Source organism: Triticum aestivum, chromosome 2B (genome assembly GCF_018294505.1).
Source record: "Triticum aestivum cultivar Chinese Spring chromosome 2B, IWGSC CS RefSeq v2.1, whole genome shotgun sequence".
Taxonomy (NCBI): Eukaryota; Viridiplantae; Streptophyta; class Magnoliopsida; order Poales; family Poaceae; genus Triticum; species Triticum aestivum.
Genome location: NC_057798.1, coordinates 783,102,655 through 783,174,743, shown reverse-complemented (window position 1 = coordinate 783,174,743; position 72,089 = coordinate 783,102,655).

Genomic DNA, 72,089 nt, shown 5'->3' with positions numbered 1-72,089 from the left:
ATTATCACCGCTGCACATTCTTGTCCTCTAACTTGTTTGAAGGCTCCATTGTTATCCTCGGTTTCAATTCTTCCCTCCTCCGCAAAAGTGGTTTCAGCCTCATGAATATTTCTAGCTTGTGACATTGTTTGAAAACGCATGCTTATTGCTACTTGAGTCTGATTCTGAATCGGTTCTACCTATCTCTTGCTTCCTGACTATTAGATTCGGGACCTTCTATACATTCCAGACCCGCTCTCCAAAAGGGCATCTATTTTCTCCAAATTCTGTTATAGGGGGTCATGTTCCACCGGAGCAGCAACATTTGTTCAACAGAAATTAACCCACACAAAAAAGATAATAGTGAAAACGTGACAGGAAACGGAAGTTCCATCAAGTAGAACTCCACTGAACTTGGTAGGTCTGTACGTAACAGCAACATATTGGCTTTAGACACTGCCAGTTCGAAAACATCAAAAGGAAAAAAACTAAACACACTGACACTTTGTCAAAACAAAGGAAGGATATGGCCCATCTTCAAGAGGCGTAATTACAAAGAGCATGGAATTCTTCAACGAAACTGAAAGTAGTGGATCATCAACAGAAAATAGGAAGATGTAATGTAAGAAATCATGCAGGGTAAAAATATTGATGTTACTGTGCAGAAGTCATTTGAGACTATCAACATAAAAAAAATTCAAGTACCAAGCTCCAAAATGAAATCCATCAAGCACATGAAAATCACCTGCCCGCACAATTTTTGGCATGAGAGAGGACATCACGACAATGAATTGAAAAAGCAATACTCCTCCAAGGAAATACAGGGAACCCTGACTGAGCATGATGTTGAAAGATGTTGTGCTGTCGGAGTAGAGAGGATGAGCCAAGAGTAGTATAGTGGAGGAAGCATATATACACATATCGCTCGGCAGCGGAAGGGATCAGCACATCAATCGCCATGAATGCGCGGTACTAAACTGAGGTATGATTGAGAACAGTTTCTAGCAGATGAGGCCCCGACCATTATCGCCCGCGGTGCTGGACCTCCTTGTGCGCCTCCTCTCTTCGCGTCCCCCCTTTGCATTTCGCAGGCGGGTCGGCAGGCGCATGATTCACCCGTATCTCATCTCTCCGCGTCGTCTCACAGTGTCTGGACTATACCTGGCCATACTTCGGGCCGGGCCGGGCTTCAGGCCGGGCCGGGCTTCAGGCCGGGCCTAGCCAAGCCCGACGAAAAAACCCAGGCCCGAGCCCGGCTTGGCCCAGCCATCGGGCCTGTTTTCTAGGCCCGAGCCCGGCCCGAACACGTAAAAGCCTGTCGGGCTCCGGGCCGGCCCGGCCTGACCTTCAGAGAAATGCAAAAACGACGGGCCCCGGCCCGGCCTGGCCCAGCCATCGGGCCTGTTTTCTAGGCCCGAGCCCGGCCCGAACACGTAAAAGCCCGTCGGGCTCCGGGCCGGCCCGGCCTGACCTTCAGAGAAATGCAAAAACGACGGGCCACGGCCCGGCCTTCGGGCTCAAATCTAGGTGCGACCCCGGCCCGGGAGCAGCGTCGGGCCAGGCCGTGTCGGGGTTTTCGGGCCGGGCTTCCCATGGCCAGGTATAGTCTAGACCGACCAGTTATTTTACGCACAAGTGAACCACACACATTGGATCTTCTTGGCTAAATGGGTTGTCTCTAGAGGCCCAATTAACCGCAGGGGCCCAAGAAAGCTACGGGAGTAGCTGCCCATACGGCATGTGGCCCGTTTAGCGCTAAACACAGCTTCAAAGGAAGATCTCAACGGTCAGAAATGTCCACCAGTCAAAATTGAACGGACATGAATGCCTGATTCATGAGAGGCAGGGATTAGGTGCAGTTTTACTGTCCTTAATAACTCCCTCCTACCTCCAGTGAGTAAATTCACAATGAACAACCAAATTTGTGACCACTTTAACCATTGGTACCACATTTAAGGCTCACAATTAACCACCAATTTTGAGCCTAACGAGTAACACATAGTACTGACCACCGGATAAGCTCAAAAAAATAGCGGAACTAGCACAGGAGTTGGGGGTCCTCCTCAGCTCTGTGGTAGTATGAGTTGCGGGGTGGCGAGTACAATGGTACATACACTGGGACCACTAGTAGAAAAGAGGGCTTTGGTCCATCCCAGGTTAGCCCATTAGTCCCGGTTCAGTCTAGAACCGGGACTAATGGGGGCATTAGTCTCGGTTCATGTGCCCAGGGGTCACGTGGTCCCGGTTCGTCTTGACTTTTAGTCCCGGTTGGTGCCACGAACCGGGACTAAAGGGTGCGATGTCCATTAGTCCCGGTTCGTGGCACCAACCGGGACTAAAGGGTTAGACCTTTAGTCACGGTTCGTGCCACCAACCGGTACTAATGGGGTTTGAGGCATTAGCACCGGTTGATGGCACGAACCGGTACTAAAGGTCCCATTTTCAAACTCCACCCCCATGTGGATCGCCTTTTCAGTTTAAAAAAATAAAAGAAAATGATGAAAATGTCAAAAAAATAAAAGAAAATAAGTTTCCCATGTGATATGTGGTCTAGTTGTTGGGAAAATTTACAAATATGAATTTCGACTTTATTTGCAAAATCTCTCTAGAATTTAGTAAAATGGGCATAACTTTTGCATACGAACTCGGATTAAAAAGTTTTTTATATGAAAAATCATCTACTCGAAAAGTTACATCCAAATTTAACGGGGGAAGCCCCTTAAACATTTTCAAAATTCTCAAAAACCTAAGAGAAAAAAAGTTACGGGGCTTTTAAGATCTACAGTGGAAAAAATCAAAAAAATAATTCAAACTGTGGTCAAAAAATGCTCAAACTAATTATTCTATAATATTAGTGTTACTAAATAATTATATCAGTTATTTTGAATTTTGGTCAAATCTGGTCAAACTGTGGTCAAACTGTGGTCAAACAATGGTCAAACTAATTATTCAAGAAATATTAGTGTTACTAAATAATTTTTTTAAACAATAGTTTCAAACTCAAATAGTGAAATGTGTCACTTCATGCTCACGCAAAATTCCTGAGGGTCAATAGTATTGACATCTTACTATTGTCAGGAAAACAACAAGTGCAGACTTGGAAACGAGGGAGAATAGAACCCGGAAGTTTAGCGTGCTCAGGCTGGGGGAGTGGGAGGATGGGTGATCCTTCGGGAAGTTAGATGATTAGGAATGATGAGGGGTGATTAGAGATTAGAGGATAAATTGAGCAGTGATGAGGGATGGTGATTAGAGATTAGAGGTTAAAATAATTCAGAAATTTCAAAATAAAAAAAATTTAAAAAAATTTTAAAAAAAAATTCAAAAAAAATCATAAAATTTTCTTTAGTCCCGGTTGGTGTTACCAACCGGGACTAAAGGTGGAGCTCCACGTTGAACCGGGACTAAAGGGGGGAGGCATTAGTCACGATCCTTTAGTCCCGGTTCAAGAACCGGGACTAAAGGCCCGTACAAACCGGGACTGATGCCTCATTTTCTACTAGTGGACCTTGCTTGCTACTTCTTGTTGAGATGATGTCCACGTCGATCTGGTCAATACCTGAGTGCATGACAAACTGCTTTTGTCATGGAGCGGAAAACTGGCCTTGAGAGCCTTCAAATAACAAAATAAGAGCAGCAAACCAGACCGCACAGTTAAAATGGCAGGACACATCTCATTTCAATTGACTGCAACTTTCATGGCAGCCATCGATCTAGGATTTTATTTTTGAAACTATGATGATTTTTCTAGCAAATTCGGAAACTATACACCCTAATGCAAAAAAATCAAAAGTATCACCCCGTCAGCCTCCTGTTGGCCGAAGAGAGACTTTTCGGCCTACTGTAGGCCGAAGAGGGACTTTTCGGCCAACCGTTGGCCAAAAAGGACTAGAGTCCCTCTTCTGCCAACACATGCTCTACTGTTTTAGAAAATTCATATCAATTAGAATTTTTGGTATTTTAATTTGATTCTTTTTGCATTAGATTAGAAATTTTACGAAGTTTCTGTAGATATAAAGTTTGACTAGATTTGAAAGTATGAATTTGAATTTTCATGAATTTGCTAAAATCACTAGATTGCCTATAATTTGAGCTAGGAGTACTTTTTCAGATGATTCTTTTTGCTAATGGTTCTTTGTGACTTTGTTTATCAGTAGTAATTGATTGATGAATTTTATAATTATTTAAAATTAGGATTTTATGAAAACAGTTCTGTTTTAGTGTTTTGTAGGTGTTATGCTATTTCTTTTAATTTTAATTGCTTTAAATTGTTTTCTTTAGTTTTTTTGACATATTATTTTTGTTTATGTTTAGTTATGAGTAGCTATTTTATTTGTAGTACTTTTTTGTATTTTATTTCTTTTATCCTACTAGAAAACTTGTTTTGAGCTTCATTTTTTTGGAAATGGAGGTTAAACCCCCGGCCTTTGCATCAATCGATGCATGCAGCCATCTTTATTAATTATTTTACGAGGATCTGACAAGAAACATACATCAAGCCACCCGAAGCCACCACTCACACCTACAAACTTGATAATGTGGAGTGCTCTCACTCCCCATATCTAAAGCCGATGTCGGCGCCCATCCATCCATCTAACGAATCAGAACAAACAACCGGTGCAACAAACCTAAAGCGTACACCCCCTGCACATGTTTTAGAGGCCGCCATCATCATCGAACCGCTGTCCCATCTTCAGGAGAGAGATCCGCATCTTTCTTGCCAGTCCGTCCATCCGTCGACGCCACCACGGCGCCCAACGACTCCACCGCTCTGCACTCGTCCATCCCGACGCGGACACTCTGAAAGATCTGTCATGCGTACCACCTGTCGACTAGGCATGACTCAGCATAGCACCTGTCGGCCAGGCATGACTTGACATCTCTTACCAGACGCATCTGACGCGGTTAGAACGCCGCTCCCCCTGCCAACCTCCACACCATTGCCGCTGCTGGAGCTGACACATGAAGCCCTTCACCCATAGCAACTCTCCCCTGAACGCCCAAGCCTCCCAAGACGGCGCCTCCATGGAGGTTACGACGCGAAGGGCGCCGCCGCCGTCCAATCCAAGACGGATTTTGGAATTTCGTCTGGCAAGGGGACGGAGGTGGATAACGACGTCAAAGCCGTCGCCGATGCCGGGCCGAGCTAGCCGACCAAAGTTTCCTCCGGTCCTCTTCCTGTACCACCAATCTCCATCTGCTTCGGATCTGGCAGCAGCCAAGACCCAAAAACTCCAGAGGGAAGCACCATAAGGCTCAACACCTCCGACGTAGATCCATCCAGGCGCCGGATCAATGAAGATCTGACCTGGTCAGCGATGAAAGCCACCATCCTGCGCTGGCCGACGCCGTTCAGGCACCGGATCCAGAAGGATCTAACCCGAGACCGATGGTGCACGCGACCACCAGATCCAGAGGCCGCACCACGCCACGAGCACGAACCCCAACCGCCGACGCGCTATGCAGGTCGCGGCAGGATCCATCTGCAGCGCCGCCGCACCCCGCAAAAGTCCGGTGCCTCCTCTCGAACAGCCGTCCCGCGCCACCCTATTCGCGCGAAGGGGGAAGGAGCCCCACCGCCACCCCTGCCAGCCAGGCTTCGCCCGGAGGCACTGCTGGTGGCGGCGAGGATGAAGGAGATGTGGGGGAGTACGGGCGCCGGCGGCTAGGGTTTCCCCCTGGTCGCCCACGGGGGCGACCCGAGGGGGTACGAGCACAGTACTAGAGTTGTTTTGAGCTTCATAGGAGTCTATATTTAAAATTACCTTATAAATCATGTACAACCATTGCCGTTTTGTACATGAAAAAATACTTTTCCGCAATCTTTTTCCCTCCATTTTCTTTCCCGCCATTCTCTCCTGCCAAACTAAGGAGTGCTACATCGACGGAGGATGACTATGATGCCTTCATGTGGAGTGTGAACCACTGTGTGTGAGAAGTCATAAGTGTGAAACAATCTCCGATGATGATGACGAAGCTGCAAATACTTATGACTTCTCTCAGACAGTGTTTCACACTCTACCAGCAGCATAGACGCGGGATACATAGACCGTGTCAGACGATGTTATCTACGGTCGTGGACATCATGAGGTTTGTTTTATAAGTTGAGAAGTGAAGATGGCGAGAAAGAATATGGCGGGAAAGAAGATGGCGGGAGAGAATGGCGGGAAAGAAAATGGCGGGAGAGAATGGCGGGAAAGAAAATGGCGGGAGATAATGGCAGGAAATAAAATGGCGGGAGAAAATGGAGGGAGAGAATGGCGGCAAATAAAATAATGGGAAAGAAAATGGCAGGAGAAAATGGCGGCAAAGAATGGCGGGAGAGAATGGCGGGAGAAAATGTCGGCAAAGAATGGCGGGAGAAAATGGCGGCAAAGAAAATAGCGGGAGAAAATGGAGGGAAAGAAAATAAAGGATAAAAGAAATAAAATACAAATAAATACTACAAATAAAATATCTACTAATAACTTAATAGAAACTAAAAGAATATGTCAAAAAACTAAAGAAAAAATTTTTAAAGCAATTAAAATTAAAAGAAATAGCACAAAACCTATAAAACACTAAAACATAACTGTTTTCATAAAAACCTAATTTTAAATAATCCGAAAATTCACCAATTAATTACTACTGATAAGCAAAGTCACAAAGAACCAGTAGCGAAAAGAACCATCTAAAAAGAATATGCCCATCTCAAATTATAGGCAATCTAGTGATTTGAGCAAATTCATGAAAATTCAAATTCAAACTTTGAAATCTAGTCAAACTTGATATCTACAGAAACTACATAAAATTTCTAATCTAATGCGAAAAGAATCAAATTAAAATATCAAAAATCCTAATTGATATGAATTTTCTAAAATAGTAGAGCTGGTGTTGGCCGAAGATGGACTGTTTGGCCAACTGTTGGCCGAAAAGTCCTTTTTGGCCAACGGCTGGCCGAAAAGTCCCTCTTCGGCCAATGGTAGGTCGAGAAGTCCCTCTTCGGCCAACAGGAGGCCGACAGGGTGATACTTTTGATTTTCTGCATTAAGATGTATAGTTTTCGAATTTTCTATAAAAATCATCATAGTTTCAAAAAAAAATCTCGATCTAGGCACCTTGCCAGGATCGACAAACATCGGCTGATGGGAGGAAATGGAACGTTGGGAAGTGCAACACGGTAGACGGTCGATTCATATGCCAAGTAGAGGCTGGGATGCACATGACCACCAACCTCACGGTGTTTTCTTCAAGGAGTGCCCACACGCACCATGGATTGAGGTGAGGGATGTGTCAATGTAACATGTATCTCATAATGAAATGGAGGACTGCAACAATGATTTAATTATTCAAATTTATTCAACGAATTTTAATCTGAATAGAACATAAATAGAAAACAAAACCATGATTATTCATATATACGTAAAAATGATCGATTGTTGAGCTGGCTATTTATATCAAATAAAAAAACAATTTTACTAAAGCACATCTAGATGTGCTCTAAGTATTGCACATCTAAGTCCTATGTCATTGATAAATTTAGGTGGAGATTCGTACGGGTATTTCTTATCTCTTTTTTTTTCTTTTATGTTTGGTTGAGTCATTTAGATGTGCAAGAACTTGGGCACATCTAGATGCGCCTTAGACACACCCTATTAATAATACACAATTTGGTTGTGTACCATGAAGAATTATGGAAACACATTTCAGTTGTTCTGGTTATATGTGTTCAGCTCCGAAGGAAATGGTATAATAACCTTGTCTTTTCAGATTTTTCAAATGAATTTCACACAATCGCTAGAGCATCTTCAATGAAATGCAGCCCTGTTCATTTATCTTGACCATTACAAGTTTAATGCTCTTTCGGGTGAAATATTGATGTCACCTACTTATGGTGTGTGTCCGTTCTGCTCTCACTATACTACAATAAGAATATTATTCAAAGAGTAAAATGCATGCGCGGTCCTAATTCTTTTGCAGAAATGTCAAGTAAGTCTCAAATCTATGAAAATGCATATCACAGTCCTAAATCTTTTGTAAGTGGTTCATGGGAGGTCCTATTGACCTCTGACCCCGTTGACCGACTGGTATGGCGCTTTGACCACTGCCATGTAAGCATTATTTTGCATAGAACCCCCCGCGAAGTCATATCTTCTAAGTTCATGGCCCTCTTCATCCAACTCGGCACTGCAGTAAACCAATCAATGCAAACGCTGCTCCCGCTTGTTCCCTTCGCCGGCCTTCTCTACCTCGGGCTCTGAAAGAAGAACGGCGAAGACGACAGGGACTTGGCATGGCGCCTCTCCCTCCGGCTCCTCGACCGGATCCCCGCGCTCTTCCAAGCTGATGTGCGTGCATGGCGCACTCGCCCAGTTTACGCAGGAGCAATTAGTGTCGGCCGCCGCGAGGTAGTGGGCCCGTCGTCCTCGGGGGCCATTGCTCGAGCGCCCAGCTGCTAGCACCGCTCCCGCCGTGCCATGGCCACTGCGTGCACGGTGGCTGAGCACACAACAGCTCCGTCACTGGGTCACGCCGACAATTCTCGAGACCTGTTCCTCCCTATTCGAGCTCTGCCCCTTCTTCAGGATCCTCCCAGTCAAGGCAGTTTGGCTGCGGCCTCCTCGTTCATCGTCTCCGCCTCTCCGGCGAGGTAAGCCACCACGGTGAGCGACGGCCAAATTGAGGACTCGCGTGCCGGTGAGCTGAGTCACAGTGATGGCCGGCAGGAGGTGCGCGACAGCGCGAGGCTGTGTGCGTGTACTGGTGTACACCCGAGACCAGACACACGAGCCCGCCTACAGCTTGACTGCGTGGTGCGTGGCTGCGTGCTCAAGTTCCCTCGGCAATAACATCACTAGCTAGCTACATGGTGCGGCGCGACATGAACCTGGTGACCAAGGTCACCAAGCTGGATTTAAGCAGGCAGGGAGGTGGATGGATTTTCAGGGAGCTAGCTCACGTACGTACGTCGCAGCTTACACGCCTTCTAGCGTGATCGATCTGCGTCGGCTTCGGGGTCTCTCACATGCGCCCATGGCTGGCGGAATGGCACACGTGGCGTGGCATGGGTCCTCGAGACCTCGACACACACACCTGGCCGGCGGCACGTCGGGTGGTCTGATCTAAGAGGCTGTCGTGAGAGGAAGAGGGCGTCGGGGACTACTTCCCGGCGCTGGTGTGGCCGGACGTGATGCTGTCCAGCGGGCGGCGCGAGGAGGTGCGTCGAGCTGCTGGAGAAGGTGGTCACTGAACACGGGGGGAAGAGGAGCCGGCAGGAGAGATGGCGGTGGCAGCCTAGCAGGATGGAGGAGGCCGGAGGTCCATGATATTAGAGGATACATCTTCACAGGGGGTTTTGTGCAAAATATATTGCCTACATGGCGGTGGTCAAAGGGCCACGTCAGCCGGTCAACAAGGTCAGATGTCAATAGGACCTCCAATGAACCACTTATGAAAGATTTGGGACTGGGATGTGCATTTTCATAGATTTAGGACCCACTTGACATTTCTGCAAAAGAATTAGGACCACGGTTTCCTATATTTCAGTGCCTGCAGGTTTTCCACTGGGAGAACAAGTTTCTAGATACCTACAATATGAATACGATGGGCTAGGTGTTTCATCACCCGCCCCACGCAGTAGGTTAAGCAAGTTTTGCATCCAACTTGTGGCCTAGCTATTAGCTCTTGACTTGTTGTCCGACTCGAGTCTGCTTGTGTTCTTATCCAATCCCGCATATGTTTTTGTTCTCTTTTGTTAATTAGATTAGATTTTTGTGTGACAACCCTATTTTGCGTGTTTAAGTTGTGCCATATGCAATCATGAATTTATGATTGTATAGACTATAGAGACCACAGGGCATTCACGTGTGTGACAACCCTATTTTGCGTGTTTAAGTTATCCTATATACTATCATGAATTCATGATTATATAGACTACAGAGACCGCAGGGGATTCACGTGTGAGTACAGTCTACACATAATAAAATTGTCAAAATTGTACAACAACAATGCATCATATGTGCCTAGCTATGAGCTGTAACTAGAAGTTCAGTAACTAAAAGGTAGACCCACAATAGACATACCATTGCTTTAGTTGGCGAAAAGAGGCATGTTTCTGAAAATACATTCATCAAGTTCTGTATTATTTGTAAATATCACCTGTAAGTATTCCATCTTCATTTCATAAATTCACTATTTGGACCATTAAGCACAAACAAAAATCAATTCGTAATATGGAAATTTAAGCATAGACATAAATTATGTGTACCAATCGCACATTTTTCAGGTCTATCCTGATATCTGAAAATACAGCTCAAACACACGAATGAGTTGATGTTGCCCTCTCCCACATTGGTGTCGTCTACTCTTTGGTTGGTGTCGAGGTACAGTTCCGATGCCTTGCTGCTCAGGTCGGAAAAAGGCGCGGGTAGGGCACACACTGCCATTCATTGCTGGGATCAACACGCTGCTGTAGTGAATTTATGGTATGACTTCTACAGCCTGTACTCATGGTCGAGAATCTAAATTTTGTGTTTTAGTATGGGAAGAGCCAGTGGAACATATGTACGCATGATTCGTGTATATTAAGGACCTACCAGTTTTATTCTTTGGTGTATCTTTGGTTAAATGTAGGTTTAGTATATCTTCATTCAAATTTTTCATGTCTCAGGCACACGCATGCTATTAATAGATTTTAGCTTTTCCATGCTTCAACTTATATTATACAGTGTAGATTGTTGATGTCAAGTTGTACATTTATATATTTTAACTTCAATTATATATAGGCTTCTATCTGGCACAGATGCCTAGGTGGCTGTTGTTGTCGCCTTCATGCGCGTGAGAGCTGGTTTGTCACTGAGGTTGCCAGGCAGAAAGTGTCCTTTTATACTTCGAGCTGCTTTGACCGGTGGCACAATTCAGGGACAATGCTCTCACCATGGACTGCGCAGTTGTAGGACTCATGGTCGCTGGTGGAAAGGTGGAGCAAAGGTCTATGAAGCTGCAGGAGAACGAGTCTGTACAGACGACGTTGAATTTTATGAAGGTTGCTTCATTTTGTTTTGAACCATCCAGGAGAGGCAAGGTTGCTTCATTTGCAAGCTCAAAACTCTTTATGATTGTATTCTTCTTCTCTACCAAGTTCACTGATATGAACCTATGCAATTGGTTGTCGGTGTTTGATCCCATTAGTACTATGATCAATTTTGTTTTGAGACATGCAGTCCCCAAATCCTCCACTCCCCATGACCCGACGAATGGGAGAGGGAAGTTGAAGCAATGGTCGCGCCGCTGTAGAAAAACAGTTTATTGTAATGAATTGTAATGTATTGTAATGAAAATAATCGTTTTTTTTCTCTCGTGCCTTTCTATGTATGCCTGCTACATACAGTTCATGTACTTTTTCTGTCCTTGCTCATGCCTTTCTATGTATGTCTTCTACGTACAGTTCGTGTACTTTTTCTGTCCTTGCATTGTTTTCTTCTATTTTGATTCTATATTAGTACGTTCAGTTGGTGTGAAATCCCCCAATTTTTGGTTAATCTAGGCAGTAAAAATAAGTTCAGTTTGTACACTGTACACTTGTTAAACCACTTTTAACTGAACTTGTACAAGCATCAAATCTAGAATATTTCAAGTCTCTTCACAAAAAATATATTACATAGCAATAGTTTCATCTTATTGTTCTACCAAGCCGAGTATGAGGTGTATTTGTGGTACTTTGAAGTGTAAAAATTGCAGTAATTGTCCTTCCTCTTTTTTTGTATTCTTGTAGCTCAATCTTACACTTTGTGACTGGGTACTAAATTACATTCTTCTGTTTTGATGTTGCAATGAGAGAATAAAAGTAAGATGCACTGCCACATGGAAAACTTGGACCAATTCATAAGATACCAAATTTTTGTACTATGTAGTTGTTCTGCATCTGAAATCTCTTATATAGTTGAGTATACTGTAGTTAACTTCATCGATATCTGTGTGCCAGTTATTTGGTGTGAACCTACAGTTCAAGGTTAGTAATTATTTCGCCTGAACCTATAATTCATTTTCATATCTTGTTGTATAATTCTCTTGACATAAAGAGTTCCCGGAGGTTGGATGGCAATTTGAAAATTCCAGTGTCTGCTTCAAGATGTATGCATCTAATTTTGGAGTCTATTCATGTTGGTTCAGCATGTTTCCACCACACTCCATATCTCACAGAATTTAGAGCAGAGGGCCTATTATAGTGAATACTGCATAACATAGTGTTGTTCGTGGGATGCATTTTTTTGTTTCATTTATCTTGTACCCTTGTTGTTCTTTTGCATAGCTTATACTCATTTGCTTTGTTTCAGGGCAGGATATACAATATAGGAAAACTTGACCTGAGCTTTTTTGAAATTTTGGTTCCATTGGGTGATTTTTATTTTCCTTTGATGGCTAAGATGCACATGTAAAATCACATAATTTGATCCTTCCGAGTATGGTAGATTCACTACCAATGGTCGACTTATAACTTTACCATGTGTTGCATAATTGTTTCAGATTACCATCCTTGTACGGCAGCCAATCAACTACGTGCCTCTTCTGAGAAGCAAAGATGTTGGTTGTCCACCTTGTAGGTTATCGTTGCTAAAGTGGCTACATAAGATTTGGAATATTTTATCTCACAACTTTCACTTGATCAGTCTAAGAATGAAAGGAAGAATGCATTAAACATACAAAGGTCTCCACGAGGTATGCTTAAGACGGTAATGTCCTATCTTTAAATCCTCCAAGACTATGCTAGTTACTAATTTCATTACTGACTAGACATATTTGTCATGCATGTTTAGTACCTTGACTCTTTATACAGACAAAGCAATGTATCGTGCGATGGAGCGTTTGGGAGCCTGGATGAAGAATGCTTCCGAGGAGGAGAAAGGGGAGAACTGATGAGAATGCTTCCAAACCACTCTGAATTTTTGTTTTGGCTGACTCGGACTCCTTTTTTTCTGAACCGCGGACTCCTTGTCTGATACAATACATCCGAAGAGCCCTTTTTGTACACTGTTCAAATAAGCTCTTCATTTTTGCGAGTCTGGTCAAACAATGCACTTCAAATAATTAAGTTATTGTCTCGGGAATATTTGGCCAAATGTTGTACTTATCATCCTAGATAATCCCTATTCATTACATATATATGTATCACATTTCCATTTTTTTCTTTCGGGAATAGCACATATCGTATTTCCATTTTTATGTTCTTTAGTTGTTTGAATTTAAAAAGGTGTAGACGAACAAAAAATATAGAAGAAGAAACAAATTAAATAGAGGTGGAATTTGAAAAATGGATTGAATTGCCAGGACGTGCTTTGCACGTGCACGCCTACTAGTATATGTAGAACTAGAGACAGCCATGATCTTCATATTATCCATATTAATAAGAGCATGATAAGCTTAACATACTTGGATGGTTGGATCCATCGGGCACACGGCACACATTTATTAGGTCCAAATTTCTAGATAATCCTCCGAAACACAAACATACTAGGTCCAAATGCTACTGACGTTCACACTAGTTGAAACTTGAAAATGCAGAGAACATGATGGTGGCCATCACCCTCGTTGTCGACGTACATCTACATAATGGTGCAGTAGCCATCACCCTCGTCGTCCACGTACATCTACATAATGGTGCAGTAGCCATCACCATCGTCGTCAATGTACAGCATCTCGGCGGCGCGCCTTGCCTGCTCGATGCGGAATCCTGGTGAGGCAGCCGGAGAAGACCCCGCGTTGCCTGCGGCCGATGAGCCTAGGGGTGGCCCATAGGGGAAACCGCCCCGGGCCCGAAGAGGGAAGTGCCTTGCTACTAATTAAACTAGTAACACTATATGGTCATACATCACATTTGAAAGATTATTACATGCATAAAAAAGAGCCTTAATTTGAAGGAGCACAAATACAGAACACATACTAATTAATAGTGTATACCATTCAGAGGCAAACCAATCTGATTGGCGAAGTTGAGTTTAATTATATTAGTTTCCTTTTATGAATAATGTCTTAGTATCATAATGGAATTCATGATACCAAGATTTGAATGTTTAAACCAGTGCATAATTTTTCATTTGAGAAACAGGTAGAAAATTGCGTTTGCACCAAATCAAGCCAAGTGAATTTAGATGAGCATGTCACATAATCAAATCTTGCGCAATTGTGCAATCAACATGTTTGGTTCTTCGATGATTCTATTAGTGAACCCAACTTGTAAGTCCCATTTGTTATACCCTAAAAGTTTTATGAATATGGTTGCCTAATACATACTAGAATTCACTATTAAAATATTTGATCGTATGTATGATTTAGAAATATCTACCATGTTATTCAATAATATTAAAAGATATATGAAGAAACACACACACACACACACACACACACACACACACACACACACACACACACACACATATATATATATATATATATATATATATATATATATATTTTGTAGAACCAAAAACTTTCATTCATATAAATTACAATTGTGTGATAATGAATATATTATTTGAAAACATTCTTATGTGACTGAGTAATAAAATTGTATTAATTAAAATTATAATATGGTCACTTAGTTTAGAATATGTATAAAAGTTCAGTACAAAAATAGTAATTTTACATCGTCCCCGGCCCCAAAATGATTTGGACTGGCTCTGGGTGAGCCCTGTGCGGAAGAAGATCCGGCGTTGCATGCGTCCGATGAGCCCTGTGCGGAACAAGACGCGGATGCCGGCGCCGGCGAGTGCGGCCCGATGTCGATGTCCATCGCGCCGCCGCCGGGGCCGCGGAGCCGATGATGATGATCTCGGCGACGACAGCGAACCTGGGGCTCCTGGCGGCGCGGGATGAACCTGGCGTACCTCCAGGCCATGAGGAAGATGGCAATGCCACCTAGAACGCCTCCAACTATGCCGCCAATCTGGCCGCTGGAGAGGCCCTTGTGCTGACCGCCGTCCGCGGATGCCGTCGAGCTCGTCGGACTGGCTGCCTCATTTGCGTTGCAGGGCCCGACGGTGCAGGTGACATTGGGGCACACCGGCGCGTCGCAGGAGCAGGAGCAGCATGTATGTGTCGTGCCACCGCCACCACCGGCCGCCGTGCCGTCGGTGCTGTTGGGGCCTGCTCCCTTGCCAAAGCCGAGGCCGACGCCGATCCCACCCGACTGGCCGCCATCGTTGTTCGAGTTGGAGTTGGCGTTGGCGATCATCGTGCACGGCGCCGTCGCCGGGCACGTAGGGATGGCAGGGCACTGAGCCTGAACGCACGAGCCATAGGCCGGGCAGGGCGAGTTGCAGTATTGCACCTGCGCCTGCCCGCCCGCGCCCATGAGATACGCGACGACGACCGCTGCAAGCCAGAGCTTAGCGCCCATCGCGCCGAGATGAGAGGTGGCGGAACAACGGCGAGAGGCGAGTGAGTAAGGAAGAGGCGAGCAGAGTGGGGTGGCTCGATCGAGGGGAGAAGGTAAACGGCGACGGAACAGCGGCGAGAGGCGAGCGAGCGACGAAGAGGCGAGCAGAGTGGTCGCTCAATCGAGGGGAGATGGTAAGCAGCCTGCAGCCTACAGCAACAGGTAATGATGAGTCTGCAGAGGGAGGAGACCAAGGGGGAGCTTTTGTGTACTTGGCAGCGCGTTCCACTTCCATCGGAAAATATAAGTGAAAAAAAAACATAAGTAAGGAAAACACCCTTCTCCCCCATCCTTTGCATCCCCAACCTCCTACTCCGCCGCTGCCGCTGTACCACTCCGGCTACCGCACACGCATTGCCGGACTTTCGCAACCAACACTGATGCGCCCGCTTGCCTTTTACGACGGTGCCGTCCACCTAGGACCCGTCCGCAGCCAGGTACACTCCGCCCCCTGTCGACAACATCCATGGCGGACACCATGCCCGACAGGTGTTCGGTCAAATGCCATTGAGCTTATTTTCGAGCGTCATGCCATTTTTTATGGTATAAGGATGGCTGGGGTACTCGACCATGTAGGATGAGTTGTTGTGCGATGCGTGGTTGGACGTATCCGTGGATTTCGTAGGCAGGAGCAGAAGGGGGAGTTTCTGGCAGAGCATGCATTATTTGTTTCACATGTGAAAGCACGCTGCGCCCTACTGCATACACATCATCCATGATCGTAATGTGAAGTCGTTATCCTATCGATGGTAAGTCATCCAGACAACAGTGGCCAAGTTTTGTCACACGATTGATATGCTAGAGGTAAGGCGGCCATTGCGCGCGGCAGCGCAGGAGATCGTAAGTTTTGCTTCTTCTCGTTCAAGTTGTTGATTTGATCATTCATTCACTCAATGGTGTTCTATAACTTATGTAGCCCGTACACGCTGCCATGATTTACCACAGGATAGAGGGACGACCATTTATGCACATACACTGTTGGATGAAGCTCAAGGGGCAGTATGTGTGAGACGACACGGTGCGTTCAATTTGAATTTGTACTATTTCCCGTTGAGTTGAAACTATTGTTGTACTAGACCTATTTGTGTGCTATGTATGGATAATTTGTGCTATTTTTTATCTGAACTTTGGTGAATTTCGTCGGGTTTGATGAATTTTGTCCGGCTTATTTAAACCCGGCTTGAAATGTATACGGATAGTGTTGGACCGCCGCTTCCCACACATGTTTCTACATACTGTTCCGCCATCCATGGACGGATGCCGAAGCAAATTTATGGATCTGCAACAGAGATGCCCTTAACCATCAAAGATGGTTCATGTTCATTTTTTTAACACAGTACAGATGCAAATATGAGCACCTATGGATAGTGTTGGACGGCCACCTCCCACACCTGTTTCTACATATTGTTTCCCCATTCATGGACGGATGCCGACGGGAACGTCTCCTTCCACTGAAAACGCATCGCCGAAAATTCTGAAATAAATCCAGACATAATGCGAGCACCAGGACTTGAACCCTGATGGGCTGAGAATACCAGTGCCCCTCTAACCATCAAACCAAATGTTGGTTCGTAGATAGTTCACGTTTCTAAGACTTGTTGGTGATACTATTAGACCGACCGACTTCATCACGCATGTGAGTAACTGCGCATCATGGCCGGCTCGATGGGTGGCCAGCTAGTCGGTCGAACAGACAGCCGGTCATACGACGACATGCATGTACACTACCACGTCTTCTTTTTAGGATAACATAATGTCTTATTTATTCAAAAAATTCATAAGGAATCTCTGATGACACAATGTGCACAATATAGTCCGGAGGGACATGAAACCCAATTTTGTGAATTTCATTGGCACAACCTTCTTTTGCCAGTGTCACCCGCTATGATGTGCTTGTAACACGTAGAAGGGAAGGGGGGGAGGGGGGGTGTTATCCAAGCGATGGCCCTTACTGTTGTGTAGGGTTAGCTCGGTTATTAAGAATAAATATTGAGACAAAATCATTTGTCATTTAATGAGTACACGTCATTCATTTCTAAGGAATTGCTTTCCTCTACCATACTGACCCTTTCTCTCACTACTGTTCTGGATAGCGTCCCACTTCCTCCTTACTCTTTACCTTCTCCTTGATCGATCTAAGTGATCTTGGGTACCCGCAGAGCTTTAGAACAATAAGAAGACAAGAGATAACTCCATTGCAATCGAATACATACAAATAATGTTAAATACGTAGAGTCATCCCAATCATTCCGTGAACAAATGCATAGGGTTGCAAGGCCTTGCGTAAACCAATTGCCTTATCAAATTACTCACACATGATGATCGGATCGCAAGATGAACTCATTGAAGACAACATAGAGATGAATGATTGATTGATAATATGTCTTGCAATAGTTTCTGAATGCAATTCACCGATTACAGTTATGACTAACTTGGAGGGAATGATTGTGGAGACGAGATGGGGATTGACGGTTGCAGGACTGGAAGATGGGTTCTGATTCTCCATTTATTGAATCGTGCAATCCCTGTTGACATTTTGGCATCAGTCCCCTTATAGAAGGTGGTCATGTGGACCATCTGGAGCCAGCGACGTGTGGTACAAGCGGCCGCGCTCGTGCCATGCATCGTCTTGTGCTTTGTTAAGCATGTTGCGCCTCTTGTTGATTTGCCTCTTCCGCCAAACTTCGTATTTCCTTGTTTATGACGATATCCTTCCATGTTTTGGCCCTTTTCCTGCGGAAACATATTAAACAAATGATTTCACGATCTTCCACTCATTAGTCATTACTCATCCAAACTTTGATTAATTCTATTGAGTTTGATGAATTTCGTCCGATTTATTTAAACCCGGCTTGAAATGTATGCGGATAGCATTGGACCGCGGTCTCTTCCACGAACTGATACCTATCCACAGACGAAGCCGAAGCAAATATATAGGTGTGCATTGAAGATGCCCTTAACGATCTAAGTTAGTTCGGGTATGGGACTTGTTGGTGATTCTATTAGACCGACCGCCTCCGTCACGTACGTGAGTAACTGGGCCGATGGATGTATGGATCGATGGGTGGCCAGCCGGTCATACGACGTACATGTCGTACATGTTTGTCCTTTTTCTAAGATAACAGTGTCATGGCAACTCGTCCCGGCATGCACCATGGATCGTATTCATGAATCTTGACACGGTTGCAGTGCCATGTGACATGTTCCAACCGTTCGTTGTACTCCAACCTCCACTACGCTGGCGGCGGCTCCGGCGACGCATGCTGCCGGCGGACATGGGCTTGGCGTCCTCCAACTCCCACCCCCACAACCCGTCCATCGAGATGGTGCTCATGACCCCGATGGTGGATCCCTCCCCCGCCGAGTCCAACGGTTCGGCCGCTTCTACCTCTGCTCTGGCGGACGCCGGTCCCGCATCTTCTCCGGTCGCCAAAACAAATTTTCCCTGCAGGATTCGCAGGCCAGATCCGGGGCTTCTCCTCCGAGGGTTCATCGGCAGCAATAACGACCACAGGGGAAATGTATGGCAAAATGATCTATTGCACACGGCAATTTTGTGCGAAAATTATTGGACCGATCACGTGGCAATTTTTGCACATGGCAAATTTTATGCAAACTTCACACATGAATGTTTGTTTGCCTTGACTACTTTTATGATGTGTTTGCCCTTAGCTTATATACATGCCATGGCCACTTTTCATTTTCCTTTTAGCTATAATCATGTCATGGAAAAATCAAGATGTTTTTGTCTCAACTAGTTGTACTACATTAATGTTAATGTCATGGCAAAGTTAAGATTTTCTTTGCCAAGTCAAAGCCTGAGATGTTTTTTACATGGCAGCTTAAGTTGTACTACGTACATGCCATGGCAAAGTTATTATTTTATTTTTTTGCCATGGGCAAACTTAAGAGGTTTTTGCCATGTCAAAACTTAAGTTGTACTACATCTATGTACCTTTTTGCCATGGTAAATTAGCATCATTTAACACAACAAATTTACATTTCTTTTACTGCTACATCTTTTCATTTTAGTAAATAGCTGCAAAGACAATTTTTTTATATGAATTTTCCATGTTTTTTCATAGACCATGGCAAATTGCTATTCATTTTTCAGAGATTGTTTCGCCATGTCAACTCACCATGGCAAATGTATTACAATGACCATGGCAAATACATCACATACCTTCAATAGCTTTTCTTCTAAAGCTCCAATTCTAGCTTTTCAGAGATTTTTCACGTACCATGGAGGTTTTCCTAGGTATTGAAACCTTCAATTCTAGCTTTTCTTCTAAAGCTTTCAACATAGCTTCTACGATATGTTTAGTAAAACCTTTGTTTTGTTCATAAGTATTGGGTGAATTAAGCATTGATCCGATCCATGGCATGGAGCAAAATGGCTTAACATTTTAGGCCAATAATCATAATTGGTTCCAAGAGCACAAACATTTTGAGCCCTACACCCGCAGCTGTTGGGTAAAGTCTCTAAATTATTGATGGTACATAATCCAATATGCCATGTCCAAGTATTGCGGCCACTTGAAGCAATTCATCGGATGGTGGCCAAGTGGTGCACAAATCGCCGAGGAAGTAAATTGTTATATGTGTTGATCAATTGGCCGATATGCAAATTGTTGCCCGCATATCCTCTATATGTTGGTCTTTTGGCCGGATCTAACATGCAAATTACTGACAATGTTTTACCTTCCCTATGCGTGCACTTTGTTCTTGAAGTTGGAGAAGTAGAACTTTGTCCTCATTCATTGTTGGTTAAAGTTAGCTGGGCAATCCATGTGGAATGTACTCTTTGCCAACTCGGCCAAGACAACTGACATTGGCATCAAGGAAGAAATGGGTAATCCAATCGACCCAACAAAATAGTTGCCCAAGAAAGTTAGAAGAGAGTTCCGGGGAAAGAAGTGGGAGGAGGAGAAGGCAAAGATGACGGAGAGGTTCGAGAACAACTTGGCAATGGAAAAGGCATATGTCAAGCGCTCCGACATCAAAGAGAAAAATTGGCTGAGAGGTTTAATATGTTGATGGTGGGGACTGAGAAGAAGCTCCAGCTCGAAGAGAAGAAGGTTGGGACCGCAGACGCTTCAAAGGACATGAAGATGTTGACCTTGAAGATATAGGAGTTAGATGACTATGCAAGATTTTTTTTAAACACGGTCCCTTAGGGCACGATTTATTAAAAAAGGTTGAAGAGAGTTGCCCAGTTAATTAACAAAAAATCGGGCGAAAACTGTCACAACCCGGCCGCAAAAATAAGGCACACATGACGACCTGGCAACTCACACAAGAACACATACACACCGCCAAGGAGAAGAGCGCCGTCGAGGATGCAATCCGGTGTCATCGTCATCACACCTCCGCGAGGGCGATTCCGACCCCACCATCTACGACCACCGATGTAGCCCCCACCATAGACAAGCGCAGAGGCCTGCACCGGCCAATGCCAAACAGTCACACGCGCCGGCGACCACAGGCAGCTTCGACTCTGTCAGCGAGCACTGTAGGAAAAAAGCGCTAGGCCCACGCCGAGCCAGCGCCAGAACCGACCGCCCGTCTCGCGTCATCTTCACCTCATGGCTTCTCCTCAGCAACTCCGACTTCAGAAGACAAGCGAGGATGGCGACCCCTCAAACACGCCGGATGAGACCGACTACCAGAACACGGCTGCAAACCCGACTCCGCTCGAAACCGCCATCCTTGCCACACAAGAAGCCTCACAAAGCATCCACATCGGTGGTCAGGCACCAGCCGACCGTAATGTCGCGAGCGTCTAGCCCATGAAGCGTGCAAACGGAATCCAAATCTCTTCAAGACGACGCACCAAAGAGAGAAGCAACAATGCCGACGCCGTCGCTCGACCCAACCAGGTCTTAGGATTTCACCCAAAAAAATTGATCCAAGGGTGTGTAGGGAGAGAATTCCTCTGCGGCGCCTCCAAGGAGGTGAGACGACGTCCACGGACGCCGATGGTGTCGGCCGGCAAGAGCCCGACAAGCTTTTGCCCGGAGCACCGCCCAACACAACAACCCCACGCACTGCACCTCCGCTAGCCCACACACCTCCCATGAAGCCATTGTGCCATGACCAAGCAGAAGCCACCACAAACCTCGCCGCCGGCCAGAAGAACAAGCGAGCCGAAACCGACCTAGCCCGGCCGGCTCCGACAGCCTCCGGAGTCAAGCCATCGACGAAGAGCCGCAGTAGGCACAACGCACACCACCAGACCCGAACCACCAGGCGAGGAGCACGGGCTGCCACCCCGAAGCTCCGGATCCAGACGCCCCAAGATGCCACCATGAGCTGCTACAACCAGATCCACACGAAGCTACCACGGGGCTCCAGCTCCAGATCTGCCCGACGCAGCCACCACCAGGACCAAAATGGAGCGGCCCGCAGCCAAAGAGCCGCACGAGCCGTCGTCCCGCTGAAGAAGATCGCCGATGAGGTCGTTGGGGTACTCCAGCCACCGGCCCGTTGGAGTCGCGCTGCAAGACCACAGGGGGCCGAGCCTTCCCCACCACCTCCATGCGCCGAGGCGCCGCTCACGCGGCCACCGCAACCGCCACCACTGCAGAGAGAACCTGCGAGGGCGTCGCCCCGTTGTGCAGCCTTGCCGAGCGCGCCACGCCATCCAGGGCCGGTCCCGGAACACATCCGCGCGAGGGACGCCTGCAGCCGCCGGCTGCTGCATGGGCTTTGCCTGGCAGCAACGTCCACCGGTGACGGGGGCGGGTGGCGGCGGCGGCGCTAGGGTACGCTCCGGCGACGCGTGCGGTCGTTTTTTCTTTGGTTAATCGTTTGATAGTGATGATGCAAGGATAATCGTGCAAGCTGTATGTGTTATGATGTAGATTCGCATGGCGGCTGAGCTCATGGCGGCCGAGAAGAAGGCGTATGGTGAGAAGGAGGCGCATGGTGACGGATACCAAATGAACGGTGTCCTGACATATTTTTTAATTGCGACTAATATCGGCGATCGGCATCGATCGAGGATGGATTCTCTAGTGGTCAAAACCAAACATTCACATGATTCGCTTTGGCAGGGCCTGAGCCGGCCAATGCTAAACAGTCCACCACAAGCGCCGGCCATCAGGCAGTTTCGACTCTGTCGACGAGCATTGTAGGAGAAAAAGTGCTTGGCCCGCGTCGAGCCAGCGCCAGAACCGACCGCCCGTCTCGCGTCATTGTCACCGCAAGGCTTCTCCTCAGCAGCTCCGAATTCAGAAGACAAGCGAGGCACGGCGACCCTCGAATAGGCCGGATGAGACCGACTACCAGAACACAGCTGCAAACCCGTCTCCTCTCGAAGTCACCATCGTTGCCACACAAGAAGCCGCGCAAAGCTTCCACATCGCTGGTCAGGCACCTGTCGACGGCAATGTCGCGAGCGTCTAGCCCATGGAGGGCGCAAACGGGTTCCCTTCCGGACGCGGATCCTTGTGGCAACCTTTTTTTAGGTGTTGTCCACCTTTTCCGGGCTTTCGGGTCCTTGTGGCAACAATTGGAGCCCATCGGCTCGGGCAACTTAAGCCAGATCTACTTCAAATTTTCAAAAGTACAATGTTTTTTTTTGAGGAGGAGAAAGTATACAATTCTTGATGTGTGTTGTTAAAACAGGTACTGTAGAAACTTTTGGCGTTTTTTAATGGCATGTAGGAGTAGTATCTTTTATACAAGAAGAAGATCGCCATGACTCCGGACATGGCATGCCCTCCTCTGCGGGAAGACGAACGTCGGGGACAATCTCAAGTTCACTGATGCTGACCACTACGAATCTGCTGCTTCATTGAAAATTACAGCTCGTCATCAAAGAGCACAAGCAAAATTTCTGTTGGCCCTTGAACAAAGCAGAGCGTACCGGCGCGGCCGGGTCAAGGCTGGCCCGGACGCGGACGCGCACGCACGAGACACACCTCCTCATCGTACAACTTGAGGCCGAGGTTGCTCGCACCGGATGCATGCTGGCTTGTCAGCGCGGATTCCTTCGAGGCTCACTCACCAGACAGCGACGTTCACAGGATTCGCTTTGGCAGTTGCCAAGAGGCCGGGGCATGCATAGCTATTTACGTAGACACGGCAGCAGGCAGGCACTTGCGTCCCATGCATCCCATTTCAATAGACATGCATCAATGTGACCTAGTTCCCATAAATATCAATGGGAGGATGCAAATATATTTGCACAAATACTAGGTTGCAAACTAAGTGAGTTCCCCATTAAATATTTAGGTGCTCCTCTGCATCACACTAAACTTAAAAAATGTGAGCTGCAGCCCACAATAGATAAGATCATAAAAGAGGTGCGGGGTGGAGAGGCAGACTTTTGTCTTTTGGCAAGAGACTCACTTTAGTGAAAACCTGCCTAGCTACTATTCCTGGTTACCTTATAGGAATTATAAAATTCCCAAAATGGGCCATTAACCTGATTAACTCTCAACTAGCCCATTGTTTTTGGGATAATTACGAGGGTCATCATAAATATCATCTGGCTGCCCGGGGTAATGTGACCCTTCAAAAGCAACATGGGGCCTGGGCATCCCTAACATTACTGATATGAACCTTTGCCTCTTAGCTTCCTGGATTAAGAGATATTTCCTGGATGAGGGCAAGATTTGGAAGCAAGTTATTGATGCCAAATATAGAACTAATAGCCCTTACATTTTTACTTGTCCAGCCAATGGTGCTTCCCCTTTTTGGAAGGGAATTCTCTGGGCCGCTAAAGCCACTAAAATTGGATATTCCTGGAAAATTGGGAATGGCAAAAGTGTTAGATTCTGGGAAGATCAGTGGATAGGCCATACCACCCTCGCTACCCAATACTGGGAGCTTTACAATATTGCCAACGACCACAACGTTGCTATTAGTGATGTTTGGGATGGCACTAATCTAAAAATTACATTTAGGATGTGTTTCACTCCTAAAATGCTTGCTGACTGGAGTGAGATGTTTAATCTGGTCAGCAATATTACTCTGGATGGGAATTCAGACACTATTTGCTGGAATTATGATCCCAAAGGAGTCTACACTGTCAAATCCTTCTATAGCATTATTAATTTCAGGGGATCTGTCCGGGGAACTTAACTAACATTTTGAATATAAACGTCCCCCCGAGGATTCAAATTTTTCTCTGGCTTATGGCTAAGAAAAAACTTTTGACCAGGGATAATCTCCAGAAAAGACAACATGTGCAGGATGCTACTTGTCTTTTCTATGTTGATTCTGAGTCTGTTGAGCATTTATTTTTTGGCTGTGTCGTCTCGATGGAAATATGGAGAGTAATTTCTGATATAACCAAAAAACACGCTGGGATGTCGGTAGATGACATGCTGGCCTGGTGGTTTAATCACAGAAATCACCCGGCAGACTGTTTATTGCACTCTGCTGTCCTTTGGACACTATGGAAGCATCGCAATGACATGTGCTTTAATCATGTCCCCTGGAAGGGATTGCAGGTGCTATGGAGAAAAACTGCTACTATGCTAGACAGTTGGGTGGTTCGATGCTCTGGCCCTGTCAAAGGAAAGGTGCTACAAATTGTGAGAAGGCTGGAGCAGGAAGCGAGAGCACCCCCCCTCCTGATGCGGCCGGACCCTGGTTAGGCCTCCTGCAGTGTTTGAAGAGGCTACACGAACCGTCTCACTGATCTGGGGTCTGGTGGTTCTGAACTCAAAATCCTTTCGCTGTGGCCCTGTTTCGGTGCACTGACTTTGTAGTTTCTTTGATCAAAGTTTTATCGTCTTAAAGTAGTTTTGCAGTTTGCGTCCTGCCTTGTTGAAGGCTTGGACTTCTTTCTAGCTGGGGCAGCGCCTGTGCTGTTTATTCCCCGCGTGCTTGTAAAACTTAAATTGGATGTGCTGTGGCTTTAATTTTGGTAATGCAAAGTGGAGCCGGGGCTGGGAGCCCTTTTCCTCTAAAAAAATAGACATGCATCATGAACATATAATAGAATCTTGCAAGCCGCAGCAGACAGGGCTTGCTGAGTGCTGATCTCTCAGAGAGCAGACATGCCAATGCCCATGCTGCTGCAGATCAACCGAAGCAAAGACGACACAAACCTGAATTTTTACAGCAATCAAACTAAAAGAGGGTGTAAGTTCTGATCCAAAAAATGCCAGCATAACTAAAATAAATCGGGATATAAGTTCTGATCAGTTTGCCAACTCAGTCTGTTGCTTGATGGAAACATGAAAACATATTTCAGTCTGTCATATTTTCCTGATTTGATCGGCTCGTAATATATATAAAAATATTTGCTGTGTGTTCTGGTTGGTTATGTTGAATATTACGTGACCATGTTACTCATTCCAAATCATGTGCCATCTATGCAATTAGAATTCTAGACATACGAATCTTGATATGAGTGCCATGATTTGTTGTGTCAGTACTCTGTTCCTAGGCCAAAAAATTGTTGTGTTTTCTGCTTCTAGTTTCTTAGAGTACGCTGGAGGCTGGACCATGTTTTCTCTAATCACCATATCCTGGTTGCAATCTTTGTATGCATGATCATCTATATCAACACATCATATAGTCATCTATCTCAACATGCCTTTTTTCTTAAGTTGGGTGCAACACATGTTTTTAGTGTGCAACTTGATCTTATTGGCTACAAAAAAATTTGTTTTAAGGGAAAAGGGATGTCGTTGCATCCTTTAAATTGCGTGGTAGCAGTTGGTAATTTTTGTGATGAAAAGCAAGGGAAGGTGGAACTCCAGATTTGTCTGTGGTGTGTCATGACATTGCAAGCTGAGCCAAAGATGCAAGCAGCCTACACGCGGTACAGCAGTGGCGGCCAGTGGTGGTGACAGTGTGGGTTATCGTGGTGGTCCGGTCTACCCCCTGGCTTGCTCTGACACAGACAGGTTCCGCGGCATGCAGATGATCATTATGGTTGTGGGTAGTGTGAGCCTATTGACAGCAGGGCAGGAGGACGCTACGACGACGATCGCTTCTAGTGACCCACTGCAGCTGCAGTCGAGCTATGTACTCTAGTACTCCTATTTGCGTTTTCGACATGACCTGGAACTGGAAGCATGCATGGCCTGTAATTTTGGTCATTTTTAACCTGTAATGTGATACGTACGTATCAAGTTAGAATTGCAGAATCGGTTTTCGCCAGTGCAAAACGTACTCGAGTGTTTCACCTTTTGTGCTTGGGCCTGGGCAGAAGAAAACTCTTGTACTACTAGTAGATGGATGCGATGCTGTGAAGGGTACGTACGGTCGGCAATCATTTCGTAGCTTCCTCACATCTCCCCACGTCGCCGTCTCACATCTCTCATGGCTTCTTCTTATATCCCGCCAAAATGCTCCGCGTCTCTGTTCCGCTTGGACCCCCATCTTCTCATTATTCCTTACTAAAATGACGTGCTCAGGTTTGTAGCGGTCGGTGCTCGCATGAAAGCAGCGCATTCACGTGCTGACCAACAGATATATTTACAAACGTAGCAAAACAAGAAAAATGTGCATGAGTTCAATCTCACCAGTTAATCCATATAACCACCACATTTGTGCCATGATTAGTAAAAAACCATGACAATTCGCACCGAATCAAATAACTGATTGTGGCAAAAAACACTAAGTAGAAAAATGATCTCGTTCTGATGTGGCCGACCCCGAACCAACAGGCAGCACTGACGCCGCAGTGTTAGCGGCTGTCCCTTTTTTTCAGCTCTCGGGATGAAGTTGTTGGGTCGGGTCGGCGTTTTCAATCATTTAGGTGTAGTGGGCTTGTTTGTCAACTGGGCTGGCGCGTTCACTCAGCTCATTCCCAAACCCAACCAAGTGGTCGTTCGATCGATATACTGTCGCCTCATTCAGTTTCTCCTTCTTTCAGAAAATCCCAGTGTCCACACTGCATTCATTCACTCGCATAGATAACCACCAAGCTCTCCATCCAACCTCCCTCTTTCACACAAACCACAACCACAACAAGAAAACCTCCATCGTGCCATGGCGTTTGGCCTCGGAAAGCACATGACTTTGCAAGAGATCTTAGACGGCGACAACAAGTTGTTCTCCTACGCGCACGAGGTCAGCACCTGGTACAGCAGCGTTGCAATCCTGAAGAATTATGCGCGTGCATTGAGGGCTTGCGCCACACATGAGGAGAGGTCGAGATTGCCAGACCTTCACCGCCCACTCATCGAGAACTTGGTGTGGGCGATGGAGGAGGTCAGAGATTCCCCTGATCCATTCCAGCGGTCACGTTGGTACATGTATCAAGACCGCGACCAACTCCGCCTGGACTATGAGCTCGATAGGGTGGTGCCAGTGCCGCCCCTCCCTCTAATGGAGATGGCTGCCCCGTAGATGGAGCAACAACAACAATGGATGGAGTTACAGTAGCAGATGGGGCAGCAAGAGGTGGAGACTGGTACAAGCAACAGGAGGAGGAGGAAGAAGAAGAAGCAACTTCACATCAAAATATTATTAAATGCCACATGCACTTTCAAATGGCCGGCTCCCAGTACCTTTGGCACGTCTCGATGGGGACGTACCTGTGATCGTGCCACATCAGCACATCCCCTGGCAACATGAAGGTGAATGGGGCCGCACGACGCCGCCCCGAGGAGGAACCGACCTCCTGGACATGCTTCCCAGGGGTCCACTTCCACTTCCACGACACTGCGCCAGTGGTGGCAGTGGCCTACGATTTTGATTGCTGACGGGGGAGCAGAGTGGGCGCAAATGTGCGCCACCGCATGTGTGGCGTTTACGAGGACCAACTCCTGGTTGTTGGGTGGCTGCCGCGTGGGCCCGGGGCAGACAACAAGTGGATGTGCGACACGTTCGTGTCATGTCCAGGTGGGTGTGCAAACCTGGCCCAAATTTGAGGGAGAATTTGCATCCCCACGAACATGAAACACATATAGAATAGCTAAATGCGTTGTCACGTTGGGCCATAGTTTCTGTCCACGCAAACCCAAACCTACGTGAGCGGACGAAATGCATCCCTGTTTTGGAGTTGCCCTTAGGTTCTTTGCAGTGGAACCAGACCACCAGATCCAAGTCCTACGCTTGACACTGATGCTCGTATTTTCCTTGATTTATTTTAAGCTTTTGGCGATGTTCGTTCTTTGGGAGGAGACGTTGTCATTGAGTTTGTCAATCTCAAGATGATGTGTCGGCTAAGTGTTTTAGTGGTGCTCATATGGGTAGAGTGTGTGTGTGTGTGTTCATATGGTAAGTGTATGTGCGTATGTATCAATGTCCAAGGTGAGATCATTTACCATAGTGACTGTATATTAAGGCATTTGCTTGGCAATAATCACATCTTTGATGAGAATCTAAAAAAGCAAGTTACCATTTTAGATATGATCCAACAAGTTTTCAATGATGTAAATCAACAATATTCTTGGATCGTAGCCGGTAATCTAAAAGGATTTGTAGATAATGCTAAAATTTCTATGAATAATGTGTTTCAAGTTGTATTTGAAAAACCTACTCGCAAAAACACATCTAGGGAAATTACAACCAAAGATGACAATACTTGAGATCTTTGCATTATGCCTAGCTAGGGGCATTAAACAATAGCGCTTGTTGGGAGGCAACCCAATAGTTATATTTTTGCTTTTTGATTTTTATTCCTTTTTTAATAAATACACATTATTACTTCTGTAATGATTGTGTTTTTGGGTTTTAATTAGTGTTTGTGCCAAGCAAATCCTTTGGGATTGATTTGCAGAGAGTTGATTTGATTCGGTGCATCAACGGAAATTTTCGCCCCAGTAGCTGAATTATTGTCAATTGCTGGGGTGTGAACAATTGCTCAAATGTTTACACATAATTGACATACAAATTTCCCATGCTGTCCTATTTTTTAGAATTCTTAGAGTTACAGAAGTATGACTAAAAATACGTCTCTGCAGACTGTTTTGTTTTTGATAGATTCTATTTTCGTTGCATTATGTGCTTATTTTGATGAATCTATGGTTTGTATAAGAGGGTATAAGCCATTGTAAAGTTGGAATACAGTAGGTATAATGTAATAACAAATTTTGAATGGGTTTTCTACAATACTTATAGTAAAGACGATTTTTATTATACTAACGAATTTCACGAGGTTTTGTTAAGTTTTGTGTGGTTGAAGTTTTCAAGTTTTGGGTGAGATCACGATGGATGAAGGAATAAGGAGTGAAAAGAGCCTAAGATTGGGGATGACCATGGCACCCCAATGTAATATTCAAGAAGTATCAGGCAACTAAGCTCGGGGATGCCCCGATAGGCATCCCCTCTTTCTTCTAACGACCATCGGTATTTTTATTCATCACATATCATGAGTTTTGTTTGGAGCGTCTTGTATTATATGTGTCTTTGCTTGTTTTGCTTTTTAGTTTGTCACAATCATCCTTGCTGGACACACCTATATGAGGAAGCCAAAATTATGATATGATTTATTAGAATCGCTCTTTATGCTTCACTTAAACTTTTTAGAGCTATGGAATTGCTCTAGTGCTTCACTTATATCTTTTTGATAACGGTGGTGTTATTATTTTGAAGAAATATGCTCTCATGCTTCACTTAGATTATTTTGAGAGTTAGTAGAATTTTGTAGAAATCTTCTCATTCTTCACTTATATTATTTTGAGAGATGAAACTTTAAAGAAACTTGTGCTCTCATTCTTCACTTATTTTTTTTGAGAGTTTGTTATTTGCAATGGCAATATGCTTTAAAAGAATTTGGTCCCAAAGTGGATATCCAAGGAAGATATAATAAAAACGTTCATAAAGATCATTGGACATTAAACTTGATTCCTTGCAATAGTTTTGCGATATGATGATAGTGATATGTGAGTTATGTTGGTGAGTACTTATGCTTTAGTGAGAATATTGATATTAAAGGTTGTGATTCCCTATGCAAGAACGTCAAATCAATAGTTATGAAATGATATTACATCCTACTTGTGTTGCATTATTCGGTGTTAGTTATGTTTAATGTTCTTTTATGATGGGTTTTGTTCCTTGGTTGGTCGCTTCTCAATCTATTTGGAGCCTCCATTTGTATTAAGTGGGAATGCTGCTTGTGCATTCAAATCCTAAAAACTAAGTTGTGCCAAAATGAGTCCACCATACCTACCTATATGCGGCATTTCCATGCCGTCCTAAGCAAATTTGTGCGTGCCAACTCTAATTTTCAAAATACACTTCTTTTTGTGTGCCCCTGCCGCTCATGAAGTAGCGAGGGGTGGCTGATATTTTCCATGCCAAGTAGGTTATTCTCAAGATGAGTGTCCATTCACTTGCCATTGCACAAGAGTGTGGGTAATTGGGATGCCTAGTCCCGAAATGCAAAAAAATACTACAAATAAATTCCCCGGTATGTGTTGGTACGAAAGTCACCCGTGGATACGGCTAGCCATGGATTGTGAAAGAATGGTGGAAAGGAAATAAACTTTATTTTTTTGTTTGGGGAACCGCCTACGATTTATTTAGCATGAAAGATATTGGTAACTCTTTGTCGTTTCCATTGACGAGAAAAGCATGCCATCCAAAATAATTTTATCTCTCAATTTAAGCTTTGAGCTCTGGCACCTCTACAAATCCCTACTTCCCTCTGCGAAGGGCCTATCTATTTACTCTTATGCAATTTTTATTTTTGTTGAGTCTCAGCTTCTCTTATAAAGCACCGACTACAGAACACTATTATCACACTTGAGCATTGGATGTAGCTAATATTTGAATGTGTTGCATGAATGGATCAATGATTGAGCATAATGGGCTGGGTATAACTTTCATTAGCATTGATGTTTGGAAAGACATGGCTACTTATTGATATTTCTTGAGTATTAAAGTCTTCATGTCAAATTATAGACTATAGCTTTGAATCATCTAAATGTCGATGTTTCCGTGCTACAAAGAAATAATGTGATGAACATGTTAGGCAACATTCCACATCCAAAAATTTGTTTTTATCATTTACCTACTCGAGGACGAGCAAGAATTAAGCTTGGAATTGCTGATACGTCTCCAACATATCTATAGTTTTATATTGTTTCATGTTGTTATATTATCCTTCTTGGATGTTTTATAATCATTTTCTAGCAATTTTATATCATTTTTTAGGACTAATCTATTGACATAGTGCCTAGTGTCAGTTGCTATTTTTTTCCTTATTTTTTAATTTGCAGAATATTAATATCAAACGGAGTCCAAATGCAATAAAACTTTTTGGAGAACGTTTTTGGACCAGGAGACATCCAGAGGGCCAAAGAAGTGTAAGAGGGGAGGTCCATGGAGCCCACGAGACACCAGGGCACGCCCTGATGTCTTGTGGGGCCCATGGGGGTCCTCTTCACACTACTAGGCAAAAGCCTAGCAGTAGCACGGGTCTGAGGGCTATCAGTAGGGCGGGGTACCGCGCTACTGATACGGCGCTACAGCTAACCCATAGCAGTAGCGCGTCCCTACCCGCGCTACTGTTATAGCTCCTTAGCAGTAGCTCTTTCCATACAAGCGCTACTGCCAATCTAACTAGTAGTGGCATTTTTCCTGCCCCGCGCTACCACTATTTTGTTTTCCATTTTTTTTAGTGTATTTATACGCCGTTATACAAATTTTGATACAATACCAATTAAGAGCTTCCTATATCATTATGTCCATGATGAATTAATATACCATTGTGAGGAAGAAACAATGATTAGATTCATTTGGATGAATCAAAAGTTGAATTAGGACGACGATCATACTAATTCAACTTTTGTCACTTTTGATCCATCCACATGAATCTAATCCGCATTCCTTCCACCTATGATATAATAACTAATCATGATCATAATAAAAAATCATCATGATAATCATGATGAACATCATCATCATATTAATATAAAAACTCTTGCATCATATCATCACCAACAATACTAGCTAATAATCATCATAATCATTACCACCAACACTATTTAATCATCATAGTCATAGTGTACCTATCTAATCACCACCAACACTAGCTAATAATAATCATCATAGTCATTACCACAAACACTAGCTATTTAATCATCATAGTCATAGTGTAGCAAATCATCATCTTCAAACTCATTTCTAGCTAGCTAATCACTCCTGCTATTCTCTCTCAGGTAAAATAACATAAAACATGTGTAGCACTCCCCCTTCATCAAGTTGGAGCATGCAGATGAACCTGTATCCTAATCGTGGGCTGCGCTTCTGATTGCTGCCCCCTAGTACTTCTCTGCGATCGTTCAAATTTTGCTCCAGTCTTTCACTATTAAGCAGTCCTCGCTATTAGACATCATGAATGCACTAAAGTGCATTGTAGGATATCTTGGTCGTAAGCTAACAATATTCATGGTACCTTTAGTCTCCATCCAATGAGGCACAACATTCATCGGGAGTCCCTGTTGAAGAACATCGTATGGTAACATACTTAGCAATGAAGTTTAGCTTAAAAAATAATGTATGGAAAAGATGCACTGATGACAAATAGTAAAAATCTTACCAGCTTTCCTAAATAGATGTGACCGTAGTTCATTACGAACACTATTGGTCGCACGTTTTCAGTACTAACATTTCTAAGTGCAGGAAGAAAATTTATCTTGACAGTATCAAGATCCTCAAGACATGAAACATAATGACTTAGCTCCTCGCAGTTTAATTCAGCCCCGGGATAGTAGTAGGTCCTGTCTACCAAGCGCCGGACATGTTTGCTTGAACGAAAATAAGCTGACAATAGAAATTAGTTGTGAACTATTTTTGAATAGACAATATCAAAGACATAAATATGGTTGAGATACTCACATGATGGTATAACTGGAGGCGTCTGCACATCGACCCAGATGTTGGTATTACCTTCAATATCATCTTCCGGACGAATATCATAGGTGATAACCATATTAGGCTCAAATGCATAAGTCTTGCATAGTGCTCGCCATGTTTTGCATCCAAAATAGGTGTAGTCGTCTACGTTGTATAATTTTGCGCGGAAAATATAACCATGCTCATTCTTCAAGTAAACTTTCTTTACCTCCATAGTACGACTAAAACCTATCTTATCCAATACAAAAACTCTTTCATGGCAGGGGATACACTAGTAGAATAGTAAAATATTAAATTATAAGTTGAAGCTAATGAAGCAGATGTCATGCTTAATTACGAAAAAAGACTTGTCGTTGTGACTTACTGTATCCACTTCAAAGTTCTCGTCCAGCTTGATACTGAAGCGCCTATCATCATCTAGGAAGATTCCATCGCACAGGCCACGCTCATCTTCGCAGTCTTTGCAAATACTGAAATCCTTCTCATCGTTAGACATTTCCTATGTTCATAGTTGAAACACTAATTGAAAATTGATCGAAGACAACTAACTCAACACACAAATCCAGGGCACTCAATATTTCCTACATATTCTGGCACAAGTCATGCCAAAATTCATGGAAAAATCCGGCATGACCTTTGCTAAAATAGGACACATCGAGTGCCTGAAATTTGCCAGAACGAAAATGAATCAACACTCCGGCAAAACATAGGCCACTCGGAGGTGTAACCTGCAAACATGATCGGCCACTTGGGCAAGCACATATCCTATTTGTGCAACACAAGATATACATTTCAAAATATCTTATAGGACTCAAATTAGCATGCATTCAATAAGCAAAAGTAAATCATCTCATGCATCCATACATCGTCGAATATTATCACTAATAAATCCTGAATAGTATCATACATATAACATCACTAATACAACTAAAACCCTAGCGCACGACGGGTATCGGCGCGGGCGGTGGACACCCACAGAGAAGGAACCATCACAGGATCATAGCTCTAGTGAGACCCCTGGAGAACCTGCCAGGTATTTGAGAACCTGTGCTCCAACGCAAACAAGTAGCGGCGGTCGTGCGCGTCCTCCTCACTGACACGGTGACACAGCACCTCCGCGGGGTCCTCGAGCCTCTGGACCGTCACTGGCCCACACGACCACCACCAAAGAAGGTTCGGGTCAATGACAGGCTGGCTCCTCACCAACCTGCGCCCCCCGGTAGGTAGCGCCTCCCAGTACCACCCCGGCGGAGCCCAGTCCCGGACATGGCCCATCTGGTGACGCAGGTGTCCTCCGCTGACTCGACGACGAGGATGTGGGATAGGCATTGTCGACGTCGATGCGGGAAAATTGCTTTAACTTAAAAAATAACCATAAGTTCTTATTAACTAGTTCTATTAATTCAACTTGTTCTTACTAAAAATAAACTTACTATAAATAAAAATAAACTAGTAGCTAATTAGTACCTAGTTCTTACTAACTAATTAGTACCTAGGATCTACTGCCCTAATTATCATCTAATTTGATGAACCTAGGGGTGGAAAGTGGTAGCAGATATTCCAATTATCCAACTTAAGAGTGAAATAAGTGGTCCAATTTGACTCGTTTTATTAAGCATTACACTAGTGTTTATTCATCATCTAAGAAAACATCCCAGCCGCATCTGTATCCAATTCGTTTCCACCCATAGATGAAACCTAACTAATTTGATGCAACTAAAATTTGAACAATCCTATCGAGGCAGAGGTAGGGGAGGGGGAGGAGCAGGCGTGCTCACCTCGGGTGCCTGCGGCGAGAGAGGGGCAGGCGGCATCAAGGTCGGGGTCGGGGCTCGGGCGCGCGGCGGAGGGAGGCGTCGAGGTAAGAGTCGGGCCGGGGTCGAGGGCGGCGTCGAGGTCGGGGTCGGCGGCGGCGTCGAATCCGGGGTCAGGGGCGGCGTCGAGTGTGTGCGGAGAGCAACGGGAGAGCGCGTGGCGACCGATGGGCGACGGCGGCGGCGACAGCGGGAGGAGTTTTATTTGGGGCAAGTGGCCGTGGGGAAGAACGCCCACGCGGTTAAGTCAGAAGTAGCAGTAGCACGTTCCAGGAAACGCGCTACTGCTAAGATAGCTACAGCATTTTCCTCGATACGCGCTACTGCTATGCCTTTCTCTTTTTCCCCTTTTCATTTATTTTTCTTCACATTTTATTTTTTTCCTTTCACCTTTTTATATTTCTTTCATTTTCATTTACTTTTCTATTTGCTTTCCATTTAATTTTATTTCCTTTAGCAGTAGCGCATTGCATCGTACACGCGCTGCTACAAAGCAAGTAGTGGTAGCGCGGTTCTACATAGAGTGCTGCTACTATGTGTCGCCTATCGGCTAAGCCGTGGGAATTTTACTAGCAGCGCTTTTATCTTCAGGTGCGGTACTGCTACAATTGTATCTGTAGCGTGGTTTACAGCAGCGTGCTGCTGCTACATAGCACCAGCGCGCTTTTTTGACAGGCGCTACAACTAAAGTTCTGTGTATAAGGTTTTCCCTAGTAGTGCCACCGCCTCTCAGCTCTATAAATACTCAAATATTCCAGAAAACCTAGGGGGGTAGGAGAAAAATCATTCCATTTGCCGCAAGCTCCAGAACCATGAGATCCAATCTACAACCCTTTTCCGGCACTCAGTCGGAGAGGAACACGGTCATGGAGGGGTTCACCATCCTCATTGGTGCCTCTCCGATGATGCATGAGTAGTTTACCACAGACCTACGGGTCCGTAGGTAGTATCTTAATGGCTTCTTCTCTCGTTTTGATCTTCAATACAATGTTCTCTTCAGAGATCTATTTGATGTAACTCTTTTGCAGTGTGTTTGTTGGGATCCCTTGAATATTTATGATCAGATCTATTTGCATTCATATCCATACTTGATTATTATAGCCTCGTATTTCTTCTTCGATATTTCGGTTTTGTTTGGCCAACTTGATTGATTTATCTTGCAATGGGAAGAGGTGCTTTGTAATGGGTTTGATCTCGTGGTACTCAACCTCGGTGACAGAAGGAGACATGACACGCATGTATCGTTGCTATTAAGGATAAAATGATGGGGGTTTCACTACTAGGGAAAAGCCTATACACAGAATCTTAGCAGTAGCGCGGCTCAAAAAGGAGCGTTGCTGCTAATTACTAGTAGCGCGTGTGCGGGAAACTCGCTGCTGATAAGTTTTTAGCAGTAGCGCGCTCTGTGTAAACCGCGCTGCTACAAATATCGACAGGCGGTGTTCACCTAGCTCCATTTAGCAGGAACGCCGTGGCCCGAACCGCGCTTCTGCTACGGATGTAGTAGTAGCGCGCTTTTACTGAGATCGCTGCTACTAAATTTCAAATTGACACACTTTTTTGTCACTGTTAGCAGTAGCGTCGTGGCCCAAAGCGCGCTGCTGCTAATTCCTTATCAATAGCGCGTTTCGGCACCCGCGCTACTGCTAACACACACCAACCCACCACCTTTTCCCCACCGGTGCCTCCCCTCCCCCTCCTCTCTTCCCTTCCCCCTACCTCCCCCACATGCTCCCACTCTCACTCTTCTTCTTCCTCAATACTTCTCCCCCATTACTCTTTCTCTTCTATCCACCTTTCTCTCTCTTCATTAATCCTACCTAACTACACCACCTCCATTAATGCAACTCCTTTCTCTTTTTCCTTTCCCCTCCACTAGTTGAAGTTGTCTCCTTCCAAATTAGGTAGCTAGGTAGATGTAGGATATAGTTAAGTGACCTATTTGCCCCCTAACTAGATCTATCTTTGTCAAGAAGAGCTTTGTGCACTTTTGATCTCCCTACAACATCATCTCCACCGTGTGCTCGATCTCGATCGAGATAGAGGTGATGAAAATTTCATGCTTTTGCAAAATGGAAATATGTTTATGTGTCTGTGATATGTTTGTGGAAATTGTGTGTGTGGCACGCCAAATTGTGCTTTTCAGTTGCCTATGTTTTGCCGAAATGTCGATTTATTTCCGTTTCGGCGAATTCCGGGCAAACTCTAGATCCATATATGTCCTATTTTTAGGGAAGGTCATGCCAAATTTTTGTATGACTTTGATGCATGCATGCATTTTTATAATCAATTTGTTTATTATTACCGTGCAGGTTGACGATGGTCAGTGGAACGATGGTGGACAGGTGGTTGCGGTCGGCGGTGCAGGACATGAAAGAAAATAACCGGACAGAGGTTTTATGTCCGTGTCGAAAATGCAAAGGAATAGTTTGGCTCGACCCCCATGACGATGGTCGTGTCGAAGCGCACCTGCTCATGACTGGTTTCATGGATGGCTATACGCGGTGGATAATTGAAGATGAGGATGACGATGTTGAGGATGCCGACGGGGCAGGCAATGATGACACGGGGCAAGACGAAGAGATGATCGATAATGGCGGCGGGGAAGAGGCCGGACATGGCGGCGGAGAAGGGGCCGGACATGGCGGAGGAGAAGGGGCCGGACATGGCGGCGGAGAGAACGACATGGACTCCATGCAGCAGAGTTCGTCGGTACTAAGTTCAATCGTGCGGGACCCTCATGTTCAAGCATTGCTTCGCAAGGAGACGAGTACTGAGAGAGCTGCTTCTAGAGAGGAGGCTAAGCTGGAGCAACTGGTGGTAGACTCGAACACTCCATTGTATGATGGTTGCAATCCTGAGGTGACCCGCTTGAGTTTCACGCTCCAACTCCTGAAGACGAAGGCTAAAAACAAATGGACCGACACTAGCCTCGATGAGCATCTCAAGTACCTAAAGGATGTTCTTCCCGCGGGTAATCTATGTCCTACTAGTGTTGATGAGGCCAAGAAGATCGTGTGCCCTCTTGATCTGCCACACGTTAGATACCATGCATGCATCAACGATTGCATAATTTATCGGAAGGAGCACGCGGAAAAAACAAGCTGTCCGGTGTGCAATGCTTCTCGATACAAGAAGGCCGGGAAGAAATGTCCCCAGAAAGTTGTATGGTACTTACCGATCACTCCCCGTCTCCAGAGGTATTTTGTAGATCCCAAGGAAGCAAAGCTAATGCGCTGGCACGCGGAGAGGAAGAAGCCCGACGATGGAGATGATCCGAAGCTGAGACACGTGAAGGATGGAAGCCAGTGGAGAGCGTTGAACAGCTTCTATTGGTATTTTGAATGTGATGCTAGGAACATCGTGCTTGGCGCGTGTACCGATGGCATGAATCCGTTTGGCAACCAGAACACCAACCATAGCACATGGCCCGTGTTTGTATGGATGTACAACCTCCCCCCTGGTTGTGCATGAAATCGAAGTACATTCACATGAGCATGCTTATTCAAGGGCCAAAACAACCAGGAAATAATATTAATTTGTATCTGGGGCTACTTCAAGAGGAGTTAGACACGTTATGGAAAACACTGGCCAAGACATGGGACGCCAGCAAAGGTGAGTATTTCAACATGAGAGCCGCGCTGGTCACGACAGTGCAGGACTATCTCGGTTACGGATACGTGGCAGGCCAGGTGTGCCATGGATATTGCGGATGCACGCGGTGCATGGATGATACGACGTCTCAGTAGCTAACGTCAAGGAAAGATGGCGGGTCTGGGAAAATCGCATACATGGGGCATCGAAGATGGCTTGAACAGGACGACCCGTGGAGAAACCGTGGAGACTATTCAATGGTCACGCTGAGCATCGAGGACCTCCACGTAAGCGGAGCGGTGCCGAAATCGATGAGCTGTTGAAAAACTAGAAGGAGTGCCCCGCGCCGGGAAAGATAATTAGAAAGGCGCCGGAGCCGCTGCTGAAGGTATGGAAGACGAGGTCTGTGTTCTGGGACTTGGAGTACTGGCACAAACTTGATACACCTCATTGCCTTGATCAAATGCATATATGTAAGAATGTCCTTGAGAGCTTGATCGCAACACTGATGAACATGCCGGATAAGACCAAAGATGGGCCGAAGTCAAGAAAAGACTTGCAAGATTTGAAAATCAGGGAAGATCTACACATGCCGCCCCGTAAAATGTCAGACGAGACAGAGAAGGAGACAGAGGCACGGGAGAAGAAGGGCAAGAAAATAAAGAAAGAGAATTATTGCCCCCCTTCTTGCTTCACCTTAAGTCAGGCTGAGATCAATGCCTTCTTTAAGTGCCTTACCGGAGTCAAAGTTAGTTCCGGTTATTGTGGCAAGATAAGCAGATATCCAGACACGGACAGGAAAAGGTTTAGCGGGATGAAGTCTCATGACTATCATGTGATGATGATGCAGATACTACCTGTTGCCCTTAGAGGGATAATGGACAAGCACGTCCGTGCCACGCTTATTGGTCTGTGCAACTTTTTCGACGTCATCTCTCGAAAGTCGATCAGTGTGAAGCAGCTCCAAAGGCTACAGGAAGAGATCGTTGTGATACTGAATGAGCTTGAGATGTACTTCCCGCCCGCGTTCTTTGACGTGATGGTGCATCTGTGTGTCCATATTGTGGATGACATAATAGACCTGGGGCCGTCATTCCTGCACAACATGATGCCGTTTGAGAGGATGAATGGGATCATCAAAGGATTCGTTCGTAACATGTCCCGTCCGGATGGAAGCATCGTCCAGGGCTATTTGGCACAAGAGTGCATCTCTTTCTATGAGAATTTTCTATATGGCACAGACCAGCCGCCTGGTGTTAGTGTTGGTTTGCCCGTTAACAAGCACGATGGGAGGCTCGAAGGAGATGGTCACTGCAACGGTCGCAGGGAACTGCACGTGGCATACTCAGATCGACGCAGCGACTTTGACAGAGCAAACTTGGTAGTGCTACAACACCTAGACGAGGTAGATCCTTTCGTGGCACTGCACAAAGAAAATATCGCAAAGAAGTATCGTGACCGGGGAGTATGCAGGACGGACGCCGAAGTTACTAGAGAGCACAACTCCACTTTCCTGCATTGGTTCAAAGAGCATATTATTGCTAATCCCCCGGAGGAGGGCTCTAAGGACGGATTGCTCATATACGCCTTAGCACATGGCCCCTCGCCCAACCTCGTAACCTATCAGGCATATGATATCAACGGATACACGTTCTACACGGAGGCCAAAGATATGGACAGTGATGATCAGAACTCAGGGGTGACGATGGAATGCATGACCGGCAGCGACAACGGCGCAACTGAACGATTTTATGGAAGGGTCGAGGAGATCTGGGAGCTTGACTACTCTGGACTGCACAACACGACGATGTTTCGTGTCAGATGGGCTAAGAATGTCGAAAGAGAAAGCCGGGTTTTCACTACCATGACTATACCCGACACCAAGAGCGCTACAGTGAACGCTATCGCAAAAAAGGAGCCATGGGTACACGCTAAGCACGTGACACAATGCTTCTTCATAACTGACCCGCGCAATCCTAGCCGTGTTGTCATGAGGAGAGGCAAAAGGAACATCATTGGAATGGACGGAGTCGCCAACGAGGAAGACTCTGATCAGTACGGCAACCCAATGAGGGAAGATGACGATGATGATGAAGTATACGTCAAAAGAAGAATCAATACTACATTACCTAAGAAAAATCGTACTCCATGGAAAAGGCAAAGTCATAATGAGGGGCTCAATTATCCTTCGACGAACAAGAAGGGAAAGAAGCTGACTCAAAAACGAAAACGTCAGCACTGAGGAAACTTATGTTATCGGTCAAATGATGTAATATATATATGTTCCTATTTTGTATACACACTTAGCCATTATTATGCATGGGTCCAATGATGTGTAATATATATGTTCCTATTTTGCATACATATTTAAACGTCAAATGATGCAATATATATCGCCCTCCCTTCGTTCACTGCCCTCGGGAAATAAAAGTGAGATAAAATAAAGGAAAAGAAAAAGGAAAACTGGCAGTAGCAAAGGTAGTAGCAGCGCGTTTTGCCTAAACCGCTACAGATAGTGAAGTTAGTAGAAGCGAATTTCGTATAAAGCGCTACAGCTACTGAACGTAGTAGCATCGCGTTTTGTACAAATGCACTACTGCTACGTCCACTTAACCCAAAATTCTCACCCGCCCTGCTTCATCCCGCCTCCCCCCCCAAATCCCCACTCTCCCCCGTCGCACCGCCGCGCCCGACCCGGCCCCGGCGCTCGCCCCCGACTCCGACGCTGGAGCTAGCCCCCGACCCCGGCGCTCGCTCCCGACCCGGCCCTCGCCCCCGACCCCGGCGCCGGCGCGCTCGCCCCTGACACCAACGCGCTCGCCCCCGACCCGTCGGCCCTCGCCTCCCTCCTCTCCCCTCCCGGCCGTCGTCGAGCCTGCCTCCTCGCCCCTGCTCCCTCTGTAACCCCCCCTCTCTCTGCTAGGGTTCTTCGGTTAATTTACTTAGGTTTTAGTTAGGGCAGTATGTTAATTAGGTTATCTATTTAGTTATGAATTTAGCTAGGTTTCAAAATTTGAACTGGACATGTGATATGTGCAAATTTGAATTGGACATGTGATATGTGCATATGTCATGTTTTGGACATGTCATGTTTGGAAAATGATCCGAGTGTCCTATGTTACGCCGGAATGTTGATTCATTTCCGTTCCGGTGAATTTCAGGCGCTCGATATGTCCATTTTTTAGCAAAGGTCATGCCGAAATTTCCCGTGAATAAAGGCATGATTTTTTGCTACATAGTTGGCATATTGAGTGCTGGCACATAGATTTCTTTTTATGTCATTTCTCATTTATTCATTCTTTTAGAAATAAATGAGGACACTTAATCATAGGAAACATGTCGAACAACGAAGAAACTGGGCCTTCTGACCAAGATGCAGACGAGATGGATTATGAGGGTGAACAAGAGTACCTTGACTATTTGACTGCTAAGCAAGGTTTGCAGGTCGGCCTCGATGATGGTATTGACGCCGACATCGACACCGACAGCGCCGGCACCGATGGCGGCACCGAGACCGGTGGGGAAGGTACCGGCGGGGAAGGTACCGGCCCCGATGCCGCTACCGAAAAGAGGAAGCATAAGAAGCAGAGGATACGAAAACCTAACAAACTAGGGATTGGACGACTTGTGATCACAAAGATGGCACCTGGCAAGTTTGAGCCGTTAGAGCCGGAAGAACCTCGCAAGTGCTATGGGAACCAAGTAGGATGCATCCTACGGGAATGCGCGAGCATCAACGACGATGACTTAAGGAGTAAAGAACATTTGACGCAGTTGCTCCTAACGAAGTTGCACAAGAGATTCAAGTTCCCCGACCGGGATGATAACATAGAACAACCGTGGGATGATCCGAAGATGAAAAAGATTAACAATCACGCCATGGGCATGTTCAGCAATGATTTGGCCTCCTGGAAAGGAGGGTGAAACGAGCTATTGAGGCTGATGAACCCCTGTCCAAGATTCTGGAGGAAAATCCGACACTTACGGAAGAGGAGTTCGAAAAGTTCAAGGACACTTGCGCTACCGAGGCAGCCAAGGCTAAGGCTACGAAATTCAAGAGCCTTCAGCAAAGGAACACGGGGAAGCATCGCCTCGGAAGCCGTGGCTACCTCGGTAAAAGGCCCATATGGGATAAGGAGGACGCGGAACGTGAAGCCGCGGGTCTCCCAGACCCCTTCGCGAAGTTCACCAACCCCTTGGAGCATGACTTCATCAGGGCCCGCTACAAGTGGGACAAGGAGAAAAAGGTTTTTTACACGGACAAGATCACGAGGAAATTGATTAGACTACTGGAGAAGCAACACCAGCTTGCAGCCGAAAGCCCTACTTCTCCGATGAGGCCCAAGTGGGACACCCCTCTCAACCGGGCCTTGAACGAACTTAAGGGACTCCCTTTGGATCAGCGGCCGCAATATGGTTGTGTGCACGGCGCTGGAGACGGCGCCACGTGGAAGGTGTTTTACAACGAGGGCCCGGAGGCCAAGAAGCTGAAAAAGAAGTTTAGTCAGGCGGACATCGACACGAAGGTGAAGCTTGCGGTCGAGAAGAAAGTAGCTGAGGACGCGAAAAAAGCAGCTGAGGACAAATATGAGTTGCTACAGCAGGCAGTCAATGCAGCTGTAACTGCCTGCAGAAATGATTTCGCTACTAACTTTGTTCCAGTTATCATCAACTGGGCGAAGGAAAATCCAGACAAGACGGTACATGATTTCCCGATGCCCAGTTTCGTCGGGAGCAACTCCATGAACAACAACACCATCGCACCATCACTTGCTCACGCAACTGGGCCTCCTCTCGCAGCCGCTCCCGCTTATAGCAGCCCGTCCTCAGTCTCGGGCGCGCTAGGTGGGCCTTTGTCTTTGGCTGAGCTCGACGCCGTCACGGTAATTACATGTCGCACCAACATATATATATATATATATATATAATATTCCATTTTTGTTGCCTTTCGGTTGTTTTACGCCAGAGACATATGTGTTTGCAGGCGAAAGAAACCCCATGCACCATACTCTACTTGATCAAAGGCCAGAAGGTGGACGTGGGAAAGGGGATGATAATGGACCCCTCTCAACGCACGTTCCACAACCAGCCGATCCCCGCTGGGTACTTCAGGGTTAGCTTGACCAGTGTGAAATCGGGGCACGAGGATTTGCCTCCTCCAGTACAGCATGTGGGAGCGAACGACGAGACCCCGCCGCGGATTGGAAGCTGCAAGAATTGGGTGCTTCTATGGACGAAGAATCTTATTCGTCTGGAGCCGACCGAGAGCACACCAATAACTACCACACATCAACAAGCATGTGCAAAGACCACCACCCTGCCTACGCAATTACCAGCTCCTGTAGTGCCGGGTGAGAGCGGCGGACGACATGATGAAGGGGGTGCAATAGTACTGGCTGATGTAATTTCTCCTGTAGAACAGAGAATGGATGATGAGACGGAGGTCGACCCTATGGATTACCTCAATACAAACGCGTATGACTGTGACATAGATATGATGACTCAACCATATGACGAATCGGGCTACCAGCTTGCTAATGAGGATATGGATGATATGCCCGGGTAGGGTCGTACCATGGATTGCAAAAAGTCTCTCTTCATGAAATCCTCACATGACATGCCTGAAGATGCCGCCCCAACACAGGCTCAACTAGCCGGGCGCGAGGGTCGTACAATACTTAGCCCGGGAACACTGGGGCAGGGGTTAAGGAAGGGTCTGGAAGGTGTGCCCAAGAAAAAGGAGAGGAAGAGATCGGGGAAGGTAACTGCCTCCAAACAAGCCAGAGCACATAGTAGCCAGACGATGCATTCTGAAGAGCATGTACCCGTGAAAAGTGCGGTCATGTTCCATCTCACGGGCGAGCCGATGCTACCGCCGAAACCGCTGGAGGCACTATCAGGGGATCTCAAGAGACTGCACGACCATGTGCTGTCGACTGAGAAAAGCCTACTAGCCTCAAAGGATCCAGGATATCCGACATACGCGGCTCGTGTGCCTGAGGGGAAGTGCTACGTCAACACACGACCCGCGGAGGTGTTCTTCCTGCGGTTTGACCATATCTTTGAGATGTTTCTAACAAGGCGGCTTGATTTTACTATCGTCCGCCTTTTTGCGCTACATATGAGCTCCGTCATGAAGAGTGAAGAAGTCTCGCAAATCTGTGTGGCGGATCCGTACTACATGCACGAGTCTTTCTTGAGTCTCGGCGACTTTGAGCGTGAAACTGCTAGGGAGTACCTCCAAAACATCATGGTACAGAATAAGGACCGGGAAATTGTCCTCGTGCCTTATCATCCAAAGTAAGTCAGTTTCAGACAACCCTTTCGTACATTTCAATCATTCCTTCTCTCTCATATGGGGAATAATTTGAGGTGTCTTTTCCCCGCAGCAACGGGCGCACCCTCCTTATCGTTCTTTACCCGCAAGTCTCCCATGTCGTGTATTTTGACCCTTCTAGAGACTACGAGAAAAAAGACTACACCCACATAATGAATATTCTAGATGATGCTCTCCAAGGCTTCAGCTTTAGAGGTGGCCACGTGCAGATCAAGAAACAAAGGAACAAGAAGATGGGTTTCACGCATAAAACTAACTTCTCCTGCATCCATGTCCCAAAACCAAGCAAGAAGGATGGATTCTACATCGTCCATCTCATGATTCAGTTCAACGCGGATCACCAAAAGCTTCGCATTAACAGCAGAAATGATGATCGTATCCACAAGTGGCTAGAATCTCATGGAGAAGTGGATTATAAACTTAGAGATGACTTCTTTCGCATCCAAAGCGACATTGCGACGATCATCATGAAAGAAGTCGTCGATGAGAAGGGGATGTTCCACCACGGCCCTAGATCGCGAGTTGACGTCCAAACTCGCATAGGCATGCAACGTCTAGACCTCACGCCGTTCAAGAAGCTAGGGTTCGTCCTCGATGATATGGAAGGATGGAACTTCTAGTGATTTATGATGTCGATGATGATGATATGTGTTGGTTGAACTTGTATACTTTTTGTAGCGATGAAACTTTGTGATGTCCACGGCCCCTGCCGAACTTGCATAGCGCTACTTTGTTAGTTTGCGTACGATGACCTGTGTACCTCTAGTTAATTAATTTGCGTACTGTATGTTGCATCTAGTTGCTAACCCTTTCTTTTTCGGTGTTGCTCTAGTATATTTTGTTGCATATATATGATTGTACATCCTCTTCATGAACATGCATCTCTAACAGGTACCTAGTTTCTTGATGGCGAGATGGAATTGCTATGTCGTGTACAAAGGGAAGGTTCCGGGGGTGTACAACGAGTGGCATGAGTGTCAGACGCAAGTGAATGGGTTCATGGGCGCCAGCCATAAAGGCTTCAAAAGAAGACAAGAAGGAGAAGCTAGTTACTTGAGGTTCACGCTAGCGCGAGAGAGGACTCGTAACCGCCACCTCATGTACTGGATAGTTCCGCTCTCATTCATAGTGATAGCACTTCTTGCGTATCTTGTTTAGACGGATGACGTTGTTGTAGTTGCAAGTATTCGAGACTTGCATGTATCCCTATTTTCGAGATGATGACAAGATATCACTTTGTGTTGGATGATGATTATGATGAGACTATTTGCATGTACATGCTATGATTACATTTGTGGTCTCGCAGGCATTTGTATGTGTATCATGATGATGACATTCCTATGTGCTAAAGATTCTTCTATAAAGCCTGTTCAAATACAAAACAAATATGCCAAAAAAACCCTACTTAAATTAGCAGTAGCGAGTGTATAAAAGTTAACAGCAGCGCTGCGATAGCAGTAGCGCGTCAAGGCAAAGCGCGCTAGAGCTACTAGCAGTAGTGAGCTTCCGCTAACAGCGCTGCTGCTACACTTGTGTAGCAGTAGCGCCGGTGAGCACGTGCTACTGCTATCTGTTAGTTATAGCGCCTTATTAGTAGCGCCGGTCCCCGCGCTACTGATACATCTAAAACCCGTGCTGCTGCTAGCCTTTTCCCTAGTAGTGTTTACTCCTACATGAATAGATCTTGTCTACATCATGTCATCGTTCTTAAGGCATTGATCTGTTTCTTTATGGAACTTAATACACTAGATACATGCTGAATAGCAGTCAAGTGTGGAGTAATAGTAGTAGATGCAGACAGAAGTCGGTCTACTAATCTTGGACATGATGCCTATATACATGATAATTGTCTTGGATATCGTCATACCTATTCGCTTTTCTATCAATAGCCCAACAGTAATTTGTTTACCCACCGTATGCTATTTTCTCGAGAGAAGCCACTAGTGAAACCGACTGCTAGTGTCTATTTCTCATCATATACTTGCAGGTCTATATTGCTATTTGCGTTTTCCATTCTTTACTTGCTTTTTATCATACTACCTTACCAAGAGGGATTGACAACCCATGTACGCGTCGGATTGTGATGATTAGTTGTTTGTGTGCAGGTGCCGCTTACATAACTTGCTTGGTTCTCCTACTGGATTGATAACCTTGGTTTCATAACTAAGGGAAATACTTACCACCACTGTGCTGCATCATCCCCTCCTCTTCGGGGAATTTACTGACGCGGTTCACAAGTATCAGCCACACTTATAGAGGCAAAGGTGTCCCGATCTTTCGATGAGATGATCACTATCGGTTTGGTGGATATGACTTTGACGATCCGACTACAAACGTGCACGACGTTGCGCCTTAGCAATCGCTAAACCAATCTCCTGAGGTTACTAACGATGCCGAAGCACGATCAACCTGACCACGAAAGTCTATTCCTGCAAGCAATCGAAGAACAAGCAAGAATATGATAAAGCAATCTGAATATTGTGAATATATATGAAGTATTGATAATGGTGTGGATCCGTAAGCGGTCTTGGTTCGGTCGTTGGACACAAACGAAGTACACGAAGTTATAATGGCTAACTTTTAACTAAACAAATCCCAAGGGAAAAGCTACTAGACGGATCTACTTATATAGGAGCAAGGGGTGGCGGCCAAGGAGGTGGGAGGACGTCCCAAGGCAGCTTAAACTTATCCTAGGTCATACAAAGCCAATGGGTCCAAGTGGAGGTGAAGTAACACCTTTGGACTTGTAATTTGACTCGGATTCTGCTGCAGCATCAGATTGTTTCGTCCATAAGTCAATGTTCCGGATGAATTTGAAGGTGAATCCAATTGGTTTAGAAAGTTCACAAAATATATTTTCCAACAAAAAAGAATCAACCAATTTGGAGTCCGTATGAAAAAGTTATTGACGTTTTCAGTCAGGTATGTCTGTGCAGTCCGAATCTGAGTCCAGAACGTGAGAGACTTGGACTCTATCTTCTCTTGGGCCAAAAGTGACATGAGAGAACTTTTTGAACAGTGGGTAAACATCTCTTTCTCCCTTATCTTCATATAAGGATTGCACAAATGTCCCATACACCTGCAATTAGACATGGCACAAAAGTTTGTGAAGTATTTTTGTCCTGGATGACATAAATACATTATTGCATAGTTTGCATTAGAAATCACCTCACAAATATACATGTATGTAATATTTTCGATTGTATCCAAGGTAGTCATGTCCTCATCATCCTACCCTTCTTGAAAACAAGGCCGTCCTCGGCGTTGCTTAATCTGAAATGTGGCTAACAAAAGAGACAAGGTGTACATGTTGTATATGTATATGTCATCCATTTTTACTTCCCTTGATTTTTGTACATATGACACATGAATAGATGAGTAACTTGCATAGTTCATAAAATCTAAAGCCAAAACATTATCACAAGAAGTAGAAGGCATGAAAATATTGCAACTCAGTTTGCACATATAAGTGAAGCTCTTATTCATTTCAAAGGATTGACAATATTCATCATTAAACCATCCCAACATTGGTGAATAAACCTTACTTGCATCAAATTAAATAAGAAAACATGCAATAAGCCATTCGACACAGAATCATCATCAAGATTAGAGGTCATATCAAAATGATTAAACATTGATTCTTTTGCATCAACAGTTAATTCAATGGGCGCACTCAAAATTGTTGGTATTTCAGTTGTTTGATCACATGATGCATTCGATTCTCTAAAATAGGTGGCGTGCTCGAATCAACAGGTAACTCAACACATGATGTATTTAAGTTAATTAGGCATGCATCATTCACATGTGAAGTTATATCATCAATACCTTTACTGTTACCCTGTCGCAAAGACGTAGCTGATGACAATGACAATGTATTATACACTTGAGATGATGTCGCGCTCACGATCTGAAGTGTGGCTGCTCTAGTAGGTGCAATGGTGGAGGAATCAACTGATGGTAGTGAGCATGAATTGGAATAGTAGTTGTTGTAGTCATCAAATGCATCCTCCTGTAGCTGTCTCTCAAAGGTACAAGCACGAACATACATAAAAAAATGCAACGAGGTATATAGTGAAATCTTGCATGGATATCATGGTTCAAACCACCAAAAAATCTATTCATTGTATCATCCTCAGATTCTTCTATGTCACAATGATGCATATAAGATTTGAACTCTTGGTAGTAAGCATGAATAGTGTTGTTACCTTGTTTAGATTGTTCAAACTTGTGAAGCAATTCACGACGATAGTAAGGAGGGAAAATTTGTTGTCTCATTACATCTTTCAAATCTTTCCAAGTTGTGGGTTGGTTATCAATGTTTTGTTACAATGCACACTCCACCAAACAGAAGCAAAACCAGTAAATGCTCTAGTGGCAGCTCGTACTCGCTCAAGTTCAGAAAAGTCATGGTGATTAAAAACTTGTTCTACTTCAAGCTCCCAAGCTAGATAAATAGCAGGATTAAATCTACCCTCAAATGATGGTAAAGAGATAACCTGACCATGTGCTTGGGTGTGTTGTCACAACTCTCGTGATGGTGAAGATGTGTCTGTCGTCCAAGAACTTCTATCTCCGGAACCTGTCATGATTAGTAGAAACAAGAAACAAAATTCGGGAATAATGTTCATATGAACTACTAGGATGTGGTTGTAAAGTGCTCACAATAAAGCAAATATCAATATCTTACAAGTTCTTACTATGCGGCAGGTGGTGACAGGCAACCAGCGGTGTCAAATAACTTCGAAGATTGTGTAAAGCAACTGCCAGGGGAATGTACGCATACACGGTGTATAAACATGTGGAGCTGGGTTGGCTATATATGGTAGCAAAATATTAACAATAATCAATTTAGACATGCAATGTTGAATAAACGCTCAATGATGGTACTGTGCTGGTCCTAGGCTAGACCGGAACTAGAGACGCGAGCCTAGAACACTAATGAGGTCACGGCATAGCATAACTAGCATCAATAAAGGATATGGAATAGCTCTGGACAGCAAGATATAAGTGAATATCACAACGGCAGTAAAGATAATGATGAAAAAGAACTGCCAAGTAAGATATACAACAACTCTCTCTCCAACTCTACTAACTCTAGCTTTCCAATGCAAAAAGAATCACTCAATTCCGAGTTGATATGAGGAGTCAAAAAAAATTCTAAAACTGGCTTGAAAAACTGGAATAAGCTGTGTTCACGAACTTTAGAGGGCAAAAAGACCTATTTAGAAGCTGGTTTTGAGGAGCCAAATAGTGAGCTAGCCTCTGCAACTATTTAGATGCGACTCGTCTCTAGCTTTCATTTGAGTACTCGTGGAGCCAAATCTGACTTCGTATGAGGAAGTTATGCCTATTTTACTGTACAGTGCACAAAACAGATTCCAATCCGAATTCAACTATGAGATTGAGTCTAGATAGATCCGAGTTTTGTTTTTTTCTTCTCTTTTTTTCCTCACACTTTTTTCTCTTTTTCTTTCTCTCTTTTTTATTTTTTTTCTCTTTTTTTTCTCTTTCGCTATTTCCAAACAAACTAGATAAGATGCAGATTGGATCAAGCGAAGATGTGAACGATCTCAACTATGATTATGACAATGAACGGTAGGTAGCACGTGGTGAAAATTGATGGATGGGTGGTGGATAACGGAAGGGACAACGATGCAGCGGCGGTGTGGCTAATCTGAACAGAACTCGAAACTCTAAACGAACTAGACACTAAGACCAGCAACTCGACACGACGATGCAACCGATAATTCAATAATGCAAACAATGAAAAGAAAATTGCAAAGACTCAGACTGGTTTGGACAAAGGATGAATAGATCTAACTTTTTTGTGGCTTTTTCTTGGACAGTAGGTAAGAAAATAAATCTAATCTAGGGAAAGCTGGAAATCCTGACCGAGCAACCTGAAAACTGATGCCACTTGATAGAGGCAAAGGTGTCCCGATCTTTCGATGAGATGATCACTATCTATTTGGTGGAGACGACTTTGACGATCCGACTACAAACATGCACGACGTAGCGCCTTAGCAATCGCGAAACCAATCTCCTGAGGTTACTGACAATGCCGAAGCACGATCAACCTGACCACGAAGGTCTATTCCGGCAAGCAATCGAAGAACAAGCAAGAATATGATAAAGCAATCTGAATATTGCGAATATATATGAAGTATTGATAATGGTGGGGATCCGTAAGCGGTCTTGGTCTGGTCGTTGGACACAAACGAAGTACACGAAGTTGCAATGGCTAACTTTTAACTAAACAAATCTCAAGGGAAAAGCTACTAGATGGATCTACTTATATAGGAGCAAGGGGTGGCGGCTGGGAGGACGTCCCAAGGCAGCCTAAAACTAATCCTAGGTCGTACAAAGCCAATGGGACCAAGTGGAGGTGACGTAACACCTTTGGACTTGTAATTTGACTCGGATTCTGCTGTAGCATCAGATTGTTTCGTCCATAACTCAACGCTCCGGATGAATTTGAAGGTGAATCCAATTGGGTTGGAAAGTGCACGAAATATATTTTCCAACAAAAAAAGAATCAACCAATTTGGAGTATGTATGAAAAAGTTATTGACGTTTTGAGTCAGGTATGTCTGTGCAGTCCGAATCTGAGTCCAGAACGTGAGAGACTTGGACTCTATCTTCTCTTGGGCCAAAAGTGACATGAGAGAACTTTTTGAACAGTAGGTAAACATCTCTTTATCCCTTATCTTCATATAAGGATTGTACAAAAGTCCCATACACCTGCAATTAGACATGGCACAAAAGTTTGTGAAGTATTTTTGTCCTGGATGACATAAATAAATTATTCATAGTTTGCATTAGAAATCACCTCACAAATATACATGTATGCAATATTTTCGGTTGTATCCAAGGTAGTCATGTCCTCATCACACACATGAGGGGAGGGAAAGACTGCCTCAGCTCCACCACCCACTCACTGAGAATTTGATCTAGGCGATGGGGGAGACCAGGGATTCCCCGGATCGATTCCAGCGGGCACGCTGGTACATGTACCAGAATCCTGACCAACTCTGCCTAGACTACGAGTTCGACGGGGTGGTGCCACTACTTCCCATCCCTCTGATGGAGATGGAGGCACCATAGATGGAGCAGCAGGTGGAGGCGCCATAGATGGAGCAGCAGCAACAGATGGAGGTGGAGGCAGGAAGAAGCATCAGGAGGCAGAAGAAGCAGCTCCCCATCATGAGGCCAGTTCGCCGACCAGTCCATCTTCTGAAGCTGTGGCAAGAGTGAGTCGGATGCAACCATTATGTTTAGTTAATTTTTGCAGCAAGATTTGAACCAATATATGGCTTCAGTGAGTTTCTGAACTTAGTAGTATGGACTGTGTCTGAAGAACTAGAACTGTGTGTGCTTTCTATTTGAACTCATCTATCTATGTATCTGAATGTTTGTGGTCATAGTATCTGAATGTTTGTGCTCATATTATCTGAATCTTTGTGCTGGCGGTATCTGAATGTTATTGCTCATATTATCTGAATATTTGTGTTGATAGTATCTGAATCTTTGTGCTAATATTATCCATTATAAATGTCAAACTACGGTACTCTAGGTTTCAGTGCAAAGAACTATAGTTGTGATGTAGGTGTCAATGCAAAGATAAAGTGTTATAAAATCTAAGTCTCAGACTTTTTCCAGTTAGCTTACTACGGAACTATAGGTGTGCTCTAGGTGTCAATGCAAAGATAAAATGTTAGTATAGTTGGATTGAATAAAGTCTGAACATTGCAAGTCTGAATATTCCAAGTTCTCTCCTAGGTAGGGACACTTTGTTGGCACGCGAAATCGCCGCGCAACACCAGGATATTTGCCGTGCTTTCGTGACGACGAACGATTGCTTTACAAGCAAAGCAACAAAGACTTCCTCGCTTTCGTGGAGGAGAGACGACCGTTTTCCAGCGCAAAACGGCAAAGATCAACCAAACCCTAGGGTTGCTAGGGCTCGACAGGAAGTAGCGACAGAAAATAGACGTACGTAAAAAAATGTTTGTATTGATAGATCGATTGCTTGGGGTTTTCCAATCGGCAATGGCCTTACATATATACGGCACGCTGGACTTGGCGTATAAGATTACAACTCTGAAGTTAAAACCGATCAGGACTAGCCTTTCTTGATTCGGTTACCATGTAGCACACTTCTACAAAAAATATACTTGCCAATCTCAGTACATAACAAATCTAGGCCATATCCACGTACATGCAGTCTTGCATATATGAATAAAGTATTCCGGCCACGTCGCCATCACACTAAATATAGTGGCTAAGCAAATACCTTGAGCCCACTAAGAAAATATTAAATATTCCGGCAACGTCGCAAATCAAACTGGATAATGGCCATCAGGACTAAGCATACGTCTTCATATACGTAGATATATATCACTTGCATGCATCACGCCCATGGTCCAGTATAGCATATGCTTCTTCTTAAGACTTGTATCTTCACTTTCCATGAAATTTCCTGTGGCAATACTTCAACAATGCATTAACCGATCAGCTTGATAAATCATTGATTTAATTTGGCTCATCACATACTAAGTAGCCAAATTATACCATCAACACACTTGTTGCCTTTAACCAACACAGTTTGAGCATTAAATTAAGCACACCTACTAACACTTCACATTTGTCAAACCACTAAAACCCATGTACACTGGCTCACTCCTTCTGTGGTCAACTTGTCCACTACGTCACTCAACCCAAAATGAACTCATGTACCCACTACACAACACCGTGCAAATTCAGTAGTTGCATTTAGTGTTGGTTTCATTAAGTCCACAAGGATAATTCAACTACATCTATCAATCGGTGAGTAACTAACCCTAGAATAAGTAACCATTTGCAAACCCTAAAATTTAGTCAAATAGGACATGAAAATTTAGTGACAATAGTAAAGATTTAGTTAACTGAATGATTTAGTTAACTGAATCTGGTTGTGAAGTTATTCAGTTAACTGCATTCATTCATTTAACTGAATATTGTTGTGAAATTAATAAGTTCACAACAAGATTCAGTTAACTGAATGAATGCAGTTTACTATGAATGCAGTTAACTAATTTAGTTAACTGCATTCATTTAGTTACCGAATCCTGTTGTGAAATTATTCAGTTAACTAAATCATGTGGTGAACTTATTCAGTTTACTGCATTCATTCACTTAATAGTATCTTGTTGTGAACTGACTCGGCTAATTGAATGCATTCAGTTAACAACTAGGTTCAGTGACAAACAACAATGATTTAGTTAACAACTAGGTTCTGTGACAGACATCATTGATTCGGTTAACAACTAGGTTCGACGACACACATCAATGATTTAGCTAAGAACTAGGTTCAGTGACAGACATCAATGATTCAGTTAACAACCAGGTTCACTCACAAACAACAAGATTTAGTTACCTAGGTTCAATTAACACCTAGGTACAGTGACAAGCATCAAAGATCAGTTAACAACTAGGTATAGTAACAGCAAATATTTAGTTGACTAGGTTCAGTTAACAACTTTATTCAGCCAGAAACAACAAGATTCAGTTAGGTGCATAAGTTCACAACAAGATTCAGTTAACAACAAAATTTGCTAGAATACCAGCAAACCCTTGTTTCCAAATTTGGAAACCCCAGAATTCCACCAACAAAATTTGCTACTAGAGAGAGGGAGGCAGCTCACCTAGGGCTTGACCAGCACCATTTGATAGGAGCTCAATGAATTTTGCTCCAAATGTGGCAATGATGAAATACTCTGTGATGGATGAATATGATGTGGCCGCACAATCTTCCTCCTCGCTGTGGGTGCCCCCTGCCACGCCGGCTAGCCAAGGTGACTGGCTCTGTTCACCACACCTTGCCCCCCACCACTCCGTCGCTGATGGATCCGGAGCCGCCACCGCCGCCATGCCCACACGAGAGAGGGGAGGGATAGAGGACGATGCAGAAAAGGGTTTAGTGTATTTTGCCACTGTCATGTTTTCGGTCCGGTGCAAAGTTTCACATTTTGTGAAGTGGTGGTTTTCTGCGAGCTGTGGCACGAAAATGATGGTTCTATGTGCGTTTTAGTCGTAAAAAAAGAGGGTGATATTGCCATGACATCTCTGCCAATGTACTGGGTGATGGCATGTCATGTGTACTAGTGTATTTGGTCATGACACGAAAATGGGGCGAGACTCTAAACACAAAATTCTTGTGTACCTCTGCTAGGTCACGGCATGTCAATTTGCAAATAATGAATAGCTAAAAAATGAAGAGAAAGGGGTTCAGGACGATGCTACTTGCTGGGCAAAGGGGTCCAACGCCGAGTGCAGGCTGTGGAGCTGGTTCCCATCATGGAGTGCGAGGTGCTGGTTCCAAGCGTGGCGGGCATGGGTGCGGGTCGGTTCTCCTCGAGGTGGTGGCGTGCGACATGACTGCGCAGGGAGGGGAGGGGATGATGTGAAGCCATCACCATCAGCGCGCGTGAGCAACGGCGCCAGGTCCATCCATCCCGTACGTACGCGCCTCCATGGCCCTTGGACTTGGAGCAGTGGAATTCCGGTCCGTCTCACTGGAGCTCTCGTGCAGGGCCGGCCCATAGGCTGGGCAAAAGGGGCGGCCGCCCCGGGCCCCGAGAGGGGAGGGGCCCAACTAAAACATACACTAGTAAGAACTACCCAAGTATACATTACATCTAAAAGATTATTTAATGTATAAATAGAGCCTCAATTTGCAGAAGCATAAGTTCACACCACATACTGATAAGTTGTACCACGCATAGGCAAACCAATCCGACTGGCGAAGTTGAGTTCAAACACATTAATTTCTCTTTACGATGCATGTCTTAGTATCATAATGAAAATTATAACATCTGGATTTTAATGTTTAAACCAATGCACAATTTTTAATTCGATAAACGAGTAGACATGTCATTTGCACCAAATCAAACCAAGTGAATCTGGATGAGCATGTTAGGTAATCCAATCATGCGTAAAAGTATAATAAAAAACATTTTTGGTTATTCGAATTACTGAACCCTACATGCAAGCCAGATTTTCTATGCCCTAGAATTTCCATGAATATGACTGCCTAATATACACTAGAAATCACTATCAAAATATTTGTTAGTGTGTCTATACTTTATAAATCTCTATCATAATATTCAATATAATACTAAAAGACATATGAACACACGCATTTATATGCAAATGTGCATACACTACATCATTTATGCAATATTAGAAACATAAATATGAAAGATTGTCTTAGCAATAAAGAAATTTTTTGGTACATCATAAACTTTTCAGTTTGTAGAATTAAAATTTTCAATTATATACATTACAGCTGCATACCAATGAATAATATAACTATTATTTGAAAACATTTTATGTGGCTATATAATAAAAATATATTAATTACAACAGTAATATGATAAACTTAATTTAAATTAAGTATAAAAGTTTAATATGAAAAACAATTGTTTTACATTGCCAAAATACAATGGATCGGCTCTAATCTCGCGCATGGCACGGCAACCGCACCGCACAGGGCTGGTCACCAGTCACGATCGAGACACCGCCCTCCCTCCCTCCCTAGCTTACCACAAAAGGGAAGGGATTCTCTGACGAAAAGCCATCGTTGGCAGCAGCATCTTTCGTTTCGGCCGACCCAACCTCCCGCAAGCCAAGCCACTCGGTTTCTTCTCAGGAGACTAAAATTGCACCGCGTGAGTTTGTAACGTGCTACAGTCGATGCATCACTAGGTTCGACAACGACCCTCGCTTGACGACCCAATCGATGATGACGGCGGCCGGTACTGCTGCATCTGCGTGCGTCAGTGCGTGCAATGATTAAACTGCGTTCGTGCTAACCCAACACAGGCAAACGTGCCTACGTATTTGTACTGCAGGACTAGTAGACGCGCTGTCCAATCTACTCCAAGCTTTTTTACCATGCAAAAAAGAAGAAGATGGTCTTCACGCAATGTTGCTACTACGTACGACATAAATTAACACATGCATGCACAACTTAATAATAAAAGTAGTAGGTATTAAACATAACCTTCAATCCTTGGCCATTGCCACGATGTGAAGGGATAAACAAACGGCAAACATAAAACGATCGGATCTAGGAATCCGGCTGTAATTTTCCTGCAGTTTTGATTTGACGCCCCAGCCCGCGCGCAAGTCGTTGTCTCGCTCCATCGTTGCTCTTGTCACGGGCTGGCTTGTTTCTCGTTGTTTTTCTCGGAACATCATTTCTCCTTGTTTTGTTTTTCTCTTTGATGCTTACTTACACATGATGCTTACTTACACATGATAGCTCTGGGAAATCCAACAGACGTGAAGAAGCTTTTAGGGCTTGTTCTAAACCCCTCCAACCTCACAAAACTTCACATATCCAACTTCTCAAAGTAGCTTCTGGCTCTACCAGTCGAATCCCATCCATTCTGCATCAAGCGCAGCTTCTTCTACTCAGATTTGGCTAGCAGTCCAGCTGTGCAACCGTTGGCCTATTTAGCGCCACTTTCGGCCCGTTAGAACTAGCCCAATTCAGGATGCTGATCCTGGCTCGGGCGTCAATGGTGTCGCCGCGTCAGGTTGGGCGAGCTCGCTGCTCCTGGCAGGTGACGAGGGAACTACACCGAATGAATGAGATTTGGCGGGAAGAGGCTGGGATGGCTCGATCTGCAGGCGAAGAAATTGTTGGCTAGCAACCAGGGGGGTCCAGCGTGGCGGCGAACCGGCGGCGGTGCTAAACTATAGTGGCCCGATCTGCTGGCGAAGAAATTGTTGGCTAGCAACCGAGAGGGTGGGGGGTCGAGCGTGGCGGCGAACCGGCGGCGGTGCTAAACTATAGTGGCCCGATCTGTCGGCAAAGAGATCGTTGGCTAGCGACCGGGGGAGGCGGGCAGGGGGAGGGGGAAGGGCGTTGCGGCGGAGGTGAACCGCGGTAGGGTTACGAGAGGAAAACCAATCGAAGGAGATGGGTGTGTAGCGATTCAGGAGAGAAATTTTTTTCTAGGTGAGGAGGCTACCGAATCGCATGTGGATGGCTGAACCATTTTCTTGGCGGTGGCACGCAGCCGTAAATATAAGCAACTCCTCATCCTTGGCGGCAGATGGAGTATTTTTCAATGGTGAACATCGCTATGTTGATCATATCTACTATATGATTCACGCTCGACCTTTCGGTCTCAGTGTTCCGAGGCCATATATGCATATGCTAGGCTCTTCAAGTTTAACCCGACCGTTCTGCGTGTGCAAAGCTGGCTTGCACCCGTTGTATGTGAATGTAGAGCTTATCACACCCGATCTTCATGTGGTGTCTCGGCACGACGAACTTTCGCAACGGTGCATACTCAAGGAGAACACTTATACCTTGAAATTTAGTGAGAGATCATCTTATAATGCTATCAACGATCTAAGCAAAATAAGATGCATAAAAGATAAACATCCCATGCAATCAATATATTGATATGATATGGCCATCATCATCTTGTGCTTCTGATCTCCATATCCAAAGCACCGTCATGAGCACCATCGTCACCGGCGCGACACCTTGATCTCCATTGTAGCATCATTGTCGTCTCGCCAACTATTGCTTCCACGACTATCGCTACCGCTTAGTGATAAAGTAAAGCAATTACATGGCGATTGCATTTCATACAATAAATTAATGACAAGCATATGGCTCCTGCCAATTGCCGATAACTCTGTTACAAAACATGATCATCTCATGCAATAAAATTTAGCATCATGTCTTGACCATATCACATCACAACATGCCCTGCAAAAACAAGTTAGACGTCCTCTACTTTGTTTTTGCAAGTTTTACGTGGCTGCTAGGGGCTGAGCAAGAACCGTTCTTACCTACGCATCAAAACCACAATGATATTTCGTCAAGTATGTGTTGTTTTAACCTTCACAAGGACCGGGCGTAGCCATACTCGATTCAACTAAAGTTGGAGAAACTGACACCTGCCAGCCACCTGTGTGCGAAGAACGTTGGTCGAACCAGTCTCGCGTAAGCGTACGCGTAATGTCGGTCCGGCCCGCTTCATCCAAAAATACCGCCTAATCAAAGTATGACATGCTGGTAAGAAGTATGACTTGTATCACCCACAACTCACTTGTGTTCTACTCGTGCATATAACATCTACGCATAAACCTGGCTCGGATGCCACTGTTGGGGAACGTAGTAATTTAAAAAAAAATCCTACGCGCACACAAGATCATGGTGATGCATAGCAACGAGAGGGAAGAGTGTCATCCATGTACCCTCGTAGACCGTAAGCAAAAGCGTTATGAAAAAGTGGTTGATGTGGTCGTACGTCTTCACGATCGACCGATCCTAGTACCGAACGTACGACACCTCCACGATCTGCACACGTTCAACTCGGTGACGTCCCATGAACTCACGATCCAGTAGAGCTTCGAGGGAGAGTTCCGTCAGCACGACGGCGTGATGACTGTGATGATGAAGGTACCGACGCAGGGCTTCACCTAAGCACCGCTACGATATGACCGAGGTGGATTATGGTGGAGGGGGGCACCACACGCGGCTAAAAGATCAATGATCAACTTGTGTGTCTTCATGGGGTGCCCCCTCCCCCGTATATAAAGGAGTGGGGGAGGGGGGAGGGACGGCCCTCCTATGGCACGCCCTGGAGGAGTCCTACTCCTACCGGGGGTAGGATTCCCCCCTTGCCTAGTTGGACTAGGAGAGAAGGAAGGGGGGAGAGGGAGGAAGAAGATGGGGGCGTCCCCCCTCCTAATCCAATTCGAACCATAGGGAGTGGGGGAGCGCGGCCTGCCCTGGCCTCCTCTCTCTCTCCACTATGGCCCAATAAGGCCCATACACTTACCGGGGGGTTCCGGTAACCTCCCGGTACTCCAGTAAATTCCCGAATTCAATCGGAACTATTCTGATGTCCAAATATAGGCTTCCACTATGTCGATCTTTATGTCTCGACCATTTCGAGACTCCTCATCATGTCCGTGATCATATCCGGGACTCCCAACTACCTTCGGTATATCATAACACATAAACTCATAATACCGATCGTCACCGAACGTTAAGTGTGCGGACACTACGGGTTCGAGAACTATGTAGACATGTCCAAGACTAATCTCCGGTCAATAACCAATAGCGGAACCTGGATGCTTATATTGGTTCCTACATATTCTACGAATAATATTATCGGTCAAACTGCATAACAACATACGTTGTTCCCTTTGTCATCGGTATGTTACTTGCCCGAGATTCGATCGTCGGTATCTCTATACCTAGTTCAATCTCGTTACCGACAAGTCTCTTTACTCGTTACATAATACATCATCCGGCAACTAACTCATTAGTTGCATTGCTTGCAAGGCTTATAATGATGTGCATTACCGAGAGGGCCCAGAGATACCTCTTCGACAATCGGAGAGACAAATCCTAATCTCGATCTATGCCAACTCAACAAGTACCATTGGAGACACCTGTAGAGCACCTTTATGATCACCCAGTTACGTTGTGATGTTTGGTAGCACACAAAGTGTTCCTCCAGTATTCGGGAGTTGCATGATCTCATAGTCATAGGAACATACATAAGTCATGAAGAAAGCAATAGCAATATACTAAATGATCAAATGCTAAGCTAACAGAATGGGTCAAGTCAATCACATCATTCTCTAATGATGTGATCCCGTTAATCAAATGAAAACTCGTGTCTATGCCTAGGAAACTTAACCATCTTTGATTCAACGAGCTAGGCAAGTAGAGGCATACTAGTGACACTTTGTTTGTCTATGTATTCACACATGTACTAAGTTTTCGGTTAATACAATTCTAGCATGAATAATAAACATTTATCATGATATAAGGAAATATAAATAAAAAATTTATTATTTCCTCTAGGGCATATTTCCTTCAAATTTGTCTCACCTACCAGGGCCTTCCACAGTGATGACACGTGGGGTTTGCCCCGCGCCGTGCACCTCGCATGCGGTTTGCCCCGCGCCGCCCTTCAAACTGCTGACACGTGGACACCAGCAGTGGTTACACATGATAGATATGGTAAATGAATTTATTAAATCCGAGGGCACGTAATTTGTATCAAAATGCATCATTAGCTTAGCGGTAACACCTTCCCTATTACATACTAATGCCCTTGGTTCGAAACTCCGTCGGGCAGTTTGGTTCCCTCTTTTTTTGCCTATGTGTTTTTTACATGTGGATCCCACATGTCATTCACACACACGGAGAACACGTACAAACAAACTTGCCGGACATGATGTAAATGGACCCAAAAAATTTCTACTTCTTTGTGTCAACATGAGAAGGAAGCATGACTAGTTTGGTAAGGTTTTTGGCATTTGTATGGATTTTCTAATACGATGAAATGCTTAAGATACTTCTCGGAGGTGATGCGCCAAGCGCAAATTGTCGATCCACTGGGGTGGCCATGCCCACAGCAAGGAAAAATTTGGTGTCATTGTTAACATGGGCAAAAATTCACCTCCTTCACTGGCGGCCATTAAGGTAGGAGGTAAGGGTCCGTGTGGAAGGACGGGGTTTTGTCGACATGCTTCAAATGGACCTATATTCTTTCTACACCCTTGTACCAACATGAGAAGCATCCATGACTAGTTCCATTGATTTTCGACGTTTTTATTAATTTTCTAGGTTTATCACGACGATAAAACCATAAAATATTTCCCACCAGTGCCACCCTTCCCTTTGATCACTCTGATCAGCATGTACTTAACTTAGCATCAAGGCTATGAAAGCAGGAATCAGAACCGTATTAGATTTTGATACCACACATACAAAACAGATAACACAAATCACAGAATGCAGGTACAATGATTACCTGAGTGAACTTCTAATGCATAACAACTTCTGGTATTCAAATACATCACATGAAATACTGAGACAACTAGAAATGCAAAACGGCTTCTGATGTTGAGGTTGAGCAAGGGACTTTTATTGTGAGGCGCAGCATCTTCATCTACCTATCCATGATTCCACCTGTAGCATATAAGTAACTGAAAATTTTAGATTGAATATAGTTGGCATTGGAAAAATGACAGTACGGTAATTTGAAGATGCCAAGGAAATCTGTCACAACAACTGTAGGAGGATACGAATTTGAATACAAAGTTTATAGAAGTCAATGTTGAATTAATAAGACCTTTGCAAGATGCAAAATCACTGGTGTGATGAGAGTAAACAGCATGTAGGCCATAGCACATGCAAGAAGCACTTACAGGAAGTGAAGCAAAAGGTTGTACAGCACGGCAACATGAGTAAGCCAACATCCCTACTAAAATTATTTCACTGCTTATGTCTAGTTTTTTTGTTGAATCATTAGGAAACCCTAAGTATTTTGATGCAAGATCACCGACAGGGCACTACTGAAATATTTCAGTGTCTACGTCTCTCTACTGAAAGTGTATTATTGAAATATTTCAGTGGCTATGTGTGTGTACTGAAACAGCACCACTGAAATATTTCAGTTGCTACATGTGTGTACTGAAACAACACCACTGAAATATTTCAGTTGGTACGTGCGTGTACTGAAAGTGAACCACTGAAATATTTCAGTGGGTACGTGCGTGTACTGAAAGTGCACCACCGTAATATTTCAGCGGCTACTTGCTTCTACTGAAACAGCACCCCAGAAATATTTCAGTGTCTACACGTGTGTCCTGAAACTGCTACAGGGTTGCGTGCGTGTACCGAAACTGAAGTACTGAATTATTTCAAGGATTGCGTGTGTGTACCAAAACTGCAGTTCTGAAATATTTCAGTGTCTACCCGTGTGTACTGAAATCGCATTGCACTACTGAAATATTTCAGAGTGTACCCGTGTGTACTGCAATTGCACTACTCAAATATTTCAGTGTGAACCGATCAGTACTGAAATATTTCAATGCCTACAACTATCTACTGAACTTGCAGTATTGAAATATTGCAGTGTCAACCCAGAGTATATCACTCTAAAACTTTGTACTGAACTTGTCTGGAGGCACTTCTTGCAGCAAAAATATTGTAAGTTCAATTTACACAGATTGCATCACGTAATTAGAACACAACTCAAGAGGTGACAGACAAAATTTCCTATCATGGATACCACTCCAGCACATCAAAACATAGCAAGTAAACATAGCAATGCTATATGCCTAGACTCATTCCAGCCTCGTCGATCAAACTAAGCTGCCATCAGAGGCTACGGATTCAAGTACATAGGTAGCAAGAACATTTTGTAGAGAATCAAATTAAGCAAGTGGCAAGTAATGATGAATGAAACTCAGCAATCTTACCCTAAACATAGCTACGGCCACCGTTCAGACGAGGAGAGCAGCGAGGGAAGCGTGGAGAATGGTGTGGAAGCGATGTCGCGACCACTGTCCTCCCCCTCTTGCGCTTCAGAGTCATCTAGTTCATCTGCATTATGTTGCGAAACCAAGAACGGATCTCCGTCAACCTGGCCATCTTGACCTGGTCGCCGCCGGTGATCTCCACGAAGTCGGTGTTCTCACCGCCGGCGATCTCCACGAAGTCGGCGTTCTCGATGTCGCTGATCTGCTCGATCTGCTTCTCCATCGAGGTTCTTGCATGGATGGAAGAGGGGGGTGGATGTGGAAGATGAGAAGAGCAAAGTTGTGGTCGCGAGAAGGAGGAGAAGGCTAGGAGATGATGGCCGCGGTTGTAATGGTGATGGAAGAGGGGAAGGACCACGGAGGCGGCTTTGCATTGGACGAGAGGGGCGGCGGTTTTGCATTGGACGAGAGGGGTGTGCACATTTTTCCTAGGACTGAAATGCCCCTTGATTAAAAGGTGTCCCCACCTTGTCATATTTTTCCTAGGACCAAAATGCCCCTAGATTAAAAGGTGTCCCCACCTTGTCATTAGCACTTTCGAGTACTTTCATCCGCATACTTTCGAGTACTACGTATGTATGCGCCGTTAGATCGAGACAAATGAACGGCTCCAAAAAATGCCAACTACTGTAAAAGTTGTATAGGATTTATTATCACCGCTGCACATTCTTGTCCTCTAACTTGTTTGAAGGCTCCATTGTTATCCTCGGTTTCAATTCTTCCCTCCTCCGCAAAAGTGGTTTCAGCCTCATGAATATTTCTAGCTTGTGACATTGTTTGAAAAGGCATGCTTATTGCTACTTGAGTCTGATTCTGAATCGGTTCTACCCATCTCTTGCTTCCTGACTATTAGATTGGGGACCTTCTATATATTCCAGACCCGCTCTCCAAAAGGGCATCTATTTTCTCCAAATTCTGTTATAGGGGGTCATGTTCCACCAGAGCAGCAACATTTCTTCAATAGAAATTAACCCACACAAAAAAGTATGGGATAATATCTGGCCATACTTTGGGCCTGGCCGGATTCGGGCCGGGCCTAGCCAAGCCCGACGAAAAAACCCAGGCCCGAGTCCGGCCTGGCCCGACCATCAGGCCTTTTTTCTGGGCCCGAGCCCGGCCCGAACACATAAAAATCCGTCGGGCTCCGGGCCAGCCCGGCCCGACCTTCAGAGAAATGCAAAAACGACGGGCCCCGGCCCGGCCTTCGGGCTCAAATCTAGGCCCGAGCCCGGCCCGGGGCAGCGTCGGGCCAGGCCGGGTCGGGCTTTTTGGGGCCGGACTTCCCATAGCCACACACATTGGATCTTCTTGGCTAAATGGGCTGTCTCTAGAGGCCCAATTAACCGCAGGGGCCCAAGAAAGCTATGGGAGTAGCTGCCCATACGGCGTGTGGCCCGTTTAGTGCTAAACACGGCTTCAAAGGAAGATCTCAACGGTCAGAAATGTCCACCAGACGAAATCGAATGGTCATGAATGTCTGATTCATGCGAGGCAGGGATTAGGTGCAGTTTTACTGTCCTTAAAAACTCCCCCCCCCCCTCTCCTTCCAGTGAGTAAATTCACAATGAACAACCAAATTCGTGGCTACTTTAACGATTGGTACCACATTTAAGGCTCACAATTAACCACCAATTTTGAGCCTAAGGAGTAACACATAGTACTGACCGCTGAATAAGCTCAAAAAAATAGCGGAACTGGCACAGGAGTTGGGGGTCCTCCTCAGCTCTGTGGTAGTACGAGTTGTGGGGTGGCGAGTACAATGGTACATACACTGGGACCTTGCTTGCTACTTCTTGTTGAGATCATGTCCACGTCGATCTGGTCAATACCTGAGTGCATGACAAACTGCTTTTGTCACGGAGCGGAAAACTGGCCTTGAGAGCCTTCAAATAACAAAATAAGAGCAGCAAACCAGACCGCACAGTTAAAATGGCAGGACAAATCTCATTTCAATTGACTGCAACTTTCATGGCAGCCATCGATCTAGGATTTTTTTTTTAAACTATGATGATTTTTGTAGCAAATTCGGAAACTATACACCCTAATGCAGAAAAATCAAAAGTATCACCCCGTCGGCCTCCTGTTGGCCGAAGAGTGACTTTTCGGCCTACTGTAGGCCGAAGAGGGACTTTTCGGCCAACCATTGGCCAAAAAGGACTAGAGTCCCTCTCTACTGTTTTAGGAAATTCATATCAATTAGGATTTTTAGTATTTTAATTTGATTCTTTTTGCATTCGATTAGAAATTTTATGAAGTTTCTGTAGATATCAAGTTTGACTAGATTTGAAAGTTTGAATTTGAATTTTCATGAATTTGCTCAAATCACTAGATTGCCTATAATTTGAGCTAGGAGTATTTTTTCAGATGATTCTTTTTGCTAATGGTTCTTTGTGACTTTGTTTATCAGTAGTAATTGATTGACAAATTTTATAATTATTTAAAATTAGGATTTTATGAAAACAGTTTTGTTTTAGTGTTTTGTAGGTTTTATGCTATTTCTTTTAATTTTAATTGCTTTAAATTGTTTTCTTTAGTTTTTTTGACATATTCTTTTTGTTTCTGTTTAGTTATTAGTAGCTATCTTATTAGTAGTATTTTTTTGTATTTTATTTTTTTTATCCTACTAGAAAACTTGTTTTGAGCTTTATTTTTTTTTGAAATGGAGGTTAAACCCCCGGCCTTTGCATCAATCGATGCATGCAGCCATCTTTATTAATTATTTCACGAGGATCTGACCAGAAACATACATCAAGCCACTCGAAGCCACCACTCACACCTACGAACTTGATAATGTGGAGGGCTCTCACTCCCCATATCTAAAGCTGATGTCGTCGCCGATCCATCCATCTAACGTATCGGAACAAATAACCGGTGCAGCAAACCTAAAGCATACACCCCTTGCACACGTTTTAGAGGCCGCCATCATCATCGAACCGCTGTCCCATCTTCAGGAGAGAGATCCGCATCTATCTTGCCAGTCCGTCCATCCGTCAACGTCACCACGGCGCCCAACGACTCCACCGCTCTGCGCTCGTCCATCCCGACGTGGACACTCTGAAAGATCTGTCGTGTGTAGCACCTGCCGACTAGGCATGACTCAGCGTAGCACCTATCGGCCAGGCATGACTTGACATCTCTTACCAGACGCATCTGACGCGGTTAGAACCCCGCTCCCCCTGCCAACCTCCACACCATTGCCGCTGCTGGAGCTGACACGCGAAGCCCTTCACCCATAGCAACTCTCCCCTAAACGCCCAAGCCTCCCAAGACGGCGCCTCCATGGAGGTTACGACACGAAGGGCGCCGCCGCCGTCCAATCCAAGAAGGATTTTGGAGTTTCGTCCGGGAAGGGGACGGAGGTGGATAGGAGGGACCTTGAATTCGCCTTCAAGATGGGTAATGACGTCAAAGCCGTCGTCGATGCCGGGCCGAGCTAGCCAACCAAAGTTTCCTCCGGTCCTCTTCCTGTAGCACCAATCACCATTTCCTTGGGATCTGGCAGCAGCCAAGACCCAAAACCCCAGAGAGGGAAGCACCATAAGGCTCAACACCTCCGGCGTAGATCCATCCAGGCGCCGGATCAATAAAAATCCGACCTAGTCAACGACGAAAGCTACCATCCTACGCTGGCCGACGGTGTTTAGGCGCCGGATCAAGAAGGATCTGACCCGAGACCGATGGCGCACGCGACCACCAGATCCAGAGGCCGCACCACGCTGCGAGCGCGAAGCCCAACCGCCGACGCGCTGCGCAGGTCGCGGCCTGGATCCATCTGCAGCGCCGCCGCACCCCACAAAAGTCCGGTGCCTCCTCTCGAATGGCCGTCCCGTGCCAGCCTATTCGCGCGAAGGGGGAGGGAGCCTCGCCGCCACCCCTTCCATCTAGGCTTCGCCCGGCGGCGCTGCTGGCGGTGGCGAGGATGAAGGGGATGTGGGGGAGTACGGGCGCCGGCGGCTAGGGTTTCCCCCTGGTCACCCACGGGGGCGACCCGAGGGGGTACGAGCACAGTACTAGAGTTTTTTTGAGCTTCATAGGAGTTTATATTTAAAAGTGCCTTATAAATCCTGTACAACCATTGCCGTTTCATACATGAAAAAAAATACTTTTCCGCAATCTGTTTCCCTCCATTTTCTTTCCCGCCATTCTCTCCCGCCAAACTAAGGAGTGCTGCATCGACGGGGGATGACTATGATGCCTTCATGTGGAGTGTGAAACACTGTGTGAGAGAAGTCATAAGTGTGAAACACTCTTCGATGATGATGACGAAGCTGCAAACACTTATGACTTCTCTCAGATAGTGTTTCACACTCTACCAGCAGCACCGACGCAGGAGAAACAGATCGTGTCAGACGATGTTATCTACGGCCGTGGACACCATGAGGCTTGTTTTATAAGTTGAGAAGTGAAGATGGCGAGAAAGAAGATGGCGGGAAAGAAGATGGCGGGAGAGAATGGCGGGAAAGAAAATGGCGGGAGAGAATGGCGGGAAAGAAAATGGCGGGAGATAATGGCAGGAAATAAAATGGCGGGAGAAAATGGAGGGAGAGAATGGCGGCAAATAAAATGACGGGAAAGAAAATAGCAGGAGAAAATGGCGGCAAAGAATGGCAGGAGAAAATGTCGGCAAAGAATGGCGGGAGAAAATGGCGGCAAAGAAAATAGCGGGAGAAAATGGAGGGAAAGAAAATGGAGGATAAAAGAAAAAAAATACAAAAAGAATACTACAAATGAAATATCTAGTAATAACTTAACAGAAACTAAAAGAATATGTCAAAAAAAGAAAGAAAAAAATTTAAAGCAATTAAAATTAAAAGAAATAGCACAAAACCTATAAAACACTAAAACAAAACTGTTTTCGTAAAAACCTGATTTTAAATAATCCTAAAATTCACCAATTAATTACTACTGATAAACAAAGTCACAAAGAAGCAGTAGCGAAAAGAAGCATCTGAAAAGAATATGCCCAGCTCAAATTATAGGCAATCTAGTGATTTGAGCAAATTCATGAAAATTCAAATTCAAACTTTCAAATCTAGTCAACCTTGATATCTACAGAAACTTCATAAAATTTCTAATCTAATGCAAAAAGAATCAAATTAAAATACTAAAAATCCTAATTGATATGAATTTTCTAAAATAGTAGAGCTGGTGTTGGCCGAAGAGGGACTCTTTGGCCAACTGTTGGCCGAAAAGTCCTTTTTGGCCAACAGTTGGCCGAAAAAATCATCATAGTTTCCGAATTTGCTATAAGGTGACACTTTTCTAAAACATGAGGCCGACAGGGTGATACTTTTGATTTTTCTGCATTAAGGTGTATAGTTTCCGAATTTGCTATAAAAATCATCATAGTTTCAAAAAAAAAAAACTTGATCTAGCACCTTGCCAGGATCGACAAACATCGGCTGATGGGAGGAAATGGAACATTGGGAAGCGCAACACGGTAGACGGTGGATTCATATGCCAAGTAGAGGCCGGGATGCACATGACCACCGACCTCACGGTGTTTTCTTGAAGGAGTGCCCACACGCACCATGGATTGAGGTGAGGGGTGTGTCAATGTAACATGTATCTCATAATGAAATGGAGGACTGCAACAATGATTTAATTATTCAAATTTATTCAATGAATTTTAATCTGAATAGAACATAAATAGAAAACCAAACCATGATTATTCATGTATACGTAAAAATGATCGATTGTTGAGCTGGCTATTTATATCAAACAAAAAAACAGTTTTACTAAAGCACATCTAGATGTGCTATAAGTATTGCACATCTAAGTCCTATGTCATTGATAATTTTAGGTGGACATTCGTACGGGTATTTCTTATCTCTTTTTTCCTTTCCTTTTATGTTTGGTTGAGTGATGTGCAATAATTTGGGCACATCTAGACGTGCCTTAGACACACCCTATTAATACTACACAATTTGGTTGTGTACCATGAAGAATTATGGAAACACATTTCAGTTGTTGTGGTTATATGTGTTCAGCTCCGAAGGCAATGGTATAATAACCATGTGTTTTCAGATTTTTCAAATGAATTTCACACAATCGCTAGAGCATCTTCAGTGAAATGCAGCCCTGTTCATTTATCTTGACCATTACAAGTTGAATGCTCCTTCGGGTGAAATATTGATGTCACCTACTTATGGTGTGTGTCCGTTCTGCTCTCACTATACCACAATAAGAATATTATTCAAATTGTTCACCATGGTGTCCTATATTTCAATGCCTGCAGGTTTTCCACTGGGAGAATAAGTTTCTAGATACCTACAATATGAATACGATGGGCTAGGTGTTTCATCTCCCGCCCCACGCAGTAGGTTCAGTAAGTTTTGCATCCAACTTGTGGCCTAGCTATTAGCTCTTGACTTGTTGTCTGACTCGAGTCTGCTTGTGTTCTTATCCAATCCCGAATATGTTTTTGCTCTCTTTTGTTAATTAGATTAGACTTTTGTGTGACAAGCCTATTTTGCGTGTTTAAGTTGTGCCATATGCAATCATGAATTCATGATTGTATAGACTATAGAGACCGCAGGGCATTCACGTGTGTGACAACCCTACTTTGCGTGTTTAAGTTATGCCATATGCTATCATGAATTCATGATTATATAGACTACAGAGACCGCAGGGCATTCACGTGTGAGTACAGTCTACACATAATAAAATTGTCAAAATTGTACAACAACAATGCATCATATGTGGCCTAGCTATTAGCTGTTACTAGAAGTTCAGTAACTAAAAGGTAGACCCACAATTGACATTCCATTGCTTTAGTTGGCGAAAAGAGGCATGTTTCTGAAAATACATTCATCAAGGTATTATCTGTAAATATCACCTGTAAGTATTCCATCTTCATTTCATAAATTCACTATTTGGACCAGTAAGCACAAACAAAAATCAATTCGGAATATGGACATTTAAGCACAGACATAAATTATGTGTACCAATCGCACATTTTTCAGGTACAGCCTGATATCTGCAACTACAGCTCAAACACACGAATGAGTTGATGTTGCCCTCTCCCACATTGGTGTCGTCTACTCTTTGGTTGGTGTCGAGGTACAGTTCCGATGCCTTGCTGCTCAGGTCGGAAAAAGGCGCGGGTAGGGCACACAGTGCCATTCATTGCTGGGATCAACACGCTGTTGTAGTGAATTTATGGCATGACTTCTACAGCCTGTACTCATGGTCGAGAATCTAAATTTTGTGTTTTAGTATGGGAAGAGCCAGTAGAACATATGTACGCATGATTCGTGTATATTAAGGACCTACCAGTTTCATTCTTTGGTGTATCTTTGGTTAAATGCAGGTTTGGTATATCTTCATTCAAATTTTTCATGTCTCAGGCACACGCATGCTATTAATAGATTTTAGCTTTTCCATGCTTCAACTTATAGTATACAGTGTAGATTGTTGATGTCAAGTTGTACATTTATATATTTTAACTTCAATTATATATAGGCTTCTATCTGGCACGGATGCCTAGGTGGCTGTTGTTGTCGCCTTCATGCGCGTGAGAGCTGGTTTGTCGCTGAGGTTGCCAGGCAGAAAGTGTCCTTTTATACTTCGAGCTGCTTTGACTGGTGGCACAATTCAGGGACAATGCTCTCACCATGGACTGCGCAGTTGTAGGACTCGTGGTCACTGGTGGAAAGGTGGAGCAAAGGTCTCTGAAGCTGCAGGAGAACGAGTCTGTACAGACGACGTTGAATTTTATGAAGGTTGCTTCATTTTGTTTTGAACCATCCAGGAGAGGCAAGGTTGCTTCATTTGCAAGCTCAAAACTCTTTATGATTGTATTCTTCTTCTCTGCCAAGTTCACTGATATGAACCTATGCAATTGGTTGTCGGTGTTTGATCCCATTAGTACTATGATCAATTTTGTTTTGAGACATGCAGTCCCCAAATCCTCCACTCCCCATGACCCGACGAATGGGAGAGGGAAGCTCAAGCAATGGTCGCGCCGCTGTAGACAGACAATTTAACACTGACGCAATGTATTGTAATGAAAATAATCGTTTTTTTCCTCTCATGCCTTTCTATGTATGTCTGCTACGTACAGTTCATGTACTTTTTCTGTCCTTTTTTTTGCATCGAACTCAGGAACTTTTTTAACTTAGAATCATAGTATTACAATCCGCCCGCAGGCAAGAGACCAAAAAATCAGGGCTTACATCAAGCCAACTCTCAATGCCATCCAGTGTGCTAGCTAAACGGGCACACTGATGTGCCGACACATTAGCTTCCCTGCTGACATGCGTGATAAATAAAGAAGCAAAGGTAGCACCAATTTCCTCCAGTTCATTCAAGATAGGCGCTGCAACTGATCTGGTGTTGCCGCGCGAACTCCATAGATCAACTAGCTCCAAGCAGTCAATCTCCATGATCACATGTGAAAAACCACGACGTTGCGCAAAGATCATGCCGCCCCGAAGAGCAACCAACTCCGCTATGAAGGGGTCCGATACGCCAAACAGAGGTTTGCACCAGGCACCAAGGAACGCGATGTGTGATCTGGCTACACCTCCCGCTCCCCCCCTCATATCGTCAGCATTAAGTGCGCCGTCAGTGTTGATAGTAACCCAACCCGCCTCAGGTGGTCTCCAACACTGACCCACCCTCGTTTTCCTTCCCAAAAGAGGAAGCTCCAGGATCACCAAAGTCTCATGAACCCATTTCAACGCTTGTACAGGGTTGTAACCTTCGCGATCATGGGTCCAGTTGTTCCGTGACGTCCATATGCTATGCATGATAGTAATTATCTTGCATCTGTCATCATCCAAGAACATGGGGTCGAGCAGGATATCACGCGCCCACGTAT